Genomic DNA, 72,089 nt, shown 5'->3' on the forward strand with positions numbered 1-72,089 from the left:
TGAAGGTCAAATAGGCTCGTATTATGTTTGTTGCAATTTGTTAGCAAAAAGATGACTTAAAATGATGGTTAATTTTCTCTGTCTCAAATTCTTTGTGAGTAATGGCTAAGAAACTTTCAAAGTCTTTGGTAGCCAGAAACTTTAAAGTTTTCCTTGGGTGATAAATTGGGATTGAGTTCATTGGACATTTTAGGTCTTTTCCAAGTAGGATGTGCTTTTGACTTCTTATTGCAAGGAAACTAAAGATAATTGGGCCTGTTGGAAGATTATTTGTGCTTAATTGATTCATAAATTTGCCATCTAAAGAATTCTGGACTAACAATACATAATTGGTTACTACTTAGCTTTCACTGGAGACTAAGGTTTCTAAGAGTTAAGACTGATGGAAATAAGGAAAGCAACTCAACATGTAGGAAAGTAGGAGATGTATGAGAAATAGGAACATATTTTTTGAAGGTAAATAGTCATTTTGTCCTAAAATGAGATTGGTTATTTGGAGAGAAATGGCTTGGGACAAAATCTGAATGCAAAAGAAAGTTGTAGAAGGTTTGTGAAGGGAAATCGTTGGAAAAAAATTTTTTGTGTGGCTGGGATGGACTAAAGTTAAAATGAATGGGTTTTAAAAACACACTGGTATAAAACTGGAATTCTGCTTTCTCTCTGTTAAAGAGACAAAGTTTTGGGGTACCTGGGTTGCTGAGTGGGTTAAGCCTCTGCGTTTGGCTAAGGTCATGATCTCAGGGTCCTGGGATTGAGTCCCATGTCCATCTCTCTGCTCTGCAGGGATCCTGCTTCCCCCTCTCTCTCTGCCTGCCTCTATGCCTGCTTATGATCTCTCTCTCTCTCTGTCAAATTAAAAAAAAAAAAAAGTTTTCTTGGATTGTCAGTCTTCTCTGAGAAGAAAATAGAAACAAAGCTTTCTGTTTTCTTTGTTGATCCAGAAAAAAACCAGTTTCTATGTTTTATTTTTATAAGGTTTTTAATGATCTGTAGCCCCTACTTATGAATTGCTTTAAAATATTCTAAGGTTTTAACAAACTTCCCCAAGATTTAAATTATAAACAAAGTCTCTGACTAATTAGTCTTGCTTGTTTGGTAAGTCACTCTCTGGTATAAGATCATCAGTTAATATTCTGATTATTCAAGTGTTATGTGTCACAGAAATAACTGAATTTTCTTGTCAGCTACATCATAATGAACTCTATATCAGATCATTAACAGTGTCCATTTCTAAGTTTTTGTTATTTATGACTGTTCTGATGCTCTTGTGAAATGTGCTTCATCTTTAAGAAGATTCATTAAAAGGACTTTAGGAAAATACAGGTATTTGGCATCTTTGAGATCCTAAAATTCGAAGAAATGGGTAAGAATTTCAGAACTAAATAAAAAGCTACATTCAAACTGAGTAAGAATTAGTAACATGGGACTAAATGAACCAAAGAAGAGGATTATAGTTTTGTGACTCTTGTTTGAAACACTGCTGGTTCTCTAATGTTTGTTTTTCCAGATTAAAGAGACTTTCTCTTAAGATATCTATGACTTACAGAAATGTGATAAAATATTCCTTGAATGAATTAAAGTGTTAAACATTTCTCTCTACCTGAATCCTCTGAAGTTCAAAAAGTCTCTGTAAGTATTCTTTCTTTTATGGCAATCATAGTTGTTTGCATAAGTACAATAAGAATCTGTTCTTCTTGTAATAGGACACTATTGGAGAAATTGGTTATTTTACCAAGGTTTGACTGGAATGTCATATATGAGAAACACACACATAGACTCAGATATGACCAGACAGCTTTAAGGAATTGAGGTTGAATTTGTGAAACAAAACAGAGCCACAAAGACCTTCAGATATCTTGGCCTGATACTTTGCTTACCAAGTTCCCAGCAGCCTTACCAGGTAAAGAAAGAATGTCACTTCCTGGCAGGTGCAGGAATGTCAGGATGCTTTGGGAACCTTGAGAAGATGAATTCACCCAAATCTACAGGTATTGCAGTCATATCTCATGGCAAGTATTTAGCTTGGTTTCTGGCCTAAAGACACTACTAAAAGTTCAATCTAGATCCCTTATGAAGAGTTCCAGCAAAGCAAATTTTGAAAGTTCTATATGGCCAATTACAATTCTCACTGAGCTCATGTAACTAATTAGGCCAACTATGTTAAAAATAGGACTTATTTTACAAGCAGATTTGTTTCAATTTGTCTATCTCTGGAAATAAGGGTGATTCTAGAGAGAAAAATTATGTTTCAGTAATGCATTTTAAGGATGTTAAATTCTAGTTCTGATTAACTTTGAGTATTGGTTGCTTGCCTAAGCTAGACAACTTGAGGTAAATTTCAGAGAGATTGCCATGATAGTTCATGTATAGACAGTTTTCATGTTTGTTATTTTGTGGGGATAGTCACATGAGCCCATGAGCATATGACTATTTGAGCAACTGAAAAAATGGGATGAATTTTCTCCCCAATAATTGTGTAACTCAAGTATCACCTTGACCAATTCTGTGTGGCTTGAATAACAAAATCACTCCTTAAAATCCAAAAGACAACCACTCCATAAGATTAACTATGGATTTGTGTAAATAATGGACAACCCTCTTTCTTTATTATTGTATTGGGTATTATACTTAGGGATACCCATATACCCAGATAAGTGTTCTCTCACTTGCCAGTGAATCCTCATAATTAGGATATTGTTAAGGCTAAACATCAAATGGTTTTATCCCTTAGCTCTATTTGTCCCAGGAGCTGCCTTTTATGATATAAAACTGCAAATAGAGGCCTTAGCCAGGTATACAGTGACTACCTTGAACTAAGCTAGACATATAGTCATGCACAAATTCAGAAGGTGACCCTCCAAAACCAAATGATCCCTGATATCCTGACTCCAGCTCAAGGAGGAACCTATGCTTTATGAAAACAAAGTGTTGTGTATATACCTCAGATGACCATAAACATGTGCCAGGATTCTATGAATACCCAAAGGTGGGTAGGTGTTTTAAATAATCTCTCTTTTTCCTTTAGTGATTGTTTAAACTCCTAGATTGGAAGAGGATTTTTGTCAACTGACTCTGATTTGTTTTTCTTTTTCTTTTTGTTACTCTAATCATGGTTTGCTGTTTTCTCCCCTGTTTCTCCACCTGGTGCTCAGACTCCATCACTGCCACATCTTCAAACCAACAGGTGATCCTTTGTACTGAGGGAAATTTTATATATGTGGTCTCCCTTGGATTCAGCCGCCTCTCTTTCATAACTCCTATACATATAAGTCCCTGACTGATCAATGTTGACCCATAGGCAGGGACATCTCTATGCCCCTATTCAGCAGGAAGAAGTTCTAGAAGATGAGACCTTCCACTTTCAGCAACCTTGAAGATTTAAGGGTCAAAATTATTCAGGGGAGAATGATGTGGAGAACAAAGGAAAAAAAAAATAAATTTCCCTTCCAGTCCATTGACAAGTACTTGAGCTATCTCAAGTAATCTTCCTCGTGGAGCTTAGCTACTTCGAGGGTAATACCTAGCTAAAAGCAAAAGGCAACTTCAGCTTGACACTAGCCCAGCCTCCAGAATTCTATTAAAAATATCTTTGGAACCTTCCTTCCTCTCTGTCCCCACAAGATAAATATTTGTAATCATCCCCCAAATATATGACCCACTGATATATCTCTGAAGGGTCTCAGGACTGTAAGGTTTTACAAGACAGTAGTAAATGACCTTATCCTAACGATAGCTAGCTCCTCAAGATCCTAGAAACCTTGTTTTCAAATTCCTTAGAGACTGTGCTATCCCTAACTGCCTCCTAACTTGAAAGTATATAATCAGCCACTCCTCCTGGCCTCAGGGCAATTCTTTCTGCCCATGGACCCTGTCCCCATTCTTTAGTAAAACCACACTTTTTGCACCAAAGATAACTCAGGAATTCTTCTTTACTGATTGTTCCCAAACCCAAACATTTTCACACCATTGCCATTTTGCTACTGTTTCTTCCTCTTTTATTTGTTTGTTTTTTGATATAGCACATACAAAGCCATACGAATAAAGGGAAATAAGCAAAAAGCAGAATCATACTCATAAACACAGAGAACTAACTGACAGTTTCCAGAAGGGAGGGGTGTGGAGTTTGAAAAAATAGGTGAAGGGAAGGGGGAGATACATGCTTCCAGTTTGGCAAGAATAAGTCACAGGAATCAAATGCACACCATAAGGAATATAGTCAATGATATTGTCACAGTGTTTCAGGATTTCTTTTCCTTCGCTGCCTGTGGTTCTTGGTCAGGTGGCTTCGGAGAATGAAGAGATAGACCAGGAGAAGAGTGGTGGGCAGCAAAGTTTACGAAGAGATAGTACAAAGCTCCTGAAGAGGGCGGGGGCCTGAGATGGTTCTCATTAGGGCTTCTAAGTCTAAGGGTTTTTAGGAGAATGTTGGCAGGCTGTTTTAATCTGATTAAATCTCCCTGTACCTGTCACCCAATTCAGTTTTTGTCCACTGCTTATCTACCTATCAGGTAGTTGTTCACGTGGGAAAAGGAGGAGGTATCCTTCCAGAATGATGTAGAGTAACAGGACAGGTTCCTTTTCCTTTTAAAGGTAGTTTCCTCTTAGGATGGGGGTCCTTTGCTCCTGCCTGCCTTACTTGCTACTATCCTCCATTAATAGTGATATATCAGGACAGATGGTAGCTACACTTGTGGTGAACACAGCATAATGTATAAACTTGTCAAATCACTATGCTGTACACCTAAAACTAATGTAACATTGCATATCAGCAATACTCAAATAAAAAATTTAAAAAAATTTTAAAAAAGTAAATAAGGGATACCGTTTGCTTGTTGACCTAGCATGGATAATATTATATTACTTGATGACAGGAAGAATACAGAATTACTCTACCTTTTTGTTGTCATTGTTCCAGAGTTCTCTAACATGGAAAATAATCAAGTTGAAAAGGTACAGAGTGGTAAGAAATAGTGTGATATAATTTTTTAAGAAATGGTCCATGACGTTAAACAAAATGAATTTGAATCCAGATTCTTTTCTCATGCGTTACATGATTTCATACAACTTATTTGTTCTGAGTCTTGCTTAATGATATCAATCGTTCCATTCCCAGAGGATTAAGAGTATTATGAGATAATGTGTGAAAGGCACTTTGACACAGTAACAGCGTAATATATCGTAAGTAATAGAGGACAGAAGCCCCAAAGAGGGATGAGAACATCTAAGAATTCTAACTACGACAATCTTTCAAAGCCTAGAAGAATCACATCCCAATGCACTGAAATAATTTATAAGAGCAAAAATGATGTTATTGTCAGTAACCTTTGAGAAGTCACAGCAAATGATAGATTGCTAGACTGTTGCCCCAATTTTTAAGAAAGAGGGGAAAAGAGGATTCATAAAATTTAGTAATTCCAACCAGCCTGCTAGATGTTTTAATCCCCAGGGACATTCCAGATTCATTATGGATTATGAAGCAGATAGTCTATTTGTAATTGTAGAAAGGAAGTTGTGATTGCTGAAACCAGCATTAAGTCAAGTGCAAGTCACACTGAAAGCAACAAGATTTTCCTTTTTGTGGAGGGGCTGAAAGACTAATCAGAGAAATGCCAAAATGCCACAGACATGGCATATCTGCATTTCAACAGGGCATGTGGCAAAGGTTTTATGAATATTAGGTTTTAATATGTTAGTATGCATTATAACTATCAGATAAATCTACTGAACCCTTTGTTTTTTTGTTTTGTTTTGTTTTGTTTTTGTAAAACAGTAAGTTACATCTGAAAGAACTTGGGTTGGGCAGAACATCATTGAGAAATATTAGTTTAGTCTAACCTGGACCCTAACAATCTGTATCAGTTAGACAATTTTTGGAATATTGTGTTTATTTGCAGACACCAATTTTTTAAAGAATCCCTGACAAACTAGTATGTCCAAAGGAAGAAACTAGCATAATGGATTATATAAAGCTATAGTGGAAATGAAATAATTAGTCATGGACTAATTTCCATTTCCATTAGTCATGGAAATAATTGGTCCTGTCATGGACCAAGTATCTGAGTACTCACCAAATCATATGTTGAAATATTAACCACCAACATTGTGGTATTGGGAGGTGAGGGCCTTTAAAAAGTGATTAGGTTATGAGTATAGAAGCCTCATGAACAGGATTGGTGCCCTTATAAAAGATTCCAGAGAACTTCCTGTCCTTTCTGACATGTGAAGAGGCAGTTAGAAGATGTCTGCTTAAGAACAAGAAAATGAGCCTTCCCCATATCCCGAATCTGCCAGCATCTGTAGATTTTGACTAGAATGTCAAATATGAGAAACACACACATAGACTCAAATATGCAGAGTTCTGAAAAATAAATGCTTGCTTTTTAAGCTACTTAGTGTGTAACATTTTTGTGATAGCAGTCCAAATAAACTAAGCATTATGGAATTAGGAAAGAGATACCTTTAGGAGTAGGGCTATCCTATGAGCCAACTTCAAATTTTTCAATAGGTGTTGTACAGGGAAGAAATTAGAATCATTCCATGTAGATTAAGTAGCCAGACACAGGAATACCATGTATAAGTTATAAGGAGGCAGATTTGGGCTGAACATAGAGTTTGTGACAGCACTGGTTTGGGTATCTGACAAAGGAGAATTATATTCCCAGTCCTGCCCCTTCCTTACTAGGCATCCTTGGGGAAAGGACCCAACCTCTTGGGATCTCAGTTTTCTCATCTGTCAAATAGGCAAGCCCACAGAGCTACTACAAAGTAAAAATCCTACACTAAACTAGAAAAGACCCATATAACTCTGGGCCCATAATAAGAACTCAGTAAGTGGAATTACAGTTTTATTATTAACAGTCAGAACCAGTCATGTAAAGGATGAAGACTATCTGACAGTGGAGAGTATCTCAATACTGAAAGTGATCAAGCAAAATTTTAATCTTTTAAAAATAACTGAACTATTGTGCACAGTTGTGACTCAGTCCGTCTTTATTAGCTGGCAATCACATAGTGACTTGCGGGGGAGAGAAGGCAGGTGCATTAACATACCATAACACAAGAACAAATGCCGTCAAAGTTGTAAGAGGGCCTGAAATTAAGAGCACTAAACAAACAAACACACACACACACACACACACAAACACAAAAACACACACACACACAAAAAAACACACAAACAAAAAGAAACACCTAAGCCTTTCGAGGCAAATATGGAAGGCTTCATGGAAGTGGTAGCACGTGAGGAGTGGGAACATTTTTGGTGGGCAGGGTAAAAGGAGAAGCAGGGCATTAGTCAAAGAGGGGCTACTGCATGGAGAAGCTGTGGGCAGGAAAGCACGGGGATATATCCAGAGAAGTAGCACAGTTTGAAGGCATGCATTAGCAAGGCTTAAAGGAAAATGAAACACAAGCCTGGATGATTTGGGGTGGGAGAGTCAAAGAATGAGCTTTAGACTTAACTTGGGTAATGGTGGAGATATAGTACACATGTGAGGGGAGAGGAGTGGCTTTATCATTACTGTGCTTTAGAAGACTGAATTTGGCAGTGGCAATACAATTGGCTAGGATCTGTGTGACTCCTAAGATCAGGAGGTCAGTATGGAAATGGCGCAGTAGGTTAAAAAAAAGGAGAATCTCAAGTAGGATAGAGGCAATAAGAGGGAAGAAATCCCAAATGAGAAATGAATGAAGAACAGACTGTTGAGGAAGATTTGGCAATGGGCCAGGTGATAGTCTTAGGGGAAGAGTGAGCTTTAGTTAGAAGTAGGTTTTGGTAGGAACTTTTGAAGGTAAGGTCAATGCCATTTCTTCACAACCGAGTATCACGCAGTATACCCTTACTAAATATTTGTTCAGGAGATGAATATGTGAATGAACCACTTGGATTAGCTCTAAAGGGAAGAGTGGGAGATCGTAATGAAGAACCAGAAGCTTGTGAGAGTCGGTCTGAGGAAGAACCAGGCTGGGTGGATAGACGCACGAGTTAAAGAGCATATGTCTGTCTGTCTATATGCAGTCCCAGGAGCTAAGTTAGGGCCGGTGGGCCAAATCCAGCCCAGCATCTTGTTTTTCATCCAGCCCATGAGCTAAGAATAACTGTTACTTTTTTCAATGACTGGAGAAAATCCAAAGAAGAATAGTATTTCATGACATGGAAAAAGGATATGAAACTCAGCTTTCAGTGTCTGTAAGTAAAACGGCAACTCTTGTTGTTTTCTTATTACAGAGGGGACTGGCCTGCCCCTTACATGAGCAGTAACAATGTGCTAATCATGATATAAAAGAATCCAGGAGAACTCTCACTACAACCCCACGAGATTTAATTCATTGTTCCCATTTTACTGATGAGCAAACAGAAGCTTCTGTCTCAGCCAAGGTCACACAGTTTCACACTACACCCACATCAATCTGCTTTTCCAGATTTCCCATTTTCTCCAGGTAAAGGCACAGCTCCAAGAGTAGTGTGACCATGAAGTGCTTATAAAAGAGGGCTTGGGAGTGTTGAATGCTTGGAGGGCAGTTTTGGAACTTAATCAGAGCATGGGAATGGCTTAGGCAGACACACTTCTAAGAGATGTATAGGAACTAACTCATTAATTCTTAAAACCTTTCCTGAGATAGATACTGTTATTAACATCCTAAGCTGGAGGAGTGATTTTCTTTTTTCTTTCTTTCTTTCTTTCTTTCTTTTTTTTAAAGATTTTATTCATTTATTTTGAGACAGTGTGAGAGAGAGAGCGCGCACAATCAGGGAAGAGGAGAGGGGAGCCAAGGGAGATAGGGGAAGTAGATTCCCTACTAAACAAGGAGTCTGATTCTGGGCTGGTTTCCAGGACCTTGGGATCATGACCTGAGGGAAGACACTTAACTGACTGAGTCACCCAGGTGCCCTGGGAGTGGTCTTTTTAAATACCTATCCTGGGTAAAAAGTCCAGCATGTGGATATTCTAACACTTTGCGTCTTTGGTGACAACGCTGGGCCACCCGAAGCTCATCCAACCCTAGGTAAGATCCAATGCTCAGAAGCACTTGGGGAATTCCTACAGACTTGGCTGGCTTTACCCTTTCTCCTGCATTTGTACCCAGAGAGTGATTTCTCATTCCCTTCACTGCCTCCAGCAGGCTTCTCAGACCTACTGGTTAATAGTTCCTTCCCCATGGTTTATGCTAAAGAGACTTCCTGAATCACAACAGCATTGGAAGAAAGGCAGTGCAGGAGTGTAACGTTCAAGTACTGAGCAGGGGGAAGGCAAGAAATTCTCCTATAGAAAGCTCGGACCGGAGCTAGGAGGAGGAAATCTGTCAAAGATTTCAACCCGGGAAGATTTCTGAAAATGGTCTTTAGCTCTTTCCATGGGTGTTTATCCCTGTGCTTGTCGCCTTTTGCCCTTAAAGCCGCCACTGTCCCACTTGGAATTTATGTCTGGCAGCTGCTCACAGACAGGATATTATTAGAATCCAGTCTGTGTTTTCGACTTTCTGAACTTGAAGCGTTAACAAACAAGTTGTAGCAGTGGATTTATTGCTTTACTTTCCCACCTCCCTTTCTTACAAAACAACAGTGTAAGGGTTAAAGTAGCAGCCAAAGTCCTGTACAAATGACTGACGTAATAATGAGATTTGCACACCAGCCTTCAGTGCCTGTTAAATTCAAAGCAGGTTTTGGTGGGTTTTGTCTTGTGTTGTTTTGTTTTTGTTTTGGGTTTTTTTTTTTTGTTTTGTTTATTTGTTTTGTTTTTGTTCTCCTTTTTTTGTTTTTTCTTTTTTTTTTTTTTTGTGGGGGAGGGAGGGTAGGAGGGAAAGGGTTCTGTTGAGGAGAAGAAATAAGGAACTGGGAAGAAAAGGAGGGGAAGTTAAACTTCCTTCTCTGTCTTCCATCAGAAAAGCAAACATGGCATCTTCCATGAGGAGCTTGTTTTCTGACCACAACAGATACGTTGAATCTTTTCGGAGGTTTCTCAACAGTTCCACGGAACACCAGTGCATGCAGGAATTCATGGACAAGAAGCTGCCAGGAATAATAGCAAGGTAACAAAAAAGGACGTTTTTGTCAAAAAGACAAGCCTCCGGCTCCTGGTGTGCAATGATAGATGGGTCGAGCCCAGCCCTGCAGGCTGGGCGCGGGGATAAGAAGGAGCTACTGATAGCAGCTTCCACCCAGCCCTCCTCGCCCCCACCCCCACCCCTGCGCCCCTTCTCCTGCAGTGCTTTAGTTAGATGCTCGCTTTCTATGTTCAAAGGCTCCGATTTGTGCAGGATTTCCAGCTGCGCGGAGATAAGCGTTAACCATTTGAAGGCATACAACCATGTTCGTTTGGGAAAAGAGGCAAATCTTTGAGCTCAGATTTTTCAGTCCTCCAGATTTCGCGTTTCAAAAACGTACCAAATGCAGAATTTAGTATTCTTTTGATTAGAATAAAATATAAATAGTTACCAAATACTGTTTACCCCAGTGGATTGAGGAAAGGGTGCTTCTGGGTTCTCCGAATATCCATTTAAATTCACTTCCTTATCCATTCTTACAGTTATCATTCTCAAAAAACAAAAACAAAAACAAAAACAACAACAACAACAAAAAAACCAAAAAAAAAAAAAAAAAACCCCGTCTTTTCCTTTCAACTTAATATTAGCAATGTGGTTCTTTAAAAAAAAAAAAAAAAAAAAAGGCATTTTCCCATTATCAGTGAAATTCACCAGTTCCTATCCTTCTTGCAGACTTTTTTTTTTTTTTTTTTTGGGTGATTAATGTGTTCAATTTGTGCCAGAGCTGATAAGCATTATGAGAGTAAAAGATTCCACATGCTAAAGATAATCAAATCACCTATCTGGGGGTGGACTGCTGTAACTTACTCTGCTTCAGGAAATAATGATAGAAAACTGGAAGAAATGACTGACTGTGGATCCAATTTGCAAAAGCAAAGAAAACTGATAATCTTTTGCTGGATTTCTCTATTGTAGGCCTGAAATTCTTTCACCAGGACAGTACCTCTGCCTGATGAAAGCAGGCATTGTTGGATGTGTGTGAAATTCCATTTCCCTTTATATTCTCCATGGTTCAGTTTTAATTTTTTTTAAATAGAGTGTTATATAATTTATTAAAAATTAGTTAAGTATTAGAACAATGATGCCAAAATCAAAGCAACCTCAAATACAGGTAACTTCTTATCTAGGAACTAATAATTTACTTCTTTGGGTCTTTTTGTTCATTTCAAAATTAAAGATTATAAGCTAATTTCTGAATTCTTTTGCAGTATTAAAGGTCTGTGTTCATATCTGTAGCTTATCCAGACCCTTGGTTTTCTTTAGTCATCAGTGGTTCGAAGAGGCACCGTGAATGGATATAACATAATGAATGATGACCCTATCTTCATGGTGTCCACAGTCTGTTTGGAAATACTGAATGTAGAATCTGTGAAAGACTGAAGAACTTTCAAAAGCATAACCAAATGAGCACTGCAGTGGTAAAAAAACAAAAACCTGGTTCCTAGCCCTATTTACTCCCCTCTCAGAAGCAACCACTTTCAACATTTTGAAGTATTTTAGTTGTTTCTTATGAAATTTTCTTTCCTAATTCTAAATAACATGTTATTCTTCTTTTTCTTAATTTTACTGTATTAAAATAGCTAAATCAACACATACATTTCTTTCCCTATCATGTCAGTATATTTATGTCAAAATTTTGGGTTCAATAATTTGAATGTTTATATCATTTTGCCTATGTACCTATTATACATAATTGAATGATACATTATACTACAATCACATTTCCTTTCAGGTACTTTTTGCTTTTTTCCTAGAGTTAACTATTGTTTTGATTTTAGTTTCTTTTCTTGGTTTTCAATGTACCTGTCACTACTTGTACCCCAAGCAGAAGGATTAATTTTCTCTCAATAAAATCCAACAAATCAAGTCATCGTTAATTTTTCCCCATGGGAACATCTTTTCTGGAACTCTGTTCATCTTTTCCACTCTGGTGATTTGCTGGTGATCTGCCATACAATTATTGATAGAATTTAGTTCACCTTCTAGAAATTCTCTTCTCCTCTCTGCAGTACTGAATACCCTGATTCTGGTTCTCATGTCATTCTTTTCTTGATTTCTTTAGACTTTTATCATCCTCGACTTTGTCCTACCCCTCCCCGCCACTTCTTCTTCTTGTTGTTTAAGGCTTCCCCAGAAAGAGTGCATGAAAAGTAAACTTCTTTGAGATTTTGTTATGTTTAAAAGTAACTTCAATCTATGGTCATCTTTATTAGATAGCAATTGCTATCCTGAAATGTTATATCAGAAATTTAAAGGTATTTTTTCATTTTCTTTTAGCAACTAGAGTTTCTATTGAGAAATCCAATGTCCTTCAAATTGTTCTTCTTTGGCTTGTGACCTTTCTGTTTTGTTTTGTTTTTGTTTTCCCTACTTAGTCGTTTTAAGGATGTTCTGTCTAGTATTCTAAAATTTTAAGATGAGTTGTAGTGTGGGACTTTTTCACACATTTTATTTTTAAGATTTTATTTGTCAGAGAGAGAGGACAGCAGGCGGAGCAGCAGGCAGAGGGAGAAGCAGACTCCCCACTGAACAGGGATTCCAAATCAGGACTCGATCCCAGGACCCTGGGGTCATGAGCTGAGCTGAAGGCAGAGGCTTAACCGACTGAGCCACCCAGGCATTCCTTTTTCACACATTTTTGTGGGTAGTCCCTGGGCCACTTCAATCAAGATTTTGATCTTTCATCTCAGGGAAATTTGGTATTATTTTATCATCCCTTCTCTCTGATTTTCTTTCTGGATATTATATTCATCAAACACCAGACCTCCTGAATTAATTCCCTAATTTTCTTACATATCCAATTTTTACAATTTTATCTTATAGTCCTTCTATTAATTTTTTTACTATTATAGTTTTAATTTTCAAAAGTTTTCTTTTTTATAGCCTGTTCATCTTTCACAGGTGTAATACCTTTTTTATCTATTATAAAATTTTCCTGTGCTCTCTGCATATTTCTTCTGAGTGCTCTTTTTCTGTTTCTTTTGGTCCCTCTCATATTAGGGGAACTTCCTAGCTACCTGATGTGATTTGATTATCCCTCCAATCAATAGTGAGACACTAAAAAAAGTGTTCAGATCCTTTTTGTGTATGTAAGTGAAGTTTGAGTGGGTGACTCACTGTAGGAATTGGATGTGAATTCAGTTGTTTACTGAGAGATTCTCGGAGGTCAGTATTGTAAGTTTATTCATTAAGATGGTTTGTTTCCTTGGAGAAACAATCCCCATCTGGATGCAAAGTGTGGGGTGGGGAGAGTTCCAGTATATTGCTGTAAATAATAAATTGTGTTGCTGTTGTTATATGTTATACATTTATTATTTTTAAAAAATATTTTACTTATTTATTTGATAGAAAGAGACTCGGTGAGAGAGGGAACACAAGCAGGGAGAATGGGAGAGGGAGAAGCAGGCTTCCTGCTGCACAGGGAGCCCAATGCCAGGCTCAGTCCCAGGACTGTGGAATCATGACCTGAGCCGAAGGCAGACACTTAATGACTGAGCCACCCAGGCACCCCTATATGTTATACAGTTAGATCCCTGGCTGGAAAATGGTAAGTTTTCAATAATTATTCATCATAATGTGTGAAATAGGTTCATTGTAGTGTCTAATTCATAGAAAAACTGTGAAGATTCAAAGAGTGAAATCACTTAGTTGTGGCTGGACAATTGCTTGACAATTGCTGAACGATTAGCAATAACAATTCCTATTACATGTTGAGTGCTTGTCATGTGCAGACACATTTCTAAGAGATTTACGTGAATTAAATCACTTAATCCCCACAGCTGTTCCTTAAACTAGATACTATTACTTACAATTCTATACAGTAGGTGGTATTATTATCCTATTTCATAGGTAGTAAAGATGCAGAGAAATTAAATAACTTGCTTAAGGTAATATGTCAGTAGGCCATGGCTTCAACCTTGGTGCTGTGCTCCATGGCTTCACTATGCTATCTCCAGATATAAAGCAGTTTTAAGAATTAACCAAGCCCATAGATAGGGATGGGTGTATTAGGACTATGATCATGAGTGGGAAGATAATTAGAACTAAGGAAGGCAATTCATTCATAGGTGTCCTTGAATCTATCCTTTGTGAACTTGGCTTCAATCTGTTTTTGTTCTACTACTCTGTCCAGGCTCTCTCACATCAGGGGAAAAAAAGCAGCTGCAAAGCTAGAGTCCACATAAATACCACTCCCGGTTCCTGTTTTCCCTTTCCATTCTCACCCTTTCATTATAGTACAACAATCTCTAGATCTTATTTCTCTTTATTCAGCTCACTTTTAATCTCACTGCCATCTGACTTCTGCCTTCAACATTCTTTTTAAAACTATTATCAAAGATACTCGTATTGCCAAATTCAATGGAGATGATTCCTCTTTATTTTTTGGTAGTACACTCTGCTACTGTTAACACTACTAATGGCTTTCTCTTTCTCTGATTCTATCCTCTCTGAGCTTTACTGTTTTCTTCTTTGCCCCCTTTGTGTGTTCCCCATAAACCAGTGACTTTTAAAAGTTGGCATTACATCATTATCCTACTACTTGTCTAATTCTTTGCAGTATGCTTGGGTGGTAGAATCCAGTCTCCTAGTTAGACCATAACTTTATGATGCTAACTTTCCAGAATACATCATTGGCCCAATCTGTCTCCCACTCAACTTAAATTTTGCATATCGAAATGTTTGTAGAATTCCAATTAAAAAGAGAAAACAAAAAACAAAGCACCCTGACAAAACACAAACTTGCCTTCAAACTATATTCTCCAGCTTCTTTTTTTTCACCATATGCAGTCACCCAAGCTGGAAATTCGACAGTCATAATACCGTTTTCCCTTTTATTAGCATCAATCAAAAGCAAGTCCTACTGCTACCTCCCAGTAAATCAACCGATTCCATTTCCAGTACTAGAACCATATACTGAGCTCTAGTTTTTTCTTTAGTTTTAATCAAAGTATAGTTGATATACAGTATTGTTTCAGGTACACAATGTAGTGATTCCACAAGCATACACATTACAAAATGCTTACAACAATAAGTATAATTACCACTTGTCACCATAAATTATTACAGTATTATTGACTATATTCCCATGCATTCCCATGCTTATTTGTTTTATAACTGGATGTTTGTATCCTTTAAACCCCATGCCTATTTCACCCATCACCTCACTCCCCACCCTCTGGCAACCACGTGTATTTTCTATATTTATGAGTCTGCTTCTGTTTCTTGTTGTTATTGTTGTTGATGATGCCTATTAGTTTTGTTTTTTAGATCTGATGTATATGTGAAATTATAAGGCATTTATCTTACTCCATCTTCTTTATTTCACTTAGAATACCCTCTAAGTCCATCTATGTTGTCACAAATGGCAAGATCTCATTTTTTAGATGGCTGAGTAATATTCCGTTGTGTATATGTATCACATATTTCTCCATTCATCCATTCTTACTTAGGTTGCTTCCATATTTTGACTTTTATAAATAATGGTAAGCATAGGGGAGCGTATATCTTTATTTAGTGTTTTCCTTCTCTTTGGGTAAATACCCAAAAGTGGAATTGCTAAATTGTGTGGTATTTTTATTCTTAATTTTTTAGGAATCTGTTTTCCATACTCTTTCCATACTGTTTTCCATAGTGGCTGAACCATTTTACATTCTGACCAGCAGTGCACCAGCATTCCCCTTTCTTCACATCCTCACTGACACTAGCTATTTTTTGTCTTTTTGATACTACCCATTCTGACTGTTGTGAAGTAATATCTCACTATGGTTTTCATTTACACTGCCCTGACATTTAGTGATGTTAAGCATCTTTTCATGTGTCTGTTGGTCATCTGTATAGCCTCTTGGGAAAATGTCTATTTAGGTCCTCTAAGATTTTTAATTGGACTTTCTTTCTTTCTGTCTGTCTTTCTTTCGTTCCTTCTTTCTTTCTTTCTGTTGAGTTGTAGGCATTCGTTATATATTTTAGATGTTAACCCTTTATGGGATATGTCATTGGCAAATATCTCCTCTCATTCACTAGGTTGCCTTTTGTTTTGTTAGTGGTTTCTTTGCCATGCAAAAGCCTTTTAGTTTGAAGTACTCCCAACTGTTTATTTTTGCTTTTTGTTTCCCTTATCTGAGGAGACAGAGGAAATATCTTGTGAAGGCTAATGTCCAAGAGATTACTGCCTATGTTTTCTTTTAGGATTTTTATGGTTTCATGTCTTATATTCAGGTCTTTAATCTATTTTGAGTTTATTTTTCCTTATGGTATGAGAATGTGATCCAGTTTCATTCTTTTGCATGTAGCTATCCAGTTTTCCCAGTAACATTTATTGAAGAGACTGTCCTTCACTTGTTCTATTTTAAGATTTATTTGTTTGTTTTAGAGTGAGAGAGCATGGCAGAGAGAGAATCTTTCAAGTAGACTCTCCACTGAGCATGGAACCTGACATGGAGCAAAATCTCATGACCCATGAGATTATGACTAAACCAGGAGTCAGATGCTTAATCAACTAAGCCACCCAGAAACCCTCTCATTGTATATTCTTGAATCGTTTGTCATAGGTTAATTGAGAATATAAGTATGCATTTATTTCTGGGCTTACTATTCCATTCCATTGATCTATGTGTCTGTTTTTGTGCTAGTAGCATATACTTTTGATTATTATCACTTTGTAAATATAGTTTGAAATCTGGGATTGTGATACCTCTAGCTTTGTTGTTTTTTTCTCAAGATTCCTTTGGCTATTTGAGGTCTTTTGTGGTTACTTACAAATTTAAGGATTATCTGTTCTAGTTCTGTGAAAAACACTATTGGTATTTTGAGCGAAATTGTATTAAATCTGTATATTGCTTTAGGTCATATGGACATTTTAACAATTTTAATTCTTCTAATCCATGAGCATGGTATATCTTTTCATTTATTTCTGTTCCTTTAATTTCTTTTATCAGTGTCTTATAGTTTTCAGAGGATAAATGCTTCACCTCCTTGTTTAAATTTATTCTGAGATATTTTATTCTTTTTTAATACAATTGTAATTGGGATTGCTTTCTTATTTCTCTTTCTGCCAGTTTGTTACTAATGTACAGAAATGGAACAGATTTTTATTAATTTTGGATCGTGCAACTTTACTGAATTGATTTCATACCTCTAATAGTTTTTTAGTGCATCTTTAGGTTTTTGTACATAAAATATCATATCTATAAAGAGTGACAGTTTAACTTTTTCCTTAATAACATGGATGTCTTTTCTTTTTCTTGTCTGCTTGCTGTGGCTAGGACTTCAGTACTATGTTGAACAAAAGTGGTAAGAGTGGACATCCTTATCTTGTTCCTGACCTTAGAGGAAAAGCTTTCAACTTTACACCAGAGTATAATGCTAGCTGTGGGTTTTTCCTGTATGGCCTTTGTTATGTTAAGGTATGTTTCCTTTAAGCCCACTCTGTTTACAGTTTTTAACATTAATAGATGTTCAATTTTGTCAAATGCTTTTTTGCATCTAATGAGATGATCATTTGCTTTTTGTCCTTCCTTTTGTTAATGCGGTATATCACATTGATTGATTAGCAGATATTGAATCATCCTTGTATCCCAGTATCAATCCTATTTGACTGTGGCGAGTGATCCTTTTAATGTGTTGTTGAATTTGGTTTGCTACCATTTTGTTGAGAATTTATGCATCTATGTTGGATACTGGTCTGTAATTTTTTTTAAAAATTAGTATTTTTATTTCATTTTGGTATGAGGGCAATGCTGGCCCCACAGAATGAATTGGGAAGCATTACTTCCTCTTCCAGTTTTTGGAATAGTTTGGGGAATAATAGGTATTAACTCTTCTTTAAATATTTGGTAGAATTCTCCTGTGAATCCCTCTAGTCCTGGACTTTTGTTTGTTGGAAGTTTTAAAATTACTGATTCAGTTTTGTCAATAGTAATCTGCCTGTTAAGATTTTTCTATTTATTCTTGATTCAGTCTTAGAAGATTATATTTTTCTAGGAATTTATCCATTTCTTCTATTTCTCAGTGTATAATTTGTTTGCATATAATTTTTCATAGTATTTCTTATAATCCTTTGTATTTCTGTAGTGTCAGTTGTAACTTCTCTTTCATTTATGATTTTATTTGAGTCCTCTCTCCACTTTTCTTAATGAATCTGACTGAAGGTTTATGAATTGTTTAACTTTTCAAAGAACCAGCTCTTGGTTTCACTGATCTTTCTAATTGTTTTTTAAGTCTTGATTTCATTTATTTCCTCTCTGATATTTGTTATTTCCTTCATTCTACTAACTTCAAGCTTCATTTATTCTTCTTCTAGTCCTTTAGGTGTATGATTTGATTGTTTGAGATTTTTCTTGTTTCTTAGGTAGACCTGTATCACTATCAACTTCCCTTTTAGAATTGCGTTTGTTGCATCCCAAACATTTTGCACTGCTGTGTTTCCAGTTTTATTTTTCTCCAGGTATTTTTTAAAAATTTTCTCTTTGATTTTTTAGTTGACTCATTGGTTTTTTTAGTAGTGTGCTGCTTAGCCTCCATTTCCTCCCCTCTTTTTCCTTATAATCGATTTCTAGTTTCATATTGTGATCTTTTCTGATGTTTGATGTAATTTCACTTCTCTTAAGTTTATTGATACAAGTTTTGTAAGCTAATATGATCTGTCTTAGAGAATGTCTATGTGCACTTGAAAAAAATGTGCCACTGTTTGCTTATTAATTTTCTGCCAGGATGGTCTATCTATTGATGTAAGTGGGATGAAAGTCCCCTACTATTATTGTATTACTGTTACTTGTTTATGTCTGATAATATTTGATTTATATATGTAGGTGCCTCTCTGTTGGGTGAATAAATATTTACAATTGTTAATAATTGTTTTTGTAGCTCTTCTCTTTTGTTTTGCTCTTGCTGTATTGCCAGGTGATTTGATTACTTTCTTTAGTGTAAAGCTTGGATTCCTTTCTCTTTACTTTTTGTGTATCTACTATAGGGGTGTGTGTGTGTGTGTGTGTGTGTGTGTGTGTGTGGTTACTATGAAGTTCACATATAACATTTTATGTATATAACAGTCTATATTAAATTTATGGTTGCTTAAATTCAAACACATTCTAAAATAAAAACATTTTTACTTCTGTTCCATGTTTTATGTATATAATATCATATTTTACAACTTTTTATTCTGTGTAATCCTTAACTAATTTTTGTAGATAGAATTTATTTCATTACTTTTTATGTTTTACCCTTTATCCTAGCTTTATTTGATTTTTACCAGTGAATTTTTTTTCCTTCATAGTTTTCTTATTTCTAGTTATGGCTTTCTCTTTTCCACATAAAGAAGTCCCTTTAACATTTCTTGTGAGTCTGCTTTAGTGATGAACTGCTTTAATTTCTGTTTGTTTGGGAAACTCTCTCTCCTTCAATTCTGGATGTTAATCTTACAGGTAGAATACTCCTGGTTGTAGGCTGCTTTTCTTTCAGCACATTGAATACATCTTGCCACTATCTTCTGACCTGGAAAACTTCTGGTGAAAAAATCAGGTTATAGCATTGTGGGATTTCTTCTGTACATAAGTGCTTTCTTTTCTCTTGCTGCTTTTAAGATTTTCATCTTATCTTTAGTTTTTGGCATTTTAACTATTATGTATCTTGGTGTAGACCTCCTCTGGTTCATCTTGTTTGGGGCTCTCTGTTATTCCTGAAACTGCTTCCTCCCACAGGTTGGTGAAGTTTTCAGCAATTATTTCTTTGAGTAAGTTTTATGCCCCTTCTTTTCCTTCTGGCACCCCTATAATACAAATGTTAGTACTCCTGATGTACAGAGGTCCCTTAACCTATCCTCATTTTTTGAAAATTTTTCTTTTTGCTGTTCAGCTTGGGTGCTTTCCATTATCCTGACTTCCAGATTGCTGCTCTGTTCTTCTGCATCCTCTAATGTGCTGTTGATTCCCTCTAGTATATTTTCCATTTCAGTTATTGTATTCTTTAGCTTTGATTGGTTCTTTTTTCCATTTTTCTGTCTTTTTACTGAAGTCCTCATAGAGTTCATCCACTCCTCTTCCAAATCTGGTGAGCACCTTTATAAACATTACTCTCATTTCTTCATCAGGTACCTGCTTATCTGTTTTGTTTAGTTCTTTTTCTGATATTTTGTCTTGTTCTTTGTTTGGAGCATATTCCTGTGTCTTCTAATTTTTTTTGATACTCTGTTTATTTCTGTGCATTAGTTGGTCAGCTATATCTCATGGTCTTGAAAGTAGTGGTCTTATGTAGAAGGCATTCCGTGGGGCCCAGTAATGCAGTGCCTCCATTCGCCAGAACCAGGTGCTCCTGGGGTGTCCCTTGTGTGGGCTTTCTGTACCCTCCTGTGATCAGATTGCAACTACTGTGAGCACAATGATGGCCAGAGATGGCCTATAGCTTGGATGGCTGACAGACCAAGCTATAGCTTCTGGGCACTTGCTGGTCAGTGGTGTAAGCTCCCAAGACAGCTTTCAGAGAGGCTTAGCCACAATTACTGCAGGTTTGCTGGTGGGTGGGGCTGCCCCTTAGTATCCTCAGTGAAGAAATCACTTTTGTGGGGCACTGGTCCCAGGTGGGGTTGTCTTCTGGGTGTGATGGTGTAGGACCTGCTTTGAAGGGCTGCCTGCTGGGGCAGGTCTGCAGGGGTTTGCCAGGAAGAGCAAGCAGTAGATGGAGAGTGGCAACATTGGCTACTACCAACATCTAGCTAGTTAGACTGAAAAGGGGCAAGAAAAATGAGGCCTGCCAAAACTTCCATTCCTGGAGAAAGCTTCTACCCTCCAGCACAAACGCTGAGATTAGTTAATACATTTCTTCCTTCATGTCCAGGTACTTTTCAAACTTCTGTCTCTGTACTGGGTCTCTGATTGAGTGATATTGTGTGCTGACCTTTTAGGAGCAGAGTCTCCGTTTTCTATGGCCTGGCTCTCCTGGAGTTAATTCCTGCTGATTTTTCAAAGCCAGATTTTCTGAAGGCTTGTCTTCCTCGTATAGGTTCCTGTAACACGGGGTGCATCAGGTGGGGCTTCACCCCCTCACACCTTAGGAAGGATCTCCTTGCCTTTGATACCCCTCCAGCCTGTAGTTGCCATGCTGAGGGTTTGGGTCCTCCCTACGTCCACCCCTCCTACCCTTCTTGATATGGCTTCTTTATGTCTTTAGCTGTGTAAAATCTCCTTCTGCTAGTCTTCAGGTTGTTTTTGGGGTGAGTTGTATTATATGTCATTGTGGCCTCAGTGTGTCTGTGGGAGGAGATCAGTTTAGGATCCTACTACTTTGCCATCTTTCCCTTTTCTTAATACTGGATTGTATTATCTCACATTTTAACTTAAGAACAAAACAGAGTTTTATTCACTTTTATATCCCTAATGCTAAATATGGACACACAATAAATGTTTAAAAACATTTGTTCATTGAAAGGAAGTTATCAAGAAAGAAGAAAGCATATATACAGTATTAATCACCTTAGCCTTCCTTCTACTATAATGGATGGCTTATTAGATCACTAGACTCAAAGGCTCACTTTATCTGGTTTTTTTTCTCCATACAATCTCTAAACAAATAGCATTTCCTGTCTCTGAAATGTTTATAGTGCTCTTTTCAAAAGTCTCACAGTTCAAAGTCATTAATGAGTAGAACATATTTTCTAAAGATTTCTAAACACAGCAGTGTAACCACTGACCTGAGTGTGACCTTTCATGTTGACCTAGATTTGTTCATTATAATTTTAGTTTATTCTCTTAAACTAGATTCAATAATCAGATTTTACAAAGCACATAGCACATTTTTCTTAAATGACATAATTTTTTTTTCAGGATTGGTGATAGAAAATCTGAAATTAAGATTCTAAGCATTGGCGGAGGTGCAGGTATGAATAACACATTTTTAAAATTTGTATTTCACTCCAACCACCGTGCTGTTTGATAGCAATATTTTTCGTTCTTTAAGATAACTATTTTTCTTTGCTTTTGGAGGAGATTGGCTTATTAAAACTAGTAAGAGTAGTATTATTTCAACTAAGATTAAAGCCCCTATAAGGGGCACCTGGGTGGCTCAGTGGGTTAAAGCCTCTGCCTTTGGCTCAGGTCATGATCCCAGAGTCCTGGGATCAAGACCCATGTCAGCCTCTCTGCTCACTAGGGGGCCTGCTTCCTCCTCTCTCTCCGCCTGCCTCTCTGCCTACTTGTGATCTCTGTCAAATAAATGAATAAATAAAATCTTAAAAAAAAAAATAAAGGCCCTCATAATTTTGTAACACTTGAGATTTAAGCCTTCATTAGTATAGAAATACGGATAAGATGTAGCATTTAATATTTATTTTTTTAAGATTTTATTTATTTGACAGAGAGAGGGAATGAGAGAGAGAGAGAGTGCAAGCCTGAGCAGGGGGAGCTATAGAGGGAGAAGCAGACTCCCCACTGAGCAGAGAGCCTGATATGGGACTCAATCCCAGGACCCTGGAATCATGGCCTGAGCCGAAGGCAGATGCTTACCTGACGGAGCCACCCACGTGCCCTGAAGTGGCTTTTTAATACTTTTTTATAAATGGAAAAACACATAGAGTAAATTTAAAGGTAACTTTTATCCCAAATCATTTAATTGTTCAGGGTAAAGGAAAATTTCACAGGATATTCCTTACGCTTGTGCCACCTATGCGTGGTCGTGGACGGCTTGCTGGTTTGCAAACTGTTAATGGTCCAGGAGGAGACAAAGAAGCATGCACTAAAATGTAAATCTGTGCACAGCTCCCTTCATTGAGAAACTATCAATATAAGGGGAAAATATGTTTAATGACATAGTTCATTTATACTCTTATGGCCCCACTCTTTGTGTTACACTGGCCAAAACCTTTCCCTTCCTTGGATTCAGTTGCCAAACTTCCCCTCCAAAACACTCCCAAACCCACTTTTACAAGCACTTCATGGCCTCACTACTCTTAGATCTGTGCATGTATCCTAGGAGAAAATGGATGTCTGAAAAGGCAGATTGATGTGGGTGTAGTTTCTGACTCTGCCATTAGAGCTTCTGTTTACTCTTCAGTAAAATGGAAACAATGAATTCTACCCCATAGGGTTGTAGTGAGAACTATACAGATAAAGCACATTGTTACCACTCCTGTAAGGTACAGGCTGGTCCCCTCTTCAAAAATAAAACAAAAAATTTCATTTGCAGACTTCCCCTCATAACTCTTGAGTAGTGTTGGTTTTATTTTTAAGTTGCTGGTCACCTGGAGATCTGAGTTAATATATTGATATGTAAAGTATAATTATATATATATTACTTATATATTTATACCTTTCTTTATTCCTTTGTTTCTTTTATTATTTTTGATTAAGTGATATTTTTGATTTTTATTATTTTGATTAAGTGATAGCTTAGTATTGGTTACTTCCTGGTAAAAAGTAAACACTACACTACAACATGTTATATAGTGTCAAGTGGTGATCTCTCGGGTTTCTCAAGTATAAATGCTCTAGTGACATGTGAGTAAGTTAAATTGTGACCCATGTGAACCCAAAGATAACTAAGAGCCCTCTAATGGAATTAGAATCATTTGCTTTTAATGTAGTCATTTATTCATTTTTCATACAATATACTGTGATATGATGTAATGAGGGCTAACTATTTAAAATAATTTTTGTTTATTATTATCTTCTACCAAGAAAATAAAAACCAGCAAGGACAAATAATGAAGGATACTGTCATGAACAGTATTTTAGAGATTGCTTAAGTGAAAATATCCTATCATTGCTTATTGATATTCTGAGTCCTAAGGATTATAAAAGTAAATTCATTTAATCAAGACAATTTTTCCAGTGAGTTCTGCATATGAATTTCAGGCACCCAACAGGCAGTGAGACTATCATTTGATAGTGTCACTTGTGCTTGGACAAGAAGAGAAGCCCTACAAGGAAAAGTAATTAAAAACAATCTCTATCATGGCCAAGTTAATTGACCTTTTAATATAAAGTTAATTGAATTTCTAATGTAAATTTGTCCAGATGCTTATAAGCTATCTAGAGAAAGGAACATTTGGCCTGCACAGTGATTCCTTACACAGAGGTGCACATAGGAGCTAATATAGAGAACTTACCAAAACAAAGGAAGCAACACTTGGAATTTTTCTGACTGAGCCCTAACATTGTATTAATAACAGGCTCTGCCTTGGGGAGAGAATATGGGTGCCCTTTAAGGTTACTCTTCATAAGAAATTGATCAGAAATATAAGAAGAACTCCAAAGGAAATTCAAGCTATAGATAACATTCTTGCTTAAGCAAATCAGCTATATGAAATAAAAACTGTTTTATTTAAAATTCCTAGGTCTAGATGTTCCTGGCATGAAAAAGCACTGCTTTATAGTGCGAGGACCCCATTTACTTAGTTCGAATGCTCACATACCAATTGGGACATGCTTATTTGATAACCTGTCATTGCCTAACTGCAAGCACTGGGCAGAAGAACAGTATATTACTATACAATGAGGAACTTCCTATCTTTTAGAGAAATGGTCTCTCCACATGTTCTACAATCTACAGGATACCTGAGAGTTTTGCATTATCCTTTGACATCAGTATCCTTTCAAGTCAGTCACTGAACTCCAATCCATGGCAAACAAGGCCACTGGCCCCGTCTAGTACTTGTGCTTAGCTCCCATATTGTATCGTACAAGATTTTACTTCCTTCTTAGCTTATAGACCTGTATGGTTTCACTGCGTAAATGTTCTCTTCCTGATTGCCTAGATACCTGCAGATTATCTTCTGCATATCTTTGGTGCAAATATTTTCTCTACATACATACTGGTGCGACCACTTCTCCGCACTACAATGTAAAAGCAAGTAAAAGCAAAGAAACTAAAAACTTCTCTAAATGAAATTGCTGCTTTTATCACTTAATACTCATGCTCTTTGTCAGCCTATTTGGTTTTCTTTTCAGAAACGTGGGCAGGGGAGTACTATGCACCCTTTTTGTCTCCTGCTTCTCTTCTGTAGAAGTTGGTGACATGCTTTAATGAAACACAAAGCAACTGGATTTGCTTTTATTCAAGGTCGTTAAGTACTCATACCTTGTTCATTTTAGCAATTGTTTTTAGATACTGAGAACAATTGCATTGTATTCTAAGTCTCATAGGATTTTTTTTTTTTTGGTTCATTCTGAATACTGATGCTTGAGCCACTCAATGGGGTTTCATTATTATTTGATTTTTAATGAATATTGTCTTTATGGTGGATAGTACATGAAGAAAAAAATATTCTTTTGGTAAAGGAGAATGCTAGTAATTTACACTGCATACATTTATGCCTGGAAAAATGTTCCAGAAGGCTGTAATGGGCAATGTGTTCTCCTTGCTCTGGGCTCTGCTTAAAGGAAAACCTGCTGTACTATTCAGTCCTGATGTTCAAATGCCAGAAAGCTTTATAAGGATTAGATAAGATGATAACAAATAATTTCATTTTATCCAATCTTCTTACTTCTATTTTTATTAACCTTTTATGTACTGACTCAACTGCCATTATATATATATATATATATATATATATACATATATATATATATATATATATATGTTTATAGATAATTTTTTAAGATTTATTTATTTTATAGAGAGAGAGCGGGGGAAGGATAGAGAAAGAGGGAGAGAGAATCCTCAAGCAGACTCCCTGCTAAGCATAGAACACCATGCAAAGCTTAGTCCTAGGACCCTAAGATCATGAACTTAGCTGAAATCAAGAGTCATAAGCTTAACCAACTGAGCTCCCAGGTACCCCTATAGATAATCTTTGATCAACTGAAGCAACTCACATATGAAATATAGGTAGTATGAAACCTCTCATGACATATTTTTGGTAATAATTCTGTTGACATAATGCTGAGAGCAATTAGGTGATTTTCTTGTTCTACAACAACACGCAGACATCAGCATTCCTACTGAGGTTAAAAAATAGAAAAGAGTTTAGGAACCATCAACATCTCATTCTACAAATAAGAAGCCCGAGAATCACCAAAGCAGAACAAAAGGCAGGTCTCTTGACTTTAGTCCAGTTTAACAGATTTTATGAAACAAACATAAAAGTTAATAATTGACTTGGAAAACAAGATATTAGGTACTTAATAATAACCAGCTATTTGAAAATCTAATCTTTTGGATATTAACTCTGTCTCTGTTCATAAGGACATGTTAAGGTGACACAGAAGTTTTATTTTCTAAGCTAGTTGGATAGAAGGGAAGGAAATGTAATTAGGGCAGGAACAGAAAGAGCCAGTGTGTTAAGTTTAGAAGCAAGGAGGTGGTAGGAACTAAAGGTTAATGTTTTTCAGTCATCCAGAGTAAGCCAACCATTTATATCAGCAAACTGGGAATGACTGAAGAAATACAGAAAATGAAGGTTTTTTTTTTTTTTTTTTAAGCCCAGTACTTGTGGGTGGGGGGATTGAATGTGGTTTTTCCCATCTTCAGATATTTTGAAATACCACCTTAAAAGACCACCAGAGACGTGAGTCAAAGCCAAGCAGCAAGGGTTGTTTATTGCAGGTTCGAACCTGGACCTCTGCGCCGCTCGTTGCCGATAACGCGGAGGGGTCCAGAGCTGGGTTGGTGCAGGGTTTTTACAGACAGATACAAACAAGTTTTGGGTAGGGCTGAGCTGATTGGTTGACAGTTTGAACAGGCATACTTGGCGCCAGCGGATTGGTTCAGGGGGCCTGCGGGCGCGAAACAAGCAAGAGTTCATACAGAAGCGAAACTAGCTGGTTAACAGGATAAAAATGCACTTCTAGCCAGGGGGGTTCTTTTGGTCTTTCAATTTCATGTTGATCAAATTACAGAATATCTACCCCCTAAAGAACCAATGGTTGTAAGAGAGAAAGATTTCTTGAGTCAATATTAAAATTTACTGAACAAACTTGTCCAGAATGAAAGTACACATCTTGAGATAAGGTGTTATCTGTGGTTCAAGGAGTAAGCATAGGCTAGAAAATATTGCTCAGACATACTGTGGAAAGGACTTAGGCACTGATTTCTTGGATGCTGGGGGCATTAAAGGTGCTTTTGGTCCAAAAAATCTATGGTTTCATGAGTAACCTTCTAGAAAGTGGTAGACATTTCTCCAGAGTGGTATGGCTAACACCATGTTTGGCTATACTGAGGAAGTGGAGTTTAAATGGGGCTTCTAGACATGCACATAATTTTAATCTGTAATACTTATAAGTTGAAATGAGTAAGTACTATTTCACTCAAGTGCAGCATACTAGTAGATATTCTATGATATGGAATCTATTGATTAACTAATTTACAGAATTTAGGACTGTCTGCTTTGGATAATCATAGTTTAGGGCCTCAGATATTTTGTTAAAGGCATTCATAACCATATTATTAAAACTACATATAATTTTTAACAAAATAGTTTACCACATTGTATTTAAAACTTTCAAGTGAAATGGAAGCATTATTAACAATAACTACATTACCAATTTGAGAGAAGCAAGCATATTGCTATAGCATTGGAACCATTGTCATTAAAACCAGAGTAAACAAGATTGTTTTGGGTAATTCAATAAGGCTTGAAACAAGAAAACAGGATAATGAGCAGAGTGAAGACAAAACTACCATTATTTGCAGATTAAATGACTGTATACTTAGAAAGGCAAATAAACTCAGTTGTACAGCCTTAGAATTCATAAGAATGCAGTAATGGCCTGATATAGGTAAAACAGATAAAAAGCAATGTGATAGATCCACATTCTTTTTCTGTTAACATGTGAGCTTTTTATTCACAGTTTTGAATATCTACAATGTACTTGAAAGTCCTTAGCATGTGGTTTGTTCAATTTTGCTGAAGGAAAAATTTGTATCTTGTCAGTTTTTGTGACAGTTTGGGACAATCTCTTTAATTAGTGAATAGGCTTCCACTTGACATTTACTACTGAATAAAACTTTGTGATTTAATGTATATACTCATGCAACCCAGTGTAGGGGGTCTGTTGTTATCTTCATTTTGCAGATGTTGAACCTAATAAAGGGGCTTAAGGATTACAGAGATTGGGATCAATGCCCAGGGTCTTCTGTAGCTTTGTTTCTATCAACAACAACAAACTTATAGAAGTGATGAAAAAGTATTTAATATTTAATATTAAAATAAGCAAGCTATTTGAAGAAAAGTTCAAATTTTCACTGAGAACCACTCGACAAGAATTTAAAAAGCCATTAGGTAATACTAATGAGACTACAGTGATATGGAAGCTTTCATGTATAAAAGGTAAAGGCATGAAATGAAACTTTCCTGAAGTAATGTATCAAAAAAAAGTTCTGGTATTCATCAAATCCAGAAAGACCTGTTCATTCTGGCCATAAAAATACTGACATGCTTAATATATAGCCACCCCCTTGCTGTCCCACCACAGCCCCAGCTGCTGCTTCAGCCCCTCCTCACGGGGTCCTGGACATGTCTACTCCCACCCCGTACCCCTGTCCTCTGCCCCCCATCTCCAAGAGCTCCAGCATTTAGACTGGTCTTGCCCAGTGAGGAAGTCTCTAAGAATGTGCTACAGTTCTTCAGCCTGCATCCTTTCTCAACATCTGGCACCCTTGTCCTTAGGCCTTGTCTTTTGTTTTGTTTTGTTTTTTTATTTTTAAGACCACCAAAGCCCAAAAGGCTTATTCTAACCATGAGTTCTGGTTCTTGGAATTAATCTGAAAAAAAAAAAAAAATCAAGATTTTTGCACAAAAAGTCAGGGTTTGTTGTCAGGTTCTTCATAATAGAAAAAAATTAACTATATACCAACTAACTATATATTAAGATATATTTACATATAAATATGTATTCATATATATTTCCACATACAAATGTGTAAGCTTATATACATTTATATTATAGTATCAAAGATAATTAAAACAATTATCCCATTTTAGAGAATATAGTATTGCCACCATAAATAACACATTTAAGTATATTTTGATATATTCATGATTTAACTCTCAAGAAAGAAAATCAAAATAGTTCATATACATAATGATCTTGCCTGGGTAGACTAAAGGAAATTATTTGAAAGTAAAAAAGGAAGAGCATAAGCAGGAAATAAGCTAAAATGTTAATTTTTTTTTAAAATTTATTTACTTGACAAACAGAGATCACAAGTAGGCAGAGAGGCAGAGAGAGAGGAGGAAGCAGGCTCCCTGCTGAGCAGAGAGCCCAATGTGGGGCTTGATCCCAGGACCCTGGGATCATGACCTGAGCCGAAGGCAGAGGCTTAACCCACTGAGCCACCCAGGTGCCCCTAAAATGTTAATTTTTGTTTTCTCTGGTAGTGAGCTATTTATTTGATATTTTACTTCATATCTTTTTCTCAAGTTTTCTGTGGTATACATTTTATAACCAGGAACAGGAAAAATAAACCCAATTAAAATTATAATCTTATAGTTGATGAGAGATGATGATAAAGAGTATACTCATTGACTTCTGACAGCAACTTTAGCTATGTGGCTGATACCCAAAGCACTGCTCCCATATATATGTTTTTGGGACAGTTTTCCTTTGGCCATTTATGACTCACTGGCAATAGCATTATACCTGTACAAATATTTTAAGAACCATGTTATCTTTGTTATAGCTTAGCAGAGGTTTTTTTTCAGAGGACACAGATTCTTCCATGCCTGATCCAAGTACATGTTAGTCATTATTATGAGGGTGATGGTGGCCAAAAGGATGGTAATTATCCACTGCCTCTTTTAGAGACATTTGTTAATAACGGTTTCCTGTTTTTTTATTCCATGAGGGTAGCAGTCCCTTAGACTCTATTCATACAAGGGTATAAATGACTAATAATTTTCCTCAGCAAGAAAAATTTGTGTTTTAATGATTATTAATATTGCAGGCTCACATGAGTGCTTGTGAAGTTTATTTGAGAGACAGAGAGGTATGAGAGAGCACGCATGCATGCCAGTGTTGATGAAATCACACCATCTGTGTGATTATCTTGGACTACCTTTGCCAGTTCAAGTAGTTTAATCTTATAAGTCCTGTCTTTGGGCATGAGGAAGAAAAGTTAAGAGAATGTTAGCACTTCACTGAGGGTAAAACAGTGTAACTTTTAGACATTACAATATGGTATGGATAGACTTTACTTCTTTCTATGTATGTGTTGAAGTAGCTGTCAAGTATCTGTGCAGTTAGGATTTATAAATTAAAAGTTAAGGCAAAACTCACGTGAATTGTTCATCAAATATCTCTACATTTCAGTGTTAGGCACCTTTTGGGACATTTTTTTCTAAGTTGTACTTCATACATTTTGGTATCATGGCTCTTTTTAGGCCTCCTGCAGTTGCAAAGTATTCAGGCAGTTTTGTTCCTGGGCTAATAGCCAGAAGACACACAAAAACAAATGGCAATGCCCTTTTGACTCAGAATTTATATTTATAATTCCCTTCCTGAGACCCTAGAGCTATTTTAATATTCTATCTCATATTTCTTTACTGACAGAATTGCCTCAATCCTGAGGCACCCAAGGAAAGAGAGAGAGAGAGAGAGAGAGAGAGAGAGATGAGGTGATCTTGTCAAGAATCTTCTATCATTCTCACTGCAGCTCAACATCAGATTGCTCTTGCTCTGGTTACAAACCCATAGCTGAAATTGTTTTTCATCACTAAGCACAGAGTTATCTGGGCAATTTTTCTCCATACATTTTTTTTTTTTTGCTTGATATTCTAGTAGAGAGAACAAAGAAGATTATGATCTTAATGCAACATGTAATAGAATAAAATTTTTCCTGCTATTAATCTAAAGAATACACATGCATTTCAATATGAGAAATGAAGCAAGAATAGAAGGAAATCAAATGGAAAGTGGTATCTCCAGTCTTTAATCCACCATTTTCTTGACCCAAAGATTTTCTCATTTTGGGAAACTCTAAGGTTCTCAAGCTGGGATTTGTGTTTCATTTGATGGAAGACAAGTAAGAAGAACAATCAAGACAATACAAATACATGATGACTGCTCTTACAAGTTGTCATTTTATTATGTAGCTGCTCATTTAGAAGGGTAAAACTTCATTCCCTCATTCCTCATCTCCTTAAACTTTCTCTTAAATGTCACTTTTTACATGAAGACTACTTGACCAATCAGTCGAGATTCACAAACTCTCCTCCATGGCTTCCCCCTTGCTCCTTTTGCCTTGGTTATTCTCCATGAGACTTATCACTATTCATACCAATTGAGTATTTTTGTCTGTATTATTCATTGCTATATCTCCAGTGATTAGGACTTGGCATTTAGTAGGTGCTGAAGAATATTCATTGAATTAATGTAAAATAGCTTCAATTTATTGAGCAATTACTATATAATCATGAACTGAAGTACAAGATCTCCATATAGTGCCTCTGCCCTTTCGAGTCCCGCATCGGGCTCTCTGCTTAGCAGGGAGCCTGCTTCCCTCTCTCTCTCTCTCTCTGCCTGCCTCTCCATCTACTTGTGATTTCTCTCTGTCAAATAAATAAATAAAATCTTTAAAAAAAAAAAAAAAGTGCCTCTGCCCTTTACAATAGCATAGACCACATTATCCCTAATTTACACATATGTACTTTAAAGGGTAGAGATATTAATAAATTTATATAAGATAATTCTGGAAAATACTAAATTTGAGCTCAGTTTTGTCTATCCATAACCTATGAGTTTTCCTTTTCATATTTTTTTTTCTATATTTAATCAGCTGACCTTGGATTTCAAGCAAGAATGTAACACTCCTCTGCTATCTGATTAAATATATCACTCAAGTTGAGGGAATGGAGAAAGGTTGTCTAGAAGATGAGATCCCCGCCCCCTTTCCTTGTTTTTGAACTTTTTCTAAGTTCCACTGTCAGGGATTTCAAATATATATATCCCTTTAAATACAGATATGATGCATTTAAAATATGGCTCATATGAAATCGAGATATCCCAACCACAGAACTATCTGACTATAAAATTAAATAAAGATTCAACATAGCCCCAAAAGAGAAACAAAGTCATTTTATACTTGTGGCTGATTTGAGGAATGGGGTGGTACAAAGGAAGATTTGTATGAAGGGGATTTTAAGAAATTAATTTTCATTTAACTTTCTAAATTAAGATCAGCATATTTTGTTTGAGAGAAAATAACACAGGAAAAAGGAGAGAAGGGGGCAGAGAATTATGCAAAGAAATAATAACTGAAAACATCCCTAATCTGGGAAAGGAAATATATTCAGATCCAAGAGCACAGAGAACTCTCACCAAAATCAACAACGGCAGATCCATACCAAGATATATTGTAATTAAATTGGTAAAATATAATGATAAGGAAAAAAATTTTAAAAGCAGCAAGACAAAAGAAGACAATAACATGCAAGGGAAAACCCACAGGGCTAGCAGGAGATTTTTCAAGCCAACTCCTTTCTTAACAAGCCAGAAAGGAGTACCATGATATAGTCACAGTGCTAATGGGAAATATCTGCAGCCAAGAATACTGTATCAAGCAAGGGTATTATTCAGAATACAAGGAGAGATAAAGAGTTTCCCAGACAAACAAAAACTAAAGGAGTTCATGACCACTGAAACAGTCTGCAAGAAATAGGAAAAGGGACTCTGAGCAAAAAGAGGAGACCAAAAGTGACAGTATAAAGGCAGGAAACACAACAGCAGTAAGAACGAATATTTCTGTAAAAAAAATCAGTCAACTCACAAAGTAAAAGAATGCAAAATATGGCAGTGTATACATACGGCATGGGGAGGAGAAGAGTAAAGAATGGGTTCAAACCTAAATGACCATCAACTTAATAAAGGAAAACGAGACAAAGAAAAAAGGGGAGGGACGCCTGGGTGACTCAGTGGGTTAAAAACCTCTGCTTTCGGCTCAGGTCATGATCTCAGGGTCCTGGGATCGAGCCCCGCATCAGGTTCTCTGCTCAGTGGGGAGCCTGCTTCCCCTTCTCTCTCTCTGCCTGCCTCTCTGCCTACTTGTGAACGCTCTCTGCCAAATAAATTAAAAACAAAAACAAAAACCTCAAAAAACAAAAAACAAAAAAACTGCCAGCAAACAAAAGTCCAGGACCACATGGCCTCACAGGTGAACTCTACGAATCATTTTGAATTTTGGAACACTGAAAAAAAAAAAATTAAATTTTTTAAAATGCTAATAATTATCTCCAAATAAAAAAAGAAGAATTAATATCTGTTCTTCTCAAACTATTCAAAAGGTGGAGGAGGAGGAGGGGAGAAGGGAAGGGGGAGGAGGAGGAGGAAGGAAAACTTCCAAATTCATTCAATGAGGCCAGCATAACCCTGATACCAAAACCAGATAGACACCACTAAAAGGGAGAACTACAGGCCAAGATCTCTGAGGAACATAGACGCAAAAGTCTTCAACAAAATACTAGCAAACATAATCCAACAATACATTTTAAAAAATCATTCACCACGATCAAGCATGATTTATTCTGGGAAGCAAGGGTGGTTTGGTATTTGCAAATCAGTCAATGTGATACCTAACATCAGTAAGAGAAAAGATAAAACCATACGATTATTTCAATAGATGCAGAAAAAGCATTTGACAAAGTATAACATCCATCCATGATAAAACCCTCCATAAAGTAGGTTTAGAGGGAACACACCTCAACATAATAAAGGATATATATCTTCCTCAGTGGGGAAAAACTGAGAGCTTTTGCCCTAAGGTCAGAAATAAGACAAGGATGTCCAACCTCACCACTTTTATTTAACATAGTACTGAAAGTCCTAGCCACAGCAATCAGACAACAAAGAGAAATAAAAGACATCCAAATCAGTAAAGAAGTAAAACTTTCACAATTTGTAAGTGACATGATACTCTCTATAGAAAACCCTGAAGACTCCACCAAACAAACAAATAAACAAACAAACAAAAAACCTTACTGGAATTATCAGTTTCATTTACCAGATGAAATCAGTAAAGTTGCAGGATACAAAGTCCGTGTACAAAATCTTTCGCATTCCTATACACTCGAAACAACAGAAAGAGAAATTAAGAAAAAAAATCTCATTTACAATTACACCAAATATAATGAGATATCTAGGAAAAACTTAACCAAAGAGGTAAAATACTTATACTCTGAAAACTATAAAACACTGATGAAAGAACATTGAAGATCATACAAAGAAATAGAAAGACATTCCATGCTCATGGATTGGAAGAAAAAAATTTGTTAAAATACTCATAGTACCCAAAACAATCTACACATTTAATGCAATCCCTATCAAAATACCAACAGCATTTTTCAAACAACTAGAAAAAAAAACAATTCTAAAATTTGGATGTAAAGACCCCAAATAGCCAAGCAAGTTTGAAAAGAAGAGCAAAGCTGGAGGCAGTGATCTAAACAGTATGGTACTGGCACAAAAATAGACACATAGATCAATGAAACAGAATAGAGTGTCCAGAAATAAACCTACACTTATATGGTCAATTAATCTACAGGAAATGAGGCGGGAATATACAATGGGGGAAAAGGCAATCTCTTAAATAAATGATTCTGGGAAAACTGGATAGCTGCATACAAAAGATGACCCACCATATTACACCATACACAAAATTAAATTCAAAATGGATTAAAGGCTTAAATATGACACCTGAAATCCTAAAACTCCTAGAACAAAATATTGTCAGTAGTCTCCTTGACATTGGTCTTAGAAACATTTTTCTGGATCTGTCTCCTCAGGCAAGGGAAACAAAACCAAAAATAAACTATTGTGACTGTGCCAAAACAAAAAGGTTTTGCACAGTGAAAGAGACAATCAACAAAACAATAAGGCAACCTACTGAATGGGAAAGATATTTGTAAATCCAGTATCTGATGAGTGGTCAATATCCAAACTATGTAAAGAACTCCGAACTCAATACAAGAAAAAACAAATAACCAATTAAAAGTGGGCAGAGGATTTGAATAATCCTCTGAGGATTCAAATCCTATTCAAATCCTCAGAGGATTTGAATAATTTTTCAAAGAAGACATACAGATAGCTAACAAACACATAAAAAGATGCTCAACATTACTCATCATCACGGAATTGAAAATCAAGACCACCAGTGAGATATCACCTCACACTGTCAGAATGGCCAGTATCTGGGCAAAGATGTGGAAAAAAACTAAACTTCATGCACTCTTGGTGGGAATGTACATTGGTGCAGCCACTATGGGAAACAGCATGGAGGTTCCACAAAAAAACTAAAAACAGAAATACCATATAGTTCAGTAATTACACTTCTGTGTATTTACTTAAAGAAAACAAAAGAACTAACTTGAAAAGCTCTATGCATCCCTGTGTTCATTGCAGGATTACTTACGGTAGTGACGATTTGGAAGCTACGTAAGTGTCTACCAAATGATGAATGAATAAAGAAGATGTGTGTACACATATACACACATGCACACGCACACAAACACAAACACAGGAATAATCCTCAGCAATAAAAAAGAATAAAATATTGCCATTTGCAACAACATGGATTATGCTAAGTGAAATAAGTCAACCTGAGAAAGACAAATACCATATGATTTCACTTTATTTAAAAAAAAATTTTTTTAAATTTTTTATTTTTTATAAACATATATTTTTATCCCCAGGGGTCCAGGTCTGTGAATCACCAGGTTTACACACTTCACAGCACTCACCAAAGCACATACCCTCCCCAATGTCCATAATCCCCCTAAAAATTTTTTTTAAGATTTAATTTATTTGACAGAGATCACAAGTAGGCAGAGGCAGCAGAGAGAGATGGGGAAGCAGGCTCCCTGCTGAGCAGAGAGCCCGATGCTGGGCTTGATCCCAGGATCCTGGGATCATGACCTGAGCTAAAGGCAGAGGCTTTAACCCACTGAGCCACCCAGATGCCCATGATTTCACTTTTAAATAGAATATAAACAAAAACAAAACAAACAAGTGAAGCAGAAACAGACTCCTATATATAGAGAACAAACTGGTGATTGCCCAAGGAAGGGGGTTGGGGTATGGGCAAAATGGATGAAAGTGAGTGGGAGGTACATGTTTTCATTTCTGTAATGAAAAGGTCACAGGAATGAAAATTTAAAAAAAAGGGGGGTGGATGAAAAATAACCTGTAATTCCACCACCTGAGATAACCAATGATTGTAAACTGGTGCATATCTTTCTAAACACTGTATATTAAAACAAAGTACTCTATAACATTTTGACACATTTGGATTTTCTCAACTTTGCTCAAGTTTTACATATTAACCAACTGAGAAAATCAATTACATCATCATAAAATGCATAGACTCCAAAAAGATAGTATATAAAAATAGAGTTTTTAAATCATTATAATTTTTCCATTTGACATAGGAAACTGCAGATTTTGCCAAACCTTTAAGGGGAAACACATAATAAAACTTTAGTTAACCCCAACAACTGTTGGCATTTATGTAGCTGAAGATTTAAGATGTTATAAATAAGTAGTCTAAAACTGTCAGAATTACGATCAAACAATGCCTAATAAGAGACTGACTTTGAGATAAACATGTTGCCTTCTTCTCTGTAAATGCTGTTTTCTTGGACCTCAAAGTTAGGATTTCCAGGAGGCTTTGCAATGCACAATAAAAGTGTTGGCTTCCACATTTCTTTCATTTACCTCTTAATTTGCTGAGAATTTCTGAATTATTTGATTGATTCATTTCTAGTTTACTTTCTCCCATTCTTTTGGCATGTTAGTTTGGCTTATGTGCTCTCTGAAAAGCATTTCTAGTATGCTTAATGTCTGATAATGGAACACATTCATAATGTTAGGGCTCCTACTCAGGAAAATTCAGTTGAGAAAGAAAAAATGATCCCCTTCCTTTTTTTTCTCTCTTTTTTCCCCTTTTATTTGTTTTTGGTTTTGTTTGTTTGAATCTCTTATTGCTGACTCATGGTACTACAGTTCAAATAACCCCTCACAATGCTTTACAGTGATTGATGATCAAACCTGCTCAGTCATTCAATCTAGCATTTTAGAGTCCTTGACACTTTCTAACAAACTTGTTGAAATCAAGTCTTTTCTAGTGAATAAAGTAAGTGAAGTAAATCAATAATTTATATCAGAGAACACAAGGTTTTGTCTGTGTTGCAAACTCCAGTCAATTGATGGGTCATTTCTGTCTGAAGGATTTTGATGCTATTTCCAGGCTCTGTGGGAAAGTTTTCCAAGGTAATTAGTCATGTGTAGAAGAGTTCAAGATGTGTTGGAGTTAGATGATGTAAAGAAATGAGGGGAAGGATTCCTGGCAGACGACAAAAAGCACAGAAGAGCATGGTGTATGAGGAGGGCAGCAGGGGAGAAAGAAGGGTAAAAATGCAAGAAATTCAAGGTTCTGGAGCCAAAAGTTTCAAAACGTGAAGCTGTGAGAGATGAGATTAGGAAGCAGGCAGGGTGGTCTATGCTCAGTTTAAGAGCTTGGACTTCATCTAGTTGATTAGTCGGAAGGTTTTTAAGCAGGGAAGTGACGGGCTTGCTTAGCTTAGAGTTTCGGACGATTGTTGTAGTGATGGCTTTGAGGGACAGAAAGTTCAGCAGAGAGAGGGTGAAATTTTAGGATATTTTTGCAGAATTCGAAGACACAGATAATTGGGACTGAACAAGGATTGCTAATAGGAATGGGAAAAAATAAAGAAACATTTAGCAGGAAATTTACACACAGCTGAGAAGGAGAAAGAAGGAAGGAGCACATCTTGGGAGACAGAATGGATAGTGAACAACATAGGTAATGTATTAAAAATATATTTATAACTAAATGCTGACATATTTTTATGTCTTATGTATATATAAATATATTTATAACTAAATGCTAAGACATATATTTATAACTAAATGCTAAGACATTTATAACTAAATGTCAAGACAGACTATAGGACATAATGCTATAGAACATCTGAACTACCTCTTTATTATTCTCTTTTTGTTGAGGAAGATGTTCACATTAGTCATTTTTTTAAACATAGGTCTCCTATTTCTGAGAGATACTAGGAAGCCAACTGTGTAGGGTATGAGAACAAGGATTGTATTATATTTTGGGTGATCTCTACAACTATCTGTCTGTCTGTCTGTCTGTCTGCCTATCTATCATCTATCTATATAATCTATTATAATAAGAAATAATGCAGTCTATTATAAATAATAGACATAGCCCAGAGAATAAGTGTCTCATCAGCATGGTGGAATTATTTATTGTCAAATCCAGAATACTTATAAGAGTGAGAGCTGTGGGGGCATCTGGTTGGATAAGGAGTTGAACATCAGACTCTCTTTGGCTCAGGTCATGATCTCAGGGTCCTAGGATCAAGCCCCGCATCAGGCTCTACACTTAGTGGGGAGTCTGCTTGAGAATTCTCTCTTTCCCTTTCCCTCTGTGCCCTCTTCCCTAAAATAAATATATATATATATATATTTTTAAAGCATGGGAGCTGTAGGGAGTGGGTAAAGAATTAAAATTATTATAATTTTAAAAAATATTTATCAAAAGGTTTTTATTATGTTGGTCAATTTATAAAATAGTTATTAAAAACTATTTGTAAAAATAAAATAATAATAATAATAATGATATTTGGTCAAAAATTTAAAAACAACAACAACAACAACTTAGGACAAGAATAAAACCAGATGGGAAACCAGCATAACAAACAAAAAGTAGAACTGCCCCTGGCAAAGAGGAAATGTGGTTACTCAACTCATGAAGACAGAAACGGATTCTATGTGCTAATTCCTGATGAAAGAGTTTCATTATCTCCTTTTTTTGCTCATTCATTTCTGCTAGGGGTCCAGCAGAAAATTCACAGACACTTTATGGCCACACATAGACTTACAGTCCAGATGTTGTTAGGTACACCATGGTTTTTTTGTCTTAGGTGCTATTCTAATATTGTGCCTCCCATTATTACCCTAAAAAGAGGGACTGGCTGGCTCTGACTGTGGTAGAACATTCTGCTGCTTGGGAAAATAACAATATAAGAATATACCCTGGGGATGTTCTAGATACATCCTGCCATTTAGGTAGACCAAAAATGTTGGGGTCCATCTTAGGAGAAGAGCTAATAAAGCCCTAAGAGGAAAATTAATACAATCTCCTGAGTTCTAAAATGTTAGATTTGGGATCCTCAGAAATGATTACTTTTTTTTTTTTTTTTTTTTTTTTTTTTTGTTTAAAATATATGACTAGGTTGGGAATGCCCGGGTGGCTCAGTTGGTTAAGTGCCTGACTCTTGGTCATGGTTCCAAGATTGCAAATTCAAGTGCAGATCAGGCTGTCAACTGGGTATGGAGCCTACTTAACATTTTCTGTTTCCCTCTCTTCTTGTCCCTCCCCTCCCTGCTCATGTGCTCTTTGTCTTAAAATGTATGTATCTAGGTTGATAGAAGAAAAAAATTGAATTTTTGGCCTCTGGTCCTTTGGGACAAGCTATAATCTATTTCTCATTAGTCCACAACTTTTCTTCTCAGCCTTTTGCCCTAGTAATTATTATTATTATTTTGTTTATCATTCAAAAATAGTTACTGGAAAAAAGGGGGAAAAAAAACCCTTCTTATGCCCTTCTAGTATTTGGTATCTTCCTATTTCTTAGTATGAAGTGTTTAGAAGAACAACCACTTTAGAGTCAGAAAAATGTGCCTTAAACTTCAGGCATATAAGTAGTGTTAAGTTACTTTAATCACCTTATCTGAATGGGAATAGTACTGTGAGAATTTGTGATAACTCTGTGGTCAGGATTAAGTGAGATGATCCAAGTAAAGTGCCAAGCACAGTGTTTGACAAATAGTAGGTGGCCAATAAGTGGCATCTAGAGTTACTACAGAAAGTATAAAAGGTGTCATGTTGGTGAGGCCATAAGATTGTCACATAGGCTCCTTTTTCCTCCATTTCAGCTTCCTTACCACTCTTTCTCCTCTCCATCGCCACCAACTCCTACTGCCAGTTCTTGGGGCTCTCATGGTGCTGTGTGACTGCCCTTTTTCCTAGTTTAGCATCTTTTGTTCCTGATTTATCTTCCTCATTTCCTTTCTTCCAGACCTCCTAGTCTTATAACTTATGCTTTTGTTGCCTACTATATCTATCCTTGTAGAGGTTCTGTTAATGTCATATATACCAAAATGTTAAAAACTAATATCATTTTCATAGGCTAGTCTTACCAGCACATAGGTCTATTTTAGTAAAGGTCAGCATCATAACCTTAAAGAATGAAAGTGCAGAACTTAAGTTGGAGGCATCAGCAATAGGGACAGAGGAGATATTTTCAAAGAGAGGCACTCAATGATAACAATAAAACTAATGAACAGCTACTGTTTTTTGGGTGTCTATTTTACAGTGAGTTTTATATGCATTGCCTCACTGAACCTTCACAATGAATAAATTATGTACTATCATTATTGCTATTTTTCTGATGAGGAAAGTACAGCTTGGAGAGGTAAAAAAAAATTCCTGAAAGTTATATACAACTAGTAAGTGGAGAAGACAGGTTTAAAACTCAGATCCATCAAACATCACCATCTCTCTCACTCACTCATTTACAGGCTGAATTTTCAACAGGACAGGCATCTCTGTGTTCTTCCTATCATTATTTGCTAGAACCTAGTACAGTGCAGGACACACAGTATGCAATTAATTGTTTGTGCATGCATTAATGAATATATATCTATTTTGCCATAACCTCCTTTCCATTTTACCTACCGGACTCAAGTTTTCCTAGGAGGTCCTGACTTACTGAATATTCCAAAATTCTGAGTGCCAGTAGTCCATATATACCATTCTGTTCCCTGACTTCATGTCTCTATCTTGCTGTCCTGTCTACCTGCAATTCCTCATTCTCCCAGAAGTCTCTGAGCTAACTTCCCTTTACCTAGTAACACAGAGCTCAAGAATGGTCTCCCTCCATAAGGCTTTCCACTTCTCTCACCTCTCCTCTGCCTGACTCTCTGCCTACTTGTGATCCCTCTCTGTCAAATAAATAAATAAAATCTTTAGTAAAAAAAATGTGGTAATAGATGATAAATAAAAGTTATATGTATGAAAGAAGGAATAACAATCATAGCCCTCCTTAAGTCGTATTATCATTCCTACTTATAACCTAGCTGTCTGCATCAGACAATGTGGCAGGGCCACAGTTGAACATTATTCTTTATTTATGTTGGGTTTTCCTAGTACAAGTAAGACAGATAATACGCTACGTCAGATTTATCTTCATCATTTCTTACTGGACTTATATTATAGGTTCCATATGCTTGTCTTCTAGGTGAAATTGATCTTCAAATTCTTTCCAAAGTGCAGATTCAACATCCAGGAATTCATATCAACAATGAAGTTGTTGAGCCAAGTGCTGAGCAAATTGCCAAGTACAAAGGTATCTGTATGCTATGGTGCTCTATGTAAAATCCTATCCTGAAAGGCTTATCATCCCAAATTTGTCCCCTCACTCATTAACAACATAGTTACTGTGGTATGTTCTTTGTAAGCTTATTGGGAAAAGAACATATTTAATTTGTTTTCTTGGAAGACATGACTAACATCTCAGAAATATGAACAATGAATAATTAGATTTCTTTTTGTACTGATTCGTCTATTCCCTGGTGATCAACTACTATTTTTGATGTTTATTCTTAGAGACAGAGTCATTAATTCATTAAAAAATATTTAAACAGAACCCTTGCTCTTAAACGGTTTGTGTTTAATGGATTATATATAGCAGGAGTCAGCAAACCTCTCTGAAAAAATACACAAATACACACTCTAAATATTTTTAGGCCACATGATCTCTCTCACATTAGTCAACTCTCCTACTGTAGCACCACGGCAGTCACAGATGATGCTGACAAACATATGAGTGTTCATATGTTCCAATAAAACTTTATTTATAAATACTAAAGTTTGATTTTTATATCATTTTCACATTTCATGACATATTATTCTTTTGATTTTTCCTTCAACCGTTTAAAAATCCAGCAGCATGAGATATGCAAAACAGGCATAAAGTCAGAAAGTGCAATAGTATATGTTTTTAGTTTGCAGTCTAGAAATAGGTAGTGAGCCAGATATGGTCCATCGGCCATGGTCTGCTGACTCCTGGGTTACAGAAACATATCATTTGTTTTCCACTGATAAAATTCACCAGTTGATTTCCCATTAATACTGGTAAAATGCAACCAATATCTGATCAGCGTTCTTATAATTATTTCTTATTGACTCTTTCTTTCTTCCCTAATTTCATTTAATACTAGAAAAAAATCAGGATGAACTCTTTGGTCTTCCAGAGCTACATAAAAAAGAAAAATGTGCTTTATATCTGTTATGTATATAACATTGATTGCATTAAAATTCGAAATGGAAATGGATTCTACATTTGCAATTAAAATTGATGGTGTGCCATCTCTTTTCTGTATTTTAGAGCTTGTAGCCAAGACATCAAACCTTGAGAACATAAAGTTTGCTTGGCATAAGGAGACATCATCTGAATATCAAAATAGAATCATGGAGAAAAAAGAATTTCAGAAGTGGGACTTTATTCATATGATTCAGGTAAGAAATATTTATTGTTATATATTCTCAGGAGACTTTTTTTTCAGAAATATGTGTGAAGAATACCTAATATTCTACCTTTAGGAAGAAAAATGAAAATCTGATTTCTGATTTTACAAGTGAACATTATCCATCCAAATTGAGTTTAAAGATGTTGATAGGACTGAGAGGTTCTCTGTAACATTAAAAAAGCCAGGTTTTTTATACTCCACACCTTCTGTTACTGATTTTTTTTTTTCAGTGTTGGCTTAATTAATTTTTGTAGGATTGGAAGTTCGTAGATAGTTTTGAGGAGAGTAGAGTGTGACATATCTTAGCACAGCTCTAATGGTCTGGATGGACTGATGTCCAGAGTTTTTCTGAATCCTTTCCTTTCCCTTCTTTGATGACCTGGTTAGTGTGCATGTGACAGAAGAGGAAGGTTAGATCATTCTTAGGTTGATAAAGTTTACTTATGTTAGTCATTCAGTAGGAATATATTTCTATGATCCAACACTGATAGTATATTTCTTGGAAATATACTAAAGGGTTTCTTGGAAAGGGGGTGACCATTCAGTAGATGTTATGGGGATGGATTTATGAGAATCACTGATATTTCTGGATAGCATATGGGTGTATAGACTTTGGATGTTGTCTACCATTAGAAGATGTATATTTTAGAAATACCAGATACCCAGATACATAATCCATAAGATGGCTAACAGTCTGTGATGTAACCTGGCTAAAAAGAGGAGGATTCAGAAAAACTCTGGACATGTTGTAAGAGACATCATTCTGTAGTCCACAAGTACAGTCATCCCAAAGGATTAAACCTTTAAGAAATCAAAGGAAGAAATGACTCTAACATTGGTATATCCAAGCAATACTACACCTCTGTTCTCCTAGCTGACAAAATCATTTACCTATAAAGGAGTACTTATATTGCCCATCAAGCCTACAATGTTTCTCTATTAGACTTAATTTCCTCCCTCCTCATATAACTATTTCATACATCCCTCTCTCTCCTTATATTTCCTGTAACCCCTTCACCACCACTCATTCCCAGCTGATGACCTCACTTCATACTGTATAGCAAAAAGAGAAATCATCCAATGGAAAGTCATCTTTCACCCTCCAAATTTATAAACACAACTGCATCTGTACCCACCATCTCTGTCTTTCATCTTATTACAAAGGCCTCCTTTTATCGAAAACCAGTACCTCCACTTGTGCTCTGGATCCCATTCTTTACCTGTTATAAAATGTTGCAGATTCAGAGATCATTCTCCTATTTCTCTCAAAATTTCCATGCGTCTTCCTTCTTTCTTAGAGCAACACTACTTCCTCTGCATTACTGTTCTATTTCTCTACCTTCCTCCCTGTCTAGCTCACATTTTCCCTGTGTTATGTCTTTGTCTCTTCATTGTTCCTTATAGTCTTAACACTCAAGTGACATTCTTTCAGCTTAATATTCACAGTCAACTTCAGAGAATCTCAGTATCTATTAGATCAAATTTCAGAGCATCTGTTATGGGCCACCTCCTCTTTTTAGCCAGGTTACATCATAGACTGTTAGCCATCTTATGGATTATGTATCTGGGTATCTATCCCTGTCGTGAACAGCATGGAATGACATGATAGTAAATATGGCCCCAAAGCAGCATAGGCCATGTTCAGCTCCATTTTATTTCTTTTTTTTTTTTAAAGATTTTATTTATTTATTTGACAGAGAGAGAGGGAGATATCACAAGTAGGCATAGAAGCAGGAAGAGAGAGAAGGGGAAGCAGGGTCCCCGCTGAGCAGAGAGCCCAATGTAGAGCTTGATTCCAGGATCCTGGGACCATGACCAGAACTGAAGGCAGAGGCTTATCCCACTGAGCCACCCAGGCACCCCGTCATTTTATTTCATCCATTCATGTGAGAGGGGCAAAGTTTAAGTTGTGTTTGTTTAATGTAATAAATTCTATCATGGGAATCTACATAGAAATTAAACTCTTGCCCAAGAGAGATGGAGATGAGATATAAGAAGTATCTGTGGGGGTAGATTACAGGGAAGCAAAGGAAGCCTTTGGGGAAAATTTTCCACTGCCAATGTATAATTCTAGGCTCTGCCTTGCTGAGTGGAAAGACCTCTCCCTGCATTTCATCAGAAAATGGTCCAGAGTTATTAAAAAAAAAAAGGGTGAGTTGACCCTCAGCACCCTGTGACCAGGGATGTAATCTCATGCTTTATTCAGTCCGTTTTCCTAGAGAATCTGTCAGTATCAGAGACTGCCATATTTTCTGTGATTTATAAAAAGCATCTGTGAGCATATGGTAAAGCTAGTGCAAAGGGCTTAATTTTAAAGCAGAGTTCTATGAAATGGGGGTCTGTTTTTATGGTGCCAGCACCATCTTCTCCCAGAACTACAATTCACAAAATATAGAGCAAGCATAGAATCAATGTCTCAATGTGGAGTAGAGACGAAGTATCTCCAGCTATAAATGTCTCTGTTATTTAAACCAGAAAGAGTAAATTTAAAACTCTTTGGCTATAATTAAACAAATACCATAGTCTTGTTAATTTTGGCCATTCTAACTGGTGTAAGGTGGGAACCACTTAATGTGGTTTTGATTTGAATCTCTCTGATGGCTAATGATGGTGAACATTTTTTCATGTGTCTGTTAGCCATTTGCATGGCTTCTTTAGAGAAGTGTCTGTTTATGTCTTCTGCCCATTTTTTGAAAAGATTATTTGTTTTATGTGTGTTGAGTTTGAGGAGTTCTTTATAGATCTTGGATATCAGTCCTTTGTATTGTCATTTGTGAATATCTTCTTCTTAAAGTGTTTTGTTGAGTAAAACTCTTATTAGCAATCAGGGAGATTAAAATCAAAACCACATTGAGATACTACCTTACACCAGTTAGAATGGCCAAAATTAACAAGACAGTAAACAACATGTGTTGGAGAGGATGTGGAGAAAGCGGACCCCTCTTACACTGCTGGTGGGAATGCAAGTTGGTTCAGCCACTTTGGAAAACAGTGTGGAGATTCCTTAAGAAATTAAAAATAGAGCTTCCCTATGATCCTGCATTTGCACTACTGGGTATTTACCCCAAAGATACTGATGTAGTGAAAAGAAGGGCCGTCTGTACCCCAATGTTCATAGCAGCAATGGCTGCAGTCCCCAAACTGTGGAAAGAGCCGAGCTGCCCTTCAACAGATGAATGGATAAAGAAGATTCGGTCCTTATATACAAAAGGAGTATTATGCCTCCATCAGAAAGGATGAATACCCAACTTTTGTATCAACATGGATGGGGCTGGAAGAGATTATGCTGAGTGAAATAAGTCAAGCAGAGAGAGTCAGTTATCATATGGTTTCACTTACTTATGGAGCATAAGGAATAACACGGAGGACACTGGGAGATAAGAGAAGAGAAGTGAGTTGGGGGAAATCGGAGGACGAGACAGATCATGAGAGACAGTGGACTCTGAGAAATAAACTGAGGGTTTCGGAGGGGAGGGGGACCTGGTGGTGGGTATTATGGAGGGCACGTACTGCATGGAGTACTGGGTGTGGTGCATAAACAATGAATTCTGGAACACTGAAAAGAAATAAAATAAAATGGAAAAAAAAACCTCTCAACTTGAAAATCAACCTTTCTAAAGAATATATAACCCAAGTAACAAAAAAATTGACTTAGAAAAATGTCTAATTTCTCTTTTCTTTCATTTCTAGATGCTGTATTATGTAAAAGATATCCCGGCTACCCTGAAATTCTTCCACAGTCTCTTAGCTACCAATGCTAAGATGCTGATTATTCTTGTGTCAGGTAAATTATTTACATTCACCCTGAATTTTAAAATGGTAATAGTGCCTATGTGCTTGGATATATGTGTTTGAAGGCAGCTGCAATATTTTGTCTTCATTATGAAATTCTTGACTTGGCTTCTAAGCATAGTCAGTTAACACAGTATTAGGAAAGTCCTTCACAACAGCTATCAATTTAGGGGGTCCAGTGGAATTATAAATTCTTTTTTATACAATGTAGAGCAAATACCACTAATACAAATTTTTTTAATGAGGCCAAAAATAGCGAATATTTCTGTTTACCTCCTTTTTGTTTCTTTTCTTTTTTTTAAAGATTTTATTTATTTGACAGAGAGAGATCACAAGTAGGCAGAGAGGCAGGCAGAGAGAGAGGGGGAAGCAGGCTCTCTGCTCAGCTCGATCCCAGAACCCTGGGACTAGGACCTGAGCGGAAAGCAGAGGCTTTAACTCACTGAGCCACCCAGGCACCCCTCCTTTTTGTTTCTTGAATGTTTCTTTCCCTTCTGTGATGTTTATTAATACATAAATAAAGGTTTAAATATTTGGGATACCTTCATATTTGATTAATTTACATTTCTAGAACCTATCAATATTGCTCATGGTTGATTTTCTCAAATAACTACAAAAAATTGTTCACTTGTTTTGTATTACTGTCTTATTTGTAAAACATGGCATTTGATCATGTCATGTTGCTTCCAGTATATATAGTAAGTACCACACAGAGAAGTAAACATGTTAATAAATGAGACACTGACATTCTTGAGTTCATTAATTAATTACTTCTTTCATTTAGTAATCTTCATGGATTGTATACACAGTGCTAGGCTGATTGATTCTAGATATACAACAATCTCTGTCTTCCTAAGTTTATACCAGACCCCATACTCAAAACCATATGTCACAAAATTCATCAGTTCTTAAATATGAAGAATGACGTTAAGGATGGCAAACAGGGTTGTTGCCTGTAATTCTAGGTTTGAACTCATGTGGGAGTTTTGCAAATGAGAGTTCCTGCATACAACCTCTTCCCTAAAGAACATTTTGATATACTATTTTTATCTGTTGGTTAATTAAAAATACTCATTTATGTGGGAGAGTTCTATCTCCCCATTTAGAAGGGCTCATGTAAACTGGATGCTTCTTTATAACCTCCATCTAAATCAAGGCACTTGGGTAAAGCCATTATACTACATTTAGGAATACAAAAGAAAACTTAGTTGTGACCAATGAGGGCAGTCTATTCTTGATAATCTGTATCAATAATAAAGAAAAGTGTTAGCAATAGAAATAATAATTCATCCAGAGTTTAGGATGTATTTCATATAAATAGAAGATCCACTCTTATTTATATTTGGTTTATTCTTAAATATTTCAGAAGTTAAGTATTTCAGTGTCAGAAAGCAGTTTTCTATATTTCTACCAAGAGGAAAAAGCCAGCCTAAGATTTAGAAAGTGACATGAGTAGTCTATACAAACAACTGAGAACTGGCTAAGTGCCCCTATGAATAGAGTATTCTGCTAGCTATCTCTTGAATTACACTAATACAACCCATAGTATATTGGCATCAAGAAATGTTCAGATCAAAACAGGTGCAGTGAAATATATGATGATACATGCAACAAGAATGCTGAGGCATTTCCTAGCTGTGTGAATGTGGTCTGTGAGTCTTAGTTTATTCAAGGGCTATTTCTAGATGATCATACCTATATTATATTGCATCTATGCATATATATGTTTCATATGTACTATGTATATATCTATTCACAGGGAAAAAATCAAAGAAATGTAATAAAGATTCAAATATCAGTTAGCTTTTTTGTAAAAAGTATTTTGAGTCAAAATTACTCAGTCAAGGTAGTTTGATGGTGGAAATATTTTGCTAACTTTTTCTTTATGTAGTAAAAAAAACCCTCTTCACTACTGTATTCAGCATGGGAGACAGGTATCCCAAAGAGGACAACATTACTCATATACACATTGTTCCTATACACAAGACTAGAACAAATAACAAATGTCCAATGATTAAAAGGACTCCAGTGACCCCTTGCCTTCATCACATGCACTTTTCTTAGAAGAGAGTTGTGCAGCTACAAGAAAAATATCATACGTACATTTCTTCTTAAAGAACCACTTAATAAAAGGAGAAGATAAATTTAGGCATTATATTTTGGACTTTCCAATTCTCTCCTAAGGCTAAAAGTTACAGATTTATTGCCTCTATCAGAAGAGTTATTAAGGAAGGAAATTAGTTAAATATACATAATAAAAAGTAAGCCACCTTGTTCAATATAGTTTCCTTCTCAGTAAAGGAAAAGGTAAATAAAATTGTCAATATACTGAAATTGTCATCAATTTAGTATAAAGTGAATGTCTCCAGATTCCCCAGTCTTAAGGGATCACTCATAACTCTTGCAAATCCAGGAAAAATGATGGGATCCCTTATCTCAAGTAACTTGGGTCATTCATCCCTTGCTCTGTGACTGCTGAGGATCCTGGGAGTCATGCTTACATGCTCCTGATGGTTACCAACCACTGTTTGCCCCAAACTTCTGCTCCCAGTTCAATTTTTGATTTCCTATCTCCATTACTTTTCCACTGCTTTGGAGCAACTCTTATGTAGTGGAGGACTGAGGCATGTAAACACTTGGAGCAGTGTGCTAAGTTCCTTATCAGAGGCATATGGGGCATATAGCATTCTAAACTACTAGTTCTGAATGTGTCTAATAAAAGAGAGCATATTTTGGGACGCCTGGGTGGCTCATTTGGTTGGACGACTGCCTTCGGCTCAAGTCATGATCCCGGAGACCAGGGATCGAGTCCTGCATAGGGCTCCTGGTTCCATGGGGAGTCTGCTTCTCCATCTGCCCTTCTCCTCGCTCATGCTCTCTCTCACTGTCTCTCTCTCAAATAAATAAATAAAATCTTAAAAAAAAAAAAAAAGAGAGAGCTTATTTTGGCTAAAACGTACTACATGATGGACATGGAATCAGAGAACATGGAAAGTTCTGGAGATTTGAAGAAAGGTTTAATAAACAGGAGTAAAAGACTCAATAAAGAAGATTAACATTCACAGAGACACACACACATGCTCAAAACCCATGCTGAAATAGGCAGAGAAAAGCTATGAAGGGTAGGCAAATGAAACTCATTAGGAAAAGAAAAAGAAATTGAAATCAGAATTAAATGACAGCATTTACTGTTAGAATACGTGTTGCTTGAGGGAAGAGATGCTTTTCTCTGTGTTTGTAAGTATCAGTTACAGAACTAGCCCAGCTCAGTAAATATTCATTTAATTATAACAAGCAGAAGTTCTTGATTATATAAAGAGAAAAGATTTGATTTGGGGATGAAAAGAAAGAGAAATAAGGACAAAAGAGGTGGATTTTTTAAATGAGTGTCTCACACTAATATCAGTAGTAGCATGTCTTTCCCCAAATGTAGTAGCCAGGCATTAATTTTGAGAGTTGCTGGTTAAAATGTAACTTCTCTGGTTAAGGGGGTTTTGCCAGAAGGAGACACCACTTTTTTGTTCATCCCTCTCCTTACCCGACTAAGGAAGGAGGCAAATCATGGTGTGTTATTTTTAATACAATGAGAAAAAAAATCTGGTTTATATCATGTTGGAAACAAAAGTAACACCATATGTTGTGCCCACTGAGAGCCATTATGATAATGCATCAGTTATAAAGTGTGTAATTGCTCAGCTCAGAAATGGCACCAAGTCACACAACACTGACACCAGTAAAACTTCTGCAATCAGTGTTTGGTTATTTTTTTTTTTTGTCTCTGTCAGGTTAAAAATAAAAATAATAATGATAATAATGATAATAATGAAAATGATAATGATAATAGAGCCTCTTTTCAACCACTGAAATATTTATTTTCTCATAAAGTCTTATTTGTAGGCATATTCTTATTTGGGCAGATAATCACTGTCTGTGTAATAAAAAATTTTTTAATATAGACTCATGACCCTATTTTTTTTTTCCCATTAGACTGAGGTTTTGTTTTTTTCTGCTTCATTCCAATTTTACCCTCTAGAGCGTAACCTGTGGTTATTACTCCCTCTTCTGAAATATTGGTTGAATGTCAGTTATCTAAGCTATTTAAATTTTACCTTTTTCTCCTCGGTTAGTCCCTTTTGTTGAGTTCAATCAGGAGACTTTAGCCCATGGATGAGGGCCAGGGTTCTTTGAACAGCCAATAATTATATGCATAATGGTATGGGTATTTATTGTTTGTGTATTATGCTGGAGAGTCAATTACTTCATTAGACCATAAAAGAGGTTTGGAAACCCAAAAACCTCAAGCCTTTGAAATCTTCACTATTAATCCTGGAATACAGGTTCTCTCTTATATTGCTTTGCCAAGTCCAACTTAATTTCCTAATACTTGAACAATGTTTGTTTACTTTGTTTGCCAATCACGGTTCTTAGTTCCTTTACTTTTTCTTACCCCAATTCTATGCTATAAATTCTGTATTTATCCCTTTTTGCAGGTGATAAAACGGAGGGGAAGCTTCATAAAGCTAGTCAGAGGAAAAGCCAGGCTTCATACTTAGGCAGTTGGCTTTAGAGGCCCTCTACTACATTGTATCAATTGATAAATATTAATTGGGTATGTGACATCCCATTATTATATGCAGGTATTAGAGGGTCCACAAATAGATGCTTATTTCTGTTGAGGTATTAGTATTAGAGATTTCCAAACAGCAAGTTTGCTTTTTCATAGTCTCAAGATTACAACCAGTGAAAATACATTATCAAACCAACTCCATATAATGTTCATTTATTTTGTGAGTACTTATTACCCATCTGCTATGTACTTAGCATTGTACAACAATTCACTTAAATTATCTCATTTAGTACTTGCAGTTGCATTTGAGGTATGTACAGTTATCCCCATTTTATGGATCAGAAAACTGAGGTTCTCAGAGACTAAAAAACAAATCTCATCTTATTCATGAAGTGTCAGAAGTACATTCCAACCTGTGTCTCTCTCCCTCAGAGGCTGCATCTCTTAGCTTCTACACTGGGCCACGTTATCCATTAAACACAATAGACATTGCTAAAACATCTTCTAAAGCTGGGGACAAAACTTGACACATTGATACATTTAAAACTGTTCCTCCCTCATTCTTCCCATTTCCCATAATGGCAATTCTCTCTTTTCAGGAGCTTGGGCCAGAATCATTGGGTCACTGACTCCATTTTCACTCATACCCAAAATCCAAATTGTTGGCAAATCTCACTGTATCTATGAGCATAATATAAAAGAAATCCAACCACTTCTCATCACTTCCAAAAGCTAGCTACTCCAATTTACCATCATCTGCCACCCAGATTATTGTCATAACCTCCTTACTGTTCTCTCTGTTTCCACCCTTATGGGCCTATAGTCTATTCTCATCTGTGTGACCAATTAAACTTATTAAAATATAAATCAGGTTAAGTCACTCTAATGTTGTATTGCTCAATATAAAAGACACATTGACTACTGAAATTGATATGTAAATGAATTGCAATGAAGTAAAACTTAAAGTTCATTTCCTTGGTCATACCAGCCACAGTTCAAATGTTCCTTAGCCACAGATGGTTACTGGCTACCATATTGGACAATGCAGATACAGAATATGTTACAGAAAGTTCTTTCAGATAACACAACAGTGACTTCCCATCTCACTCCATGTGATATGGTACCCTACCCACTCCCTCCACCACTCATCCAACTTTATCTTCTTCTACTTTCCCCTTTGCTCACTGATTTCAGATCTCACTGGTTTATGGCCAGTTCTTAACATGACAACCATGCTCTCGCCTCAGGTCCTTTGTAGTTGCTCTTTTCTCTACCTAAGGTAATCTTCTCTCTCATATCTACATGGCATGTTCACATATCCCTGCTCAAATGTCACATTATTATCGAGAGTTTCTGTGACCACCGTATATAAACAGCAACCCATCCAACTCTTTGACCCTCCTTATTCCTTGTTCTGATTTGTTTTTCATTAGTACTTAGCACCATCTGATATGTGATTTATTTACTTGTATATTTAGCTTTCTTTCCCCCTTCTGTGTACCTCTTAAATTAAGCTACCCAAAAGCAAGAATATTTACTTATTGGCTGCTTTATTCTAAGCATGTAGTATACTTCCTGGCAGAGAAGGGAAATGAAAAGAAGAATAAGTAAAAGCATGAGCTTTGTTTTATCACACAGGAATCAGCGGCTGGAACAAGCTGTGGAAAAAGTATGGATCCCGCTTACCTCAGGATGACCTCTGTCAGTATGTCACATCATCTGACCTCACTCAGATGCTGGATAAACTGGGGATTAAGTATGAGTGTTATGACCTTCTGTCCACCATGGACATATCTGATTGTTTTATTGATGGCAATGAAAATGGAGAACTGCTTTGTGATTTTTTGACAGAAACCTGCAACTTTAATACAACAGCACCACCTGATCTCAAAGCAGAAATTATGAAAGATCTGCAAGAGTCTGAGTTCAGTGTAAAGAAGGAGGGAAAAGTTCTTTTTAATAATAGTCTGAGTTTCATAGTGGTTGAGGCATAAATATTAATCATGAAAATGTATTCAAAAAATTATATTTTGGGGGCACCTGGGTGGCTCAGTGGATTAAAGCCTCTGCCTTCGACTCAGGATCGAGCCCCGCATCAGGCTTTCTGCTCAGCGGTGGGCCTGCTTCCTCCTCTCTCTCTGTCTGCTTGTGATCTCTTTCTGTCAAATAAATAAATAAAATCTTTTTAAAAAATTATATTTTGAATACTGTTGATCACTTACTTCTCTATTAAAATTATAAACACATCCCAATATAAATAGAGCATTGTCTCATATATAAAATCTAGAAAATTCCAAGATGTTCTCAGATTCCCATGCATATCATATAGGATACTGTTATTCTTATCCCATTCCTTCCCCATATCAAGAGGCCATATCAGGCTAAATACCACCTAGGCTATAAAAATGAGACAACTAAGTTTCACTAGCTTATGGACAAGAAAATCCTTTCCATTTGTTGATTGTACTGGAATTTCCTAAAATATTAATAAAATATTAATAAATAATTAAATTTATTTAATTTAAATAATATTTTTAAAAATAAATCAAAATTAAATTTAAATTAAATAATTTATTTAATTTAAATAAAGTAAAATTTAATTTAATTTAATTTAATTAATAAATAAAATAATAAAATCCATATACTATGGATTCTTTAAATACTACAAAATTATATACGTATTGATATATATGAAAAAAGTATATGTTTATTTTTTTCCTCCTTCTGTGAATTATTTGTGCATATTCCTCTAGTAGTTTCTAACTTGATTTTATTGATACTAAAAATAAGCACCTTAGGATATTACAAAATTATATGTCACATGTCCCATTTTCTTCCACTTTGTTTTCTCTTTATTGTTTATCTTTTATCTTTGATTTTATAGTATTTGGTTTGCTTTTGATACAGTGAAGTTTTTTTCAGTTAAATCTTCAGGTTTTATTTTTCCCTTCTGGGTTTCTGATACATTTTTAAATGCCTTCTTAAAGTTTTAGAATCTTTACATATTTTATTATAAAAATATAGTTTCACTTTAAAAAAATAAATTTTCATATGTTTGAAATTTACATAAGTGTAGGATTCTGGGAAGTTGGCAGAGTAGAGGACCCGAAGCTCACCCAATCCCATGGTAATACTCAAATCAGCATAAATAACAGAAAACCACCCAAAGACAGGCAGAAGAAACTCCATAGCTAAAGGTAGAGAAGAGGCCATGTGGAAGAGGATAGGAAAGGTGAAGATGAGGTGGGGAGCTAAAAAGGCCCTGGCTCTCTGCAGTTGGGAGGGAGCAGAGGCATGGAGAAGGGTGAGAAATACACTGTCACACCAGGGAGCCTGCATGGGGAGGAAGAATCCACATAACATTTGGCTTTGAAAGCAAAGGGACTGAATTTCTTGAGTTCTTACAACAAGCATGACTTTTAAAAACTAACAGGCTTTACTCTGGGAGAGTCCAATGTGCTGCAGGAAACTGTGTCCTTGCCCTTAAAAAGAGAGCACAACAAATTGCTTATGGAAATACAGCATAGAAACAGCAGTTTAAAAAATGACTAGGGCATATGGGAGGGAGAGTTATTTACTAATCTCAGAGCATGTCCCAGAGAAACAGATTTCCCCGAGAGACTCCTCCAGAAACAAAGGAGCTGCCATTTCCATCTCCCACCCCTCAGCATAAATCCTTTACCACCTTCAGAAACTGGCAAAGTCTACACTCCTTACCTAACTTGCTTACACTAAGCCCCCCCACATCAGCAGATCTTCCCCTCCCCAGGCACTTGCCTGCACTACAGTCCCCTCCCCTAGAAGACTGACATAATGTTTGCCAACACTGAGTCTCCTGGGTGTTTTGTGGGGCCTTGTTCCAAGCAACAGTTCACCTCATCACACACCTTATTCAAACTGCACTCCCTGCCTATGTGGGCTTTGCAGAGCAGCACTGGCCAGGCCTGGTCTTCACAGCAATTGCATGTACCCTATGGAAGAGGACCAGCACCATCTCATTAGAAGTGTGTGCCTTATCCACTACTTTCAAGAGTAGGAGACAGCTGAGTTTCCTAACACAGAAAAACAGACATGGAGAGTTAGACAAAATGAGAAGACAGAGGAATGTGTTCCAAATGAAAGATCAGGACAAAACCACAGCAAGAGACTTATGTGAAATGAATATAATTAACATGCCTGATAGAGAATTTAAAGTAATGATCATAAAAGTAGTCACTGTGCTTGGGAAATAAGTGGGGGCATTGGTGAGATCCTTAACAAAGAGATAAAAAAAGTACCAATCACAGATGAAGAACACAATAAATGAAACTTAAAATATGCTAGATGTAATAAATAGTAGACTAGAGAAATGAGAAGAACAAATTCTCAATATGGAAGACAATAATGGAAAGCAATCAAATTAAGAAGGTAAAATAAAATCAATATGCCAAATGAGAATAGACTCAGGGAACTCAGTGACTACATCAAGCATAACAACATTTGCATTATAGGGATCACTAAGAAGAAAGAAAAGTGGGCAGAAAATTTATTTGCGGGAGTAATCGCTGAAAGTTCCTGAATCTGGGGAAGGAAACAAACCCAGATCTAGGAGGTACAGAGATCCTGCAATAAAATCAAACCAAGAAGACCCACACAAAGAAACATAGTAATTAAAATGGCAAAAAAAGTGATTAAAAAAATTAAAACAGTTGGAGAAAAGAAGACAATACTTACAAAGGAAACTCCATAAGACTATCAGTGGATTTTTTTAGCAGAAACTTTGCAGGCCAGAAGGGAGTGGCATATACGCAAAGTACTGAATGGGAAAAATGTGCAGCCAAGTATATTCTATCCAGAAATGCTAGCATTCAGAATAGAAGGAGGGATAAAAAATTTATCAGACAAAAACTAAAGGACTTCATGACCACCAAACCAGTCCTACAAGCAAGCAATGTTAAAAGGGAATGCTGCAGATAACATGAATATGAATATATATATATATATATATATGCATATGTGTGTGTGTATATATATATATACACATATATATATGTTTCCACAAAAAACTACTAGAACTGATAAATGAACTCAGTAAAGTTGCTGGATACAAAATCAATGTACAAAAATCCATTGCATTTCTATAAGTGATAATTAAGCAGCAGAAAGAGAAATTAATTTTATTTACAATTACACCAAAACTAATAAAATACCTAGGAGTATTCCTAACCAAAGAGATGAAAAACTTGTACTCTGAAAATTGTAGAACATTGGATGAAAGAAACTGAAGATAACACAGAGAAACGGAAAGACATCCCATGTGCATGAACTGGAAGCACACATGTTAAACTGTCCATAGTACCCAAAGCAGTCTACATATTTAATGCAATCCCTGTTAAAATACCAACAGCAGTTTTCTAACAACCAGAATGAACAATTCTAAAACTTGTATGGAACCAGACAAGACTCCAAATAGCCAAAGGAATCTCAAAAGAGAAAACCAAACTGGAAGCATCACAATTCTGGACCTCGAGTTATATTACAAAGCATGGTGATCAAAACAGTATGGTACTGGCACAAAAACAGACATGTAGATCAATGAAACAGAATAGAAAACCCAGAAATAAACCCATAAATATATGGTCAATTAATCTTCAACAAAGGAGGCAGGAATATGCAATGGGAAAAAGACAGTTTGTTCAAGAAATGGTGCTGGGAAAACTGGACAGCAACATACAAAAAAATGAAACTGGACCACTTTCTTACACTGTATACAAAAATAAACTCAAAATGGATTAAGACCTAAATGTGAGACCTGAAACTATAAATATCCTAAAACAGAGCACAGGCAGTAATTTCTCCAACATTAGCTGTAGCAACATTTTTTCTAGATCTGTCTCCTGAGGCAAGGAAAATGAAAGTAAAAGCTAACTATTGAGACTACATTAAAATAAAAAGCTTCTCAACAGCAAAACTGACTGGAAACAACCAACAAGTTTTAAAAATATCATAATGAATGAGAAAAGATATTTGCATATCTGATGCAGATATCTGATAAAGCATTAGTATCCAATATATATATAAAGAACTTATATAACTCTACACCAGAAAAAAAAAAACAGCAATTCAATTAAAAAATGAGATGACATGAATATATATTTCTTTAAAGAAGATATACAGGTGGTCAACAGACACATGAAAAGATGCTCAACATCACTCATCATGAGGGAAATAAAAATCAAAACTATGAAGAGATATTTCTCACACCTGTCAGAATGGCTTAAAAAAACAAGTTTTGGCAAGGATGTAGATGAAAAGGAACTGTAGTGCACTGTTGGTGGGAATGCAGACTGGTGTATCCACTATGGAAGACATTAGGGAGTTCCCTCAAAAAGTTAAAAACAGAACTACCCTACAACCCAGTAATTGCACTACAAGGCATTTACCCCCCAAACACAAGAACACTAATTCAAAGAGATACATGTACCCCTGTGTTTACGGCAACATTATTTACAATAGTCAAGATATGGAAGCATCACAAGTGTCCATCAATTGATGAATGGATAAAGAAGAGGTGTATGTATATATAATTAAATATTATCTGGCCATAAAAAAGAATGAAATCTTGCCACTTGCAACAACATGATGGAGCTAAAGAGCACTATTATGCTAAGTGAAATAAGTCAGTCAGAGAATGACAAATACTATATGATTTCACTCATATGTGGAATTTAAGAAACAAAACAAAGGAACAAAGGAAAAAAAGAGAGAGAGAGACGAACAAAGGAACCGGACTCTTAACTATAGAGAACAAACTGATGGTTACCAGAAGGGAGGTGGGATAGGGGATGGGTGAAGTAGGTGATGGGGATTAAGAGTACACTTATCATCATGAACACTGAGTAATATATAGATTTGATGAATTACTATACTGTATACCTGAACCTAATGTGACACTCTATGTTAACTATATTGGAATTAAAATTTAGAAACTTAATAAAAATTTACATAAGTGAAAGGAGGTAAAATGAGAATAAAATGTTTGCCCTCAAAAAGATAGGTAGCTATACCAACACAATTCTCTTGGGGTGGGGGTGGAAATCTCCACTGACTTAAAATGCTACATTGTATCATTTACCAAATTTCCAGAAAACCCTGAATCTATTTCAAAACTCTAGAGTCCCTTATGTTCCTCTAAAATCTCTCTTAAGACTAAGAGTCGTCCTTGGACAGGATTTCAGAGGATTTTTGAAAGCTTATTGAATGTGCTTTATTTTATTTTTAATGACAAACATCTATCATTCTTATAAAAACAGTACATCTCTTTAAATAAGTCCAATAATTTATAAATAATAAAGCTATATTTAAAGTAAGTGAATAATTACTACTTTCTCTTAGGTATAGAATAAAAGTTAGGTTTTACTGAAAAGCTCATGAATCCTCATTTTCCCAGTTATAAAGCCTTCAACATAGTGTGGTATTGACTCTTTCATATTGTAGAACTACTACTTAATGTTACAGGAAATACCTATAGAATTAATACCTCTCCCTAATCTCCTAGATGAGATCCAGGAAGTATAGTGGAGAGCACAGCCTATTTTTGCTAACAAAAGACCAAACTTTATTGTTCATTATGGGTAAAACTGGCTTGCATTACCCTCTTTTCCTAGACAACTTCATTAGTGTTTTCTGAATTATCAGTGACAACAAATGAAACGACAGTTATCCAATCAGGTTCCTGAATATGAACCCTGAACTATTAATCATACTGATATGTACTACTGACAAAGGAAATCTGTGAGGCAGGCATAATTGATGGATATGGGCCATGACGACCTTGAACAACTTCCCCAAAAGGATAGAAATCAAGACTCTATAGAGCAAATTATGGCCTTCTATGAAAGGCACATGTGCAAAACAAAACAAGAATAGAATTAAGATGCTACTTACAGATAGAAAAGAATAGCACTCCATAGATGGATATTTGTAAAAATGGTCTTTCTTATCCCTATAAATATCCCTTACTAAAAACAAACAAACAAACAAATAAATAATTCTCACTGATTCAGTTTGTTAATGTAATGGAACACTTGAACCTTTACAAAAATAAGATCCCATTAGTACCTACTAAGTAGTAGTGGAAAGTTGCATAGGTACAAGGAATGAAACTACTGATTTTTCAAGTTCGTTCTTTTGATTCAGAAAAAAAGCCTCTAACATGAATTTGGAATGTTGTTTTATACAAAATTATACATTTCCCAGTGTTTAATGACGCCATGCATATGAATCCTAAGTAATGGGTATTCAGAGAATTCTTTTTTTCTCAAGCATTCATCTTGTATCTATGTGTGTGTGTGTGTGTGTGTGTGTGTGTGTGTATACTTTTCTTTTTTTTACCTGTGTGTTTATAGTTTTACTGCAAGCATAGCTCAAGACTCCAGTAAAACTCTTGGTTGCCCTTAGTGTTTGTATAAACCTTAACTTATTTAAAAGTATTTCTAATACTTTTCTAATTTTGTTTTTAGGGAATACTGCTAAAAATCCAGAGAAGACATTAAGTGGAGCACAGTGTTACAGGGCCCTGATATTTGCTTATTAAAAAAATTGGCAATTTTCTTAATAAAAAATTCTGCCAATCTGGGCAAAAATACAAAAACAAAAACAAAAAAGTAACGACTTCTGGTATATCTCCATATCTCCATAAAAACAGATTCAAAGATCACAGAGAATACTCGTTCTTAAGTCTGTGAAATCACACATACTTTAATGTATATTTAATGTATTTTAAGTGTTTGCTTAATAAGAATAGCTTATGCAGAATATTTTGTCTTTTTAAGGGGTACATGTGTTTATTACATCAGAATGTTATTTCTAAGAATATAAGGACTTCTTCCTAAACCCCACAGTGAAGTGAATATATAAAATAAAGTTTTGCTAGATAAAGCAGAACCAGACTTCTGGATTCAAACCCCAGTTATGTTAGATACTGAGATCTTAGGTAAATGATTTTATCTCGATTCTCACACTTCTTCACCTTCAAAATAAATATGATCATCCGATCTACCTCAGAGGATGGTCCTAAGGATTCTAGGACTTAAGCTACATAAATATATTCACAAAATGGTAGAGTCAGGGAATTTCAAAAATATTAGCAATGATTATTATTAATTGCTCATAAAAATTTAACATAAAATGAAGAACAGATAAAAAATTAAAATAAAAATTATGGCTAAAGTCAGAGAGCTAGTACCTAGACTTTGACATTTCTAGCCAAAGGTCGATGGGCTCTCTTTGTCTACTGGAGCCAAGCTGCTTCATGAAGTCCAAGGTGCGATCAGGGTTGGGCCACTCTAGTCCTACCATGGCATATCTGCCTGTCCCATGCTGAACTGCTTGTGCTCTGTACTGTCTGAAGTGGCCCCATCTCAACCCTGTCTGAATAGACCAAGGGGTGGGCAACTAACACAAGGAGGCAACTCACTGGTTGGCCAGAAATTGATTGGAGTGGTTTCTCTTGAGAAATATGAAATAGATCCTTTTAATTCTTTTCTTAAAATAATTGAAACTATAGGGGCACCTGGGCAGCTCAGTCAGTTAAGCGTCTGCCTTCAGTTCCGGTCATGAGCATAGGGCCCTGGGATGGAGCTCCAGGTTGGGCTCCCTGCTCAGTGGGCAGCCTACTTCTCCCTCTCCCTCTGCCCTTCCCCCCTACTTGCGGTCTCTCTCTTGATCTATCTCCAATAAATAAATAAAATCTTTAAAAACTTTTGAAATTATGTATCTGGGGAGATTTGGCATTTGTACTATCATTAATTCATGAAATATACATGCAACCAATATTTATTGTGTGAGGCATTGTTCTAAGCAAGAGCAATACTGCAGTAAAGAAAAGAAAGTTCCCAATGCCACTGGCCTGATTTCTAGTGGGAGGGCAGACAGAAAAATAGATATATGTCAGATAGTGATAGGCACTCTTAAGAAAATAAAAGTAGATAAGGAGAAAGGAGTACCAGAGGATATAATATTAGTTAGAATGGTCAGGAAAGTCCTTTTTAAAGGGGTGAGATTTGAACAGAGGTTTACATGAAGTGCAAGGGAAGCCATGCAAAGAGCTGGGAGACATTTCAGGAAGGGCATGCAAGTACAGAGAACCTGTTGCGGGAATGAGCTTAACATATTTGAAGGAACTGCAGGAGGCTAAGCTCTCTGTAGCAGCTGCGATGAAAGGTCTTAAGATAGAGTCAATGCAGAGTAGTCACTGTGGGCCACATGGGGGAGGCCCTCATTCGGATGTTAGTTTGAAAGACAGGAATGGGACACATACAGGAATGAGAAATGCCAGGAGAATGGAGCTACATGGCATTTGAATGGGAGATGAGCGTTGGCTGTCTCAAGTAATGCTCCTTGCCATTTCCAATCCCTGTCTAGGTCTATCCTGGAAACAAATTCCCTTTTCCTTGGTGTGTTCTAATGGGTATCTTCTTGCCACCCAGATGTCCTAGATAGAACAGCATATAACATCTCATTTGATTATTACTTAATTTGAAAGACTGATGATATTATCCCTTTTGAAGGCAAGGATGCTGAGATACTAGTAAGTTAAATGATTCAGCCTGGTTCTCAAAGCAAGTTTGTAGCAGGGTATAAGCTAGACTCTATACCTTCTGACTTCACATTATGTGTCTGTACAGTGTGCAAATCAAGTTAATATGCTCTTTTATCTTAGATGTAGCTTGTCTTAAAAAGTAAGAATTCATAGGATTCCCTTTGTTCTCAAAGGTCCATTTGCAAACAGAAGGGGATTGATCTTATTACGGAAGGGAGGAAGCAGCACCAGAGGGCCAAAGAGTAATATAAAAAATGGTAAAATAATACTCTAGATTTCTAAACACTATGCTTCATGAGTAAGTTTGTATTAGCCAAGTCCAAATACCTGGGTTCTCCCAACCATTTGCCTTGGCTTTTGTCTTTATTTTTCTACCTCTATTCCTACCAGGTCCCAGGCATCACTGATTTCATGTTTAAATTATCTGTCATCCATTTCCTAGCTCCCCTAGGATTCATACATTGTGTAATACACATCCATAGTATGCCATCTCCTAATGCAGGGTAGTTAAAGCTACGGTTGTGTAATCCATTTCTCAACATGATATACACTGTGAAAAGGCAACTGCAGTAAAGGGGTGGGAGTTGATTTAAGAGGCTCCCTGGGCAACAATAGTCACAATTTCTAAATGTGCCAAAAATTCATTAGGGTTCCATGTCAGATGCCATAATCTCTGTAGCAATGGATTAATAAATACAGTGATGCGTTGTTCTGGAGGCTGCAATGACACATTGTGGCTATTCTATATCAGCAGTGTCTTCCCATGATCATATTCTTCTCTTCAAGAATTATCTGTTTCCTGATTTGTCTTAATGATATTTGAAGGACTTTGCAAACAACCTGCCTAGGTTAGAAAATGTTGAAATAAATCACAGGGGCCATCAACCACAGTCCAAGCTTGGTGAGTTCTCCAAAGACATTTGATACAGAAGATGCAGGAAAATGTCAGTACTCCTATTTATGTCCTACAGCTAACTAATTTCATGCTAATTTCATTTCTGTACTGCGATTCCTCTTTCTACCTGTGCTGATAGATGGATTTCACGAGTTAATTCTCTAGTTTCCGATGCAGGCAGAATGGACATAAATCCCAGGATTTTGTAGAAGAGACAGTTCTTCTATGCTACTTATTATCAGCACAAGCACATGGCAGCCTTGGCTTATTTATCAAGATATTGTTACCATTCTGCATGGTTTCCAAGAGGTTTAGTCTACTTCACAATGACTTTTAATGGGAGGTGTTTTACCGTTTTTGTGGTTTGTTTATTACTATTTTTATTAGTTTTTTTTTTTTTTTCTCCAAGTCTGATTGGAAGAAGAGTTTGGACTTCTTCCTCATTAAAAAAAAAAAAAACAAACAAACAAACAAACAAACAAACAAAAAAAAAACAGAAAATGAGACAAGGAAATGAGCCAAGGCTTACTGCTTCAGAAGAAACCTCATGGGACAGATTTGTTTGGGCAAGGTTGACAACCCATAGGTTTCCCATCTGTGTGTCCTAGGAATGGTGGAGTAAATATTGGCTCCCTGTGTTTTCTTTGGTCTGTCTAATTTATGGATTTCCAGCTTGGAAAAGTGTTGAACATGGAGAAAGAGTCTTTGCTAAATAAAATGGACCTTAAAGAATTTTAAGGACTCCATGTTAATAATAGTTAATATTTATTGAGGAGTTACACACTGTGTTACATTATTTAATCTAATCCTCCCAGCAAGTTTATGAATTAGTAAATATTTTTATCCCAGTTTCACAAAGAAGGAAGCTGAGGTGTAAGTTGCTTGTATCACTTCTCCCATATTCTCACAGCCTGTGGAACCAGAATTCCAATCCACACAGATGAGCCCCCAGGGACCATGTTCTTAACCACCACATCTTGGCTGCCCTTAATATTAATCCTTGTTGATTCACTGTTCCTTTCTCTCCTAGCCCTACAAGCTTCATTATAGGAATTACCTCTTAGCTGCTGAATTTTCATTCTTTTTCCCAGGGACTGATCTCACTCGGTGTCACTGTTACAAAGATAGCACTTACTTGACTTAGTCAACTTTGATCCTATAATGTACTACTATATAACTCCTATATAACTTTGGCCTGCCCAGTTGGGAAGGGGAAGACAATTCCAGTGAATTGATCTAGTATCCTGGTCTTGTGTAAACATATTATTAGTTATTGAGTATCCATAGCAAAAGAGACTTTTGGTAATGGCAAACAGTAAGGTCTACGTAGCTCCAGTTGGTTGGAGAATTGTAAGGTAATGTGCAGACTATTTCCCGATAGCAATACTCCTTTTCTTCTCTGGTAACATAATGTTTAATTCTTAATGAAGTACATGGCTCCCCAGATGAAGACTGCATTTCCCATATGCCCTTTGAGCTGCATATAATCATATGACTAAGTTCTAGCCAATGGGATATGAGAAGAAGCAACACAATTTGTGGGTTATGCTGACAAAGCAAGAGTTATGTTCTCCTCTTCCACTTTTTCTCCTTTTGGATGACTAGAATGTGGATGTGGTAGTGTGTGATCTCAGTGTGCAAAAAAAGCAGCAATTCCATAGGGAATTTCAGAGCAATAGGTAGAAGGAGCTGAGTCTTGATGGAACAGAGTTACAGCAACATGGGTGTATATAGGGCTGACCCTTAGACTGTTATATGAGAGAGAAACAACATTCTATGTATGATACTAACTTATTTGGAATAATATAATACCCTAACACAAACAGGTTAATCTAATCCAAGTTTTCCCTTTTTTCTAATTCGTAAAGCAGACCAAGAAGAACATTGAGAAAATTAAGAAAAAAAACTTTGAAAAATACAACACAGGTTATATTGGGTCTAGGAGAGTAGATGGTTGTTTTTGAGGAAAAAGCATTTTCTCCCCAAATAGGACCAAAATATCAAGATGAGAAGTATACATATTTTATCAATCACTTGAATTCTAGGTGTTTAACCAGCATGATCACCTACTAGATGATCTAGTCAGTCATCATGGTATTTTAGTTCTGTTTCAATAAGTTACAGAGACATGAGCATCTACAAATTCTGTAAATTGTACCAATGCTCTCCTTTTAAAATTTCAGTGGGCAAAAGAATGACTTGGGAGGATTGTTAGATATGCAAATTTCTTGGTCCTTCTCTAGATCTGTGTGTGTGGCCCAGAAATCTGTCCTTTTGTGAACCAACCGGGTGATTCTCTGACTCACTAGATCCTCAAAAGCTACAAGATATGGAAGTTTGTAAGGAATATTAATAATAATGGTAGCAATAATTAGAGTATCTTAATCATTCACTAACATATCTAGACCAGTGTTTCTCTAATTGACACGAAAATAAGTTTATAAGGAATATTAATAATAATGGTAGCAATAATTAGAGTATCTTAATCATTCACTAACATATCTAGACCAGTGTTTCTGTAATTGACATGAAAATAATTTCTAAAATGAATTATGCACTCATTATGTGTCAGGCACTATGCAAGTTTTTTATATTATTTCATAAAATTTTCAAAATAAAAAGACATTCTTTACTAACCTAATTTTTTAGATGAAAACCCTGAGGTTTGATCAGTTTAGACGAGCTTTCATACAGTCTAAGCTAAGAAGTGGCAGAACTGGGTCTCTTCTCCGGAGTCCTAGAGCTTAACTCTTGGACACTAAGGCCGCGCATCATTCTTACCAAGGAAGTGGGTCAGAGGGAAGAACCACAGTTCAAAATTTATTTAAGTAAGGACAGTAGTGAGTACAAATGTATTCATTATGTGTGTACCTGCCATTTGTAAGATACCATATAGGACCTATGGAAATAATGATTTCAGGAATTAAAAGAAAAGGAAGAACATTAAAAATATGTATTCTGAGTTTAAGGATCGAGCTTTTTGAAAATTCATCTTTTATGAGAGACTATGGACTCTGAAAAGCAATCTGAGGGTTTTGAAGGGGCGAGGGGTGAGAGGTTGGGGGAGCCAGGTATTGGGTATTACGGAGGGCACGTATTTCATGGAGCACTGGGTGTGGTGCATAAACAATGAATTCTGTTATACTGAAAAAAAATTAAAAAAAAATCATCTTAGCTTTTACACACACACACATACACACACACACACTCACACACACATAGATGTAAAATGCTTAGTGGGTTCCCAAGAATGTTCCTGCTCTATGTTCATAATTTTAGATTCATTATCACTTAACTCAAAATCTTTTGGTGAATGCTTTCATTTTTTATAGTTTAGTTTTATTGCATTTTTGGGGTCTATATGTGGCTAAGCTATAGTTTGCATTTTCCAGTTCTGTCTACTTTTGTCAATATATGTATGTACGTAGATTGTATATATGTCTGTGTGTTTATGCCACATACACATACACACACACACACACACACACACACACACACATAAATCATTTATATATGTACTTCCACATTTATTATCACAGCTGTCAATCTCCATAGTGAGAGGAATCATGATGTGGATTATAAATTCATGTTAAAGTAACATGAATACTTGTGGGTTTTCTTAATTTAAAAATACTTACATAAGCAAGACACCAGCATATATCATATCTTAACTGGGTCCTTAATTACAGCAGGAAGTTAAACAAAGAAATTAACATAAAAATGTTACATTTTACTGAAAGACATCAATATATCTCATGCTTTCATTTTATATCAAGAATTTTTAACCAACAGTACTACCCAGGAGAGAAGAAAAAGTCTTCATTTTCAATAAAAATAAAAATGCTAAAATTAAACAGATTAATATCTAATTTTATACTTTCATTTATAATATGTGCAAAATTATCTTGAATATTTGTTATGGATGAAGTGGCTTTCTACCAAATTGGGCCTTTTCATAGCAGAAAATGTTAACATAAATTGTAGCATAAATCATTGCCTTGTAGAATACCAGAAGGCGCATATAAAAACCCATATCTTTACTGCACATATTTCCCATTAACCATAATCTATTAGTAATTGAAGTTCATTACAAATTCTTGTAGACTTTATTGCTATCATGCTGCATGACATACCGAACCTGGCTTGCATAACAAGAAGTCCTTGCTGGGAAATATCCTATTAACAATGACAGTGCATTTGTCATTGTGATAATAAACCCAAGAGCTGCCTGTAGACTATAAATTATCGAGGCGCCATTTGTGCTGCCCTGGCTTGAAGGTTTGTCAGTGCTTCCATTTTAAACCCCTGATTTTCAGTGAGTTGTAACTCAACTATCAGAATCTGCAGCGAGTTGCAACTTTGCATCCAAGGACTCAGCTCAAGACTCTTTTTGGAACAATTCTTAAGTATGATTTACATTTTCCAATCAAAAAGAACAGAGATCTGCTGGCTTATGCACAATAGTATTGAAGGGAACTGTAAGATACAATTATTTCCCACTAAGAATAATATGTTTAAATCTGGCCCAGATACCTATGAGTATTTAAAATCAGAGTTTTCAGCAGTCCTAGTTTTGTGCCTTAAAAAGACATTATTTAATTTTTAGCAGGGTAACAACTAAACTCAATATCAGTTCTTCAAGATAATCATATATGCCAATTTATTTTTCTTTTCATGCAAGATCCCCCACTCTTACCCTCTTTGGATCAGTAATTTGAAAAATAAAAGGATTTGCATGGAACAGTGAGAAAATATTATTGAGAAGGGAGAGAAGTGTTGGAGAATCAAAAGTAATATTGAGGGGCGCCTGGGTGGCTCAGTTGGTTGGACGGCTGCCTTTGGCTCAGGTCATGATCCCGGAGTCCCGGGATCAAGTCCCGCATCCGGCTCCCAGCTCCATGGGGAGTCTGCTTCTCCCTCTGACCTTCTCCTCGCTCATGCTCTCTCTCACTGTCTCTCTCTCAAATAAATAAATAAAATCTTAAAAAAAAAAGGAATATTGAAATAAATAATCACAATGATGTAAATAGGTGTGCCTTTGGCTTGGAAGCCAGTTTTACCCGTCTATGCCATTTCTCCACCAAGGAGATGGAAGGCAGCAGGACCAGGAAGGTCCTTCTGCATTATAGGATAACTGATTCTACAATCTTCAATCTTTCTTACCTCAAAATGGGGTTTTATTTAATTACAGTTACCCAAAAACCTCCCCAGATCCCAAATTAAATATTTTGATGGCTACAGCACTGTCACTCTCAAGTCTTGGGGTTACTCAGAGAGGGAATGATTGACAGGGGCTGACTTTGTTTGGATACCTGCACAGGACTGGATGCTAGGTATTATAGGAAAGTGGCAATGAGTGAGCAGATAGCCTAGTTTTCACAGTGGTTCCTAACAGCTAAGAGAGACTGACAAGAGAACAAATATAATACAGGACACAATGAGACATAACTGCAAAATTAAGCAGTAGAAATTACTTGAGGGAATATAAAACAATTAATTCTTCCTAGACAACTGAAGATTTTTTGAACAGGACACATTTGAGCAGGGAACTTTAAGAACCCCATTGGTGTTTTCTGTTTTCCTTGGAGAGTCTTCTCCTATCCCACTACCCAGGGCTTTTCTGGGATATGTCATACCATGAAGGGATTAACAGATTTCTATTCCAGGAATGACCACTGGCTTGCAGTGGTGTGGACTAATTTATACTTGCCCAAGTTCTAATAATGACAAATAAAAAAAAAATCATAGCCAAAATATAGCAATTGAATAGAGAGAGAGGCAGCTATCACAGCATAACCAGAAGGAATAAATATTCTTTTTATTTAAGGAAACTAATATCTAGGTCCATCTAGTCTGCTTCCCATGGGACACTAGGCCTTAAGTTTTGCTTAGTCATTAAGTAGGGGAAAAAAAAAAACAAAGCAAATAGGCTCTTTTATTAAATTTATCCCCAAATATCTTTGAAAGAAAAATTGAATAGTTCAGGTGATATTAATGCAGTACATTGCATAGCAAATTTACTGGGAAGGACTATATGCAAAATCCTATTTCTGTGTTTCAGACCCTATGCTAAGCAATACATGTATCGAATTTTATCTCTGTAAATCATGAAGGAGATTTTAGTATTTCCACTTTACAGCAGAAACTGTCAGAGCAATAGGTAGAAGGGGCTGAGTCTTGATGGAACAGAGTTACCGCAACAGGGGTGTATGTAGTGCTAACCCTTAGACTATTACATGAGAGAGAATGTTGATATACAACTTCTGTCTTTGAGCTAATCTCAAGTAATAAACTAGAGCATTGAAAGAACCACTTCCCACCCTCTTAAAGTTAGTTTGTACTACTAATTAACTATGCATGCTTCAATATTTTTTCTTTCTTTCTTTTTAGGTCCAATGTGATTGATGCTCTTCAGTCATGTCTCATTTAGCTTACTTTTATTCTCAAGAGCTATTCCAAAATACAGTCATTTCAAGTTTAACTAAAATTTAAAAAATATTATTTACTCAAAGAGTATTGGTTCCATCAAAGTTAAGCAATATTCCCTTTATTTAGAACAAAATCCATAATTCAAGATCCACTTTTTACTTAAAAATACTCCTGTTCTCTACAACAATGAAGCATAAAGAGTTTGCCCATGCCTAGATAAAATCTCTGCCACCTAAACTTCAAATTCCACAATATACTTAGAGTCTTTTCTTCCTCAGTTAGCATCTTTGCCATTTGGTGATGGATATCTGTTCCTTCACTTGCTTTCTTTTCAACCTTCATCCCAGTGCTCTAATAAATCACAGATTTTTTTTCCTAGCAAGTTTTATGTCCTTTTATAATTGTGAACATGACTTGCATAGTACACAGAGTACTGAAATATTCTGAACAAATGGAGTAGGGTCATTTTGATTCCAAATATTTGCCCAGGCAATAGTTTACCATTTGGAACCAACCTGAAAACCAATGAAAGCATGACGAGCCATCTGCTCATTCCTTCTTTCTTATTCTCAAAAATTTAAAACAAATATTTCTGTTCCTATAGCACCTTTATTTTTCAAAGAGTTTGGCAATTGTCATGTGTATTATTTCACTTACCAACCAAAGCTTTTCAGTAAAATAAAAATAGATAATTCAGGAGAAAGTAAAAACTTATTATATATCTTATCCAATGATATCCTCCAAGTTTTCTCCTCATGAGGAATCACACAGTACAAGGATATCAAGTGTTTTACTCTAGCCTATGATTTTAGTAAGTAATGATTTCCTCTCCTTGCTCTGATCAAGTTCCCATGTATTTTTTTTTTTAAGAGAGTTCATGTGAATGAGGGGGAAGGGGCAGAAGGAAAGGGAAAGAGAGAGAGAGAGAATTCTAAGCCAGCTCCATGCTCAGGACAGAACCTACTCAGGACTCTATCTCACAACCCTGAGATCACGATCTGAGCCAAAATCAAGAGCTGAACACAGACCTGACTGAGCCACACAGGCACCCCATGGAATCCTTTTCTGATCACATCTTCCACCTGTACCCAGTTCCTAAACCTCTTCAAATATGACCTCTAGAACTCCTGGTTCATTATAATGAAAGACAACTTATGCTCTAGGTCCTGACTCTTTCTTGAGAATACCACTTCCCCCATAGCCCTTTCAGATAATAACTGTTACCCTCTGTGTGTTCTCAGACACTGGCATTGCAGGAGGGAAAGCTGCCCTCTTACCACCTTACTGCCCCTTCTTGTCTATTTTCCGTTCTTTCTCTATGGAAACAGTTTTGAATCTCAAATGATCAGGTGCTTCTACACACCAGTCCTCCTAGCTATAGTTATCAACTCATACTAAGGCCACTTCTTAATTGTCGAAGATTTTTGATTCTGCTTCATTGTCATTTTCTTTTATACTATTATTTCTTGGTGATTTAAATGTCCTTCCAAGTTAATATGATCTTTCTGATACCCTGGTTTCCTAACATCCTCCTAACTTCCTATGTTCTCCTTCCATGATTATACCACAGATTTTCTCATTATCTGAACTACGTCCCTTCCATATTCTCTATTTCCAGCATCATACTCTTTAACCACCACGTGCTGTCTTTCCAGATCACTCCTTCCATGATCTTCTCTTCAGTCTCCCTTTGAACCTATCAGGATGTAAAACTCATCATGGTATGTTTAACTTTTGTTTTTCACTTTTTCTGGCCCACCTTGGATTCACTCCCCTTCTTATCCAGCCTTAATTATAAGAGCATGGACAGTGCATCCATAGTACCAGGAGAGAAAACAGAGTGTATGGCCACAGATAGAGGTAGGTGAGTAAATATAGTAGGAGTTTATAAAATTCTCTTCTGCTATTTTTTTTCTCAGTAAAATATGAGCCAATAATTATAATGCCTCCTTTGCATATATTAATGACTTCTTTGCCCCTCTATATCCTCCTCATAGGACAAAACACATCCCTGGTGAAATCCAACTCTCTGCCTATTCTTTGCATGCAACTGTGCAACTGAAACTGACTAATGAAGTGCAGAAAACCAGGATAAAGGCCCTCAGTTTAAACTCATGACCATTAATCTCAAGAGGGCTCTTAAGACTAACTAGAAGTTATATTTCCATAACCATTTATTTTCCATCTACTAGTGCATTACTTCATACGTGAAACCTCCAATAACTTCTTCCCCATCCTCCTTTCCTACTTAATGATTTGAAGCCTCCTCAGGCTCATATTTTACTGAGAAAAAAAATAGCAGAAGAGAATTTTATAAACTCCTACTATATTTACTCACCTACCTCTATCTGTGGCCATACACTCTCTTTTCTCTCCTGGTACTATGGATGCACTGTCCATGCTCTTAGCTGACTTCTGCCCCAGGTACCAACTCCCCCAGTCTGCTCAAAGACCACGCAGCAGCAATGATCTATCCCCCCTTTCCCCCATGAATCATGCTTGTCTCTTCTCTATTCGAATTTTCGTATCAACATAATAACTTAGTATTTATTCTACCAAAAAAAAAAAATTCTTCCTAACTAACTCTACTTCATTCTCTAGCTACCATTTATTTCTGTCTTTCCCTTTACAGAAACTATCCTGATATTTTCCATTACGTATCTCTCCTCTATTTTCTATTCTGTCATTCACTGCCATGTTTTTTCTCCAATACTCCACTGATACTCTCCTTTTGGCATCACTAGCGACCTCCAGATGGCTAGATATGATAGTACCCCCTCAGTTCTCAACTTATTCCATCTATTAGTGGTATTTGACACCTTCTTCCTTCAAACACTTTCTTCACTTGTCTTTCAGGATATCCCTCTCAAGTGTTTTGCCCCACACCTCATTTGCCACTCCTTCTAAGGCTCTTGTTATGGTTAATTTTAGTGTCAACTTGACAGCTAAAAGATGCACAGATAAATGGTAAAATGTTATTTATGAGTATGTCCGTAAGGGTGCTTTTGAAACAGATTGGCATTTCAGTTGACAGACTGAATAAAGAAGATAGCTCCAGGGGGACCTGGGTGGCTCAGTCAGTTAAGCATCTACCTTCAGCTCAGGTCATGATCCCAGGGTCCTGGGATTGAGCCTCCCATCAGGCTCCCTGCTCAGGTGGAAGTCTACTTCTCCTTCTGTCCCTCACCCCACTTGTGCTTTCTCTCTCTTTTGCTCTCTCTCTCTCTCAAATAA

General features: G+C 36.3%; 1 protein-coding gene across 6 annotated transcripts; it reads left to right on the top strand.

Moving 5' to 3' along the window:
• The first annotated feature begins 1,933 nt into the window (after window positions 1–1,933).
• HNMT (histamine N-methyltransferase) lies at window positions 1,934–53,145 on the top strand. 6 transcript variants are annotated; one of them, XM_082689347.1, is made up of 8 exons: window positions 1,934–1,988; window positions 3,153–3,184; window positions 9,883–10,029; window positions 21,858–21,910; window positions 41,300–41,407; window positions 42,449–42,579; window positions 46,281–46,374; window positions 52,588–53,145. In XM_082689347.1, exons 3-8 carry the CDS (start codon window positions 9,893–9,895, stop codon window positions 52,941–52,943), a joined length of 879 nt encoding a protein of 292 aa, XP_082545473.1. In that variant the 5' UTR covers window positions 1,934–1,988; window positions 3,153–3,184; window positions 9,883–9,892; the 3' UTR covers window positions 52,944–53,145. The 6 variants fall into 6 exon arrangements, with proteins under 6 accessions (XP_082545473.1, XP_082545471.1, XP_082545472.1 ...); XM_082689345.1 differs by lacking the exons at window positions 1,934–1,988; window positions 3,153–3,184 and adding an exon at window positions 8,881–9,006; XM_082689346.1 differs by lacking the exons at window positions 1,934–1,988; window positions 3,153–3,184 and adding an exon at window positions 8,911–9,006 and having other exon boundaries at window positions 9,888–10,029.
• The last annotated feature ends 18,944 nt before the right edge of the window (window positions 53,146–72,089 follow it).

Source organism: Mustela nivalis (genome assembly GCF_964662115.1).
Source record: "Mustela nivalis genome assembly, chromosome: 11".
In the NCBI taxonomy this organism is placed as follows: domain Eukaryota; kingdom Metazoa; phylum Chordata; class Mammalia; order Carnivora; family Mustelidae; genus Mustela; species Mustela nivalis.

Bases quoted from the DNA above. Each gene is read 5' to 3' on its own strand.
- HNMT (XM_082689343.1), top strand. From the start codon at position 9,600: ATGACTGACGTAATAATGAGATTTGCACACCAGCCTTCAGTGCCTGTT. The intron at 41,408-42,448 runs GTATCTGTATGC...TCTGTATTTTAG, and splicing joins GCAAATTGCCAAGTACAAAG to AGCTTGTAGCCAAGACATCA. The intron at 46,375-52,587 runs GTAAATTATTTA...TTTATCACACAG, and splicing joins GCTGATTATTCTTGTGTCAG to GAATCAGCGGCTGGAACAAG.